This window comes from Sceloporus undulatus, chromosome 4, assembly GCF_019175285.1.
Source record: "Sceloporus undulatus isolate JIND9_A2432 ecotype Alabama chromosome 4, SceUnd_v1.1, whole genome shotgun sequence".
Classification (NCBI taxonomy): domain Eukaryota; kingdom Metazoa; phylum Chordata; class Lepidosauria; order Squamata; family Phrynosomatidae; genus Sceloporus; species Sceloporus undulatus.
Window position 1 is genome coordinate 153,119,719 of NC_056525.1, and position 63,799 is coordinate 153,183,517.

The 63,799-nt window shown below is 41.1% G+C and overlaps 3 protein-coding genes across 9 annotated transcripts; 1 reads left to right on the plus strand and 2 right to left on the minus strand.

Annotated features, from left to right (window-relative positions):
• Window positions 1-6,661: 6,661 nt before the first annotated feature.
• LOC121929617 (pancreatic alpha-amylase-like) lies at window positions 6,662-17,791 on the minus strand. The gene is given in 12 exon segments (XM_042465364.1): window positions 6,662-6,960; window positions 7,605-7,730; window positions 9,850-9,897; window positions 9,899-9,945; window positions 9,947-9,967; window positions 10,905-11,004; window positions 11,131-11,253; window positions 11,356-11,489; window positions 13,043-13,273; window positions 13,803-14,000; window positions 15,672-15,818; window positions 17,564-17,791. Coding segments are annotated over 12 exon segments (1,533 nt in total). The 5' UTR covers window positions 17,732-17,791; the 3' UTR covers window positions 6,662-6,770.
• A 9,950-nt stretch (window positions 17,792-27,741) lies between these two features.
• On the plus strand, window positions 27,742-33,950 carry LOC121928828. The gene is made up of 8 exons (XM_042464059.1): window positions 27,742-28,186; window positions 29,004-29,227; window positions 29,346-29,407; window positions 29,562-29,643; window positions 31,054-31,133; window positions 31,855-31,999; window positions 32,748-32,839; window positions 33,078-33,950. The coding sequence occupies exons 1-8, from the start codon at window positions 28,025-28,027 to the stop codon at window positions 33,083-33,085; spliced, it is 855 nt and encodes a 284-aa protein (XP_042319993.1). The 5' UTR covers window positions 27,742-28,024; the 3' UTR covers window positions 33,086-33,950.
• Window positions 33,921-60,086, minus strand: LOC121928826 (pancreatic alpha-amylase-like). Of its 7 annotated transcripts, XM_042464053.1 has the most exons (14): window positions 59,919-60,084; window positions 54,713-54,819; window positions 54,161-54,417; window positions 53,456-53,581; window positions 52,463-52,684; window positions 49,640-49,786; window positions 48,310-48,507; window positions 45,242-45,472; window positions 43,275-43,408; window positions 42,880-43,002; window positions 39,167-39,266; window positions 36,600-36,721; window positions 36,344-36,466; window positions 33,921-34,156 (listed from the first exon to the last, which is right to left on the minus strand). In XM_042464053.1, exons 4-14 carry the CDS (start codon window positions 53,501-53,503, stop codon window positions 33,967-33,969), a joined length of 1,638 nt encoding a protein of 545 aa, XP_042319987.1. In that variant the 5' UTR covers window positions 53,504-53,581; window positions 54,161-54,417; window positions 54,713-54,819; window positions 59,919-60,084; the 3' UTR covers window positions 33,921-33,966. The 7 variants fall into 7 exon arrangements, with proteins under 7 accessions (XP_042319987.1, XP_042319989.1, XP_042319991.1 ...); XM_042464055.1 differs by lacking the exon at window positions 53,456-53,581 and having other exon boundaries at window positions 59,919-60,083; XM_042464057.1 differs by lacking the exons at window positions 43,275-43,408; window positions 53,456-53,581; window positions 54,161-54,417 and adding an exon at window positions 43,409-43,427 and having other exon boundaries at window positions 42,880-42,946; window positions 59,919-60,086.
• Window positions 60,087-63,799: the final 3,713 nt, after the last annotated feature.

The window sequence follows — 63,799 nt, forward strand, 5'->3', positions numbered from 1 at the left end:
TGACAATTCAGTTTTAAGCCCACACTATGCTGTTTTCCAGAATTACAATCCCATACTACTTCCTGGATAAGGGAGAACTCTCCCTATGAAATTTGCATAGCTGCTATAGTGCAGTGGTTAAAATGGTGGACCATGGCTGGGGAGACTTAGATTCAAAAAGCCACCACAAAACTCATTGAGTGACTTTGAGCCAGTTACTGTATCTAGACTAATATTTTATTTTTATGAAGAGGAATCTCTCTTAGACTAATCTACTGTACAATGTTGGAGGCTAAATGAATAGATATATAGCAACTTGAGCTCTTTGGAAGCAATGAAGGCTATACATAAAGTAATAATTGCTGCTAATGCTAATTGCATTACATTCCCTCAAAACTGCTTTGAAATGCTTCAACTGTAAAGCATTCTGCACATGCTTCATTTCCATTTTAGCTGCAATTAACTAGCAACTCTTTGAATCCAAACAACTAACTTGAAAGTGATGAATCTGGGAAAGACTTTACCATCATATCACCATTTCTTTTATAGGTGTATCTTCACAGGGACTAAAAACCTCTAAAGCATGTCTGGAAAACAAGCTTATAGGCATTGTTTCCAATAGTCGCTGTATCTGTATCCGTAAAAGGATGTCTTGATTTCTATCACCATCTGGGTGATAGAAATCAAGGCATTCTTTTACACCTATATTCTAAATTAATTATTATTTCATTGATCTTCCTTCTGTTCTAGTCAACTTCTCCCAAATACCTCCATATGTTGTGTTGTACAAAACAAGCCAAGTTTAAACAACATCTTGATACCTCCAGATCTTCTGTTCTTTCCCTCCCACAACATCTGTCATCAAACCAGAGCTTTTAGGAAGTAGCCTAGGACCTTATTGCACTGCTTAAATAACCTGGTTTACCTCTTCTGAATTGAAGTCTAATTTGGACTGCAGCTGGGTCCTATCACAAGGATTTTGCCACTGAAGCCACCAGGTGAGTCCAGTCCAGCTGCAGCCTGGGTCGCAGGCATGCTTTAGGAGCCTCATTTCAAAACTGGGAGCTTACAGGCTTCAAAAAATGGCTGCAAAAGCATGCTGGGGACTCAGGCTGCAGCCAGGCTGGACTCACTTGATGGCTTCAGCTGCAAAATCCTTGTGACAGCTGTAGTTAGTAATTGGATGGGAGACTTCCAATGAATACCAGGTGGTGTGAGCTATATTTCACAGGGAGGTACTGGTAAAAACCCCTTTTGGTATTCTTTACCTAAGAAAATCCTATAATATTGTGGAATCACCATAAGTCAACAAGCATCACGAAGGCACATAAACACACAAGCATGCACTCTTTCTATAGTTTTGCTCAAGAAGAAATGTGTAGATAAAAATAAAAACTAGGCAAGAGGAAAGTGGGACCTGAAACACCATTTTGTATGATTGAGTGTTTCTGTTTAGAATTATGCCACACAGCCACTCAGTTATGTCCTCTTCTAAGATACTTCCACACCCCAGTTCAAGCATCATGTGAACAAGACAACAGATACCCTGCCTTTTTCATCATCACTTTTCTTACATGGATGCTCTCCATAAGAGCAAGGATGCTGAAAAATGAAGGTTCTTGCTTGCATGGATAGCTTCAGTGTAAAGAAGAACCGCTTCAGATTTGTCACTTCGTTATAAGAAAAGTACATGGTGTGAGTGGAGTTGCAGTTGTGCTCCTCTCTCCTTCCTTCTTACTATTCCCAAACAACCTGATTTTCTTTTCTTTCATTTTAAAAATTTATTTTCTTTTCGTTTTTTTTTTTTTTACTTAATGGATTGCCATGATCATGCAATGGCACTAAAAATAAATATAAATACAATAAAATACAACTACAGACTGAAAGCCATCCTGGGAAAGGTATAAGGTAGGGAGGCTGAGCTATGGAAGATGGTATGAAGAAGGCAAAGGCTGGCACAAAACAGCACCATGGCAATTTGAAAGAGCTGTGCGATAACAACTGTCCCAAGCCAAGTATATTTGCATTTTCCTAGACAAAGACGTTTGTGGCACCTTATGAGCCTGGTGTGATAACATCTTTTTAAACATCCTAGGCCTCATTCCCACTTACAGATAAATTGGTGTGTGGCGGTCCAAATTGATGAACTGACTTGACAGCAGAGCATGGTTCCCATTATATTTGCCCTAATCGCATTTTCCCCTCTAAAATAATCCACTTGTGGTTCACATTCATGCATGAAATGATTCAAAATGGACCTGCTCCAGCCAAAGGGCAAATTTAAATCGATTCCAGTCCACATCTGGTTTACACTTGCACAGAATCAATTTATTGAAAAAGATGCAGAAAAAATCAGCATCAAAAAGACGTGGATTAAATGGGTCAGGTGCATGGCAACCCCCACACTAAATCACTTCAGCTATTCGATTTAAGTGGGAACCACGGTCATTTGAACCAGTTCAAACTGAATTGCAGTTTAAAAGGTAGTGGGAATGAGGCCCTAATCAATTAAAACAGCCCTCCAAAAGATTTCTCCAAAAGAGCATCTTGAAAAATGCATGCCCCATGACTCCTAACCAATGAAACTGACAATTTTAGTGAATTTCAAATATTTGCAAATATATATTTAAATTGTACCCCAGGAGTCCTGGTGGCACAGTGGTTAAAAGCCTGTACTGCAGCCACATAAGGTTCAATAACAGCAAAAGGTCTCAAGCTCGACTCAGGCTTGCATCCTTCCGAGGAGGTTGCTAAAATGAGTACCCAGCTTGTTGGGAGAAATTAGCTTACACTTTATAAACCACTTAGACACTGTTAGTTCAGTATGAAGCAGTATATAAATAAAGCTGTTTGGTTTTATATGTGTGTGTGTGTGTGTATATATATAGTCTATGTCCAGTTATACTGAAACACTTGAGAAATGGTCCTGAAATCCTGGAGCATGGCAGCTCTGACTTGAGAGTCAACCTACTGTGTGGAATTGACTAGTACGGCCACACAAAAAAATACTAAATGTAAAAAGAATTACAAACATATGTAGAGATGAACCAGCAGTGTGTACTCAGAACAATAAAGGATGATGATGACGATGATGATCTATGATAAATATCTGAAAACAGAACTTTTTTTAAAAGAAAACCAGTATTTTAATTATTAACCTTCAAGCAAGCTGGGTGACTTTTGATTTTGGAAACAAGACAGAAAAAATAATGACACTCACATCACAGAAGCATCATGACTAAAAAGAGAAAGATCAAATGCACCACATTGCTGTGTAACTCCAGTATATGTGCTATGTACTTTGTACCTGTTCATACCTGAGTTACTGTGTCTCTCGCTCCAAAATAGCCTGCGTCTCTTTGTGTTTCTCACACATTTCCTGTTTCCCCCAGAATTCATATTCAAGGACATAAAGAACAAACAGAATGTACGGTGGTTTCCCCATCTGCCCATTTCCTAATCAAGGCTCTTTGAGGGTATTTTTTAATTTTATTTTTTCCCTTTGAAAGAGTCCATATCATCTATGTGAATGAGCAAAATTCCATCAGGATTTTCTTTAAACTCTAGCAAAACAAGGCTTCCTCTTTCACAGCTGTTTGACTGGGGGTAAGGGAAAGATAATGAGGTGGGTTGGGGCTTTGGACTGTATATTTTAACCTTGTAAGCCATCCCAATTGCATTTTGTAGAGAGGCAGGATATAAATAAATTATTATTATTATTAGTAGTAGTAGTAGTAGTAGTAGTAGTAGTATTAGCAAAAAGTGTTTAGGCTTGAATTTTCTTTCTGTGTTCCATCTTTGGTGAATCATGGGAAGGGGAGAATTACCTGAGAAGCATAGGGGTTGTAGCATATCTTCATCAAGTGAAGTAGTAAACAGCTGGAATCCAGATATTTAAAATAACTAGTTAACAAGAACAAATATTTACAGCTCTTTTTCTGGTGCCATGGTATGCTATAATTGTAGCTATTGAGGGATGATGTCACTCTTTCTGTGATGCAATTTTTACTTTTAGTCACTTTGGTCATTATACAACTGTGGTCTCACATTCACCCTCATGAAAGGTATATACCCTCAGAAGAGAGGTTCAAGAATTGTTTTGTGCTCCTATTTTGTGCTCAATTGTAGGTGATGAAGCTATTACAAGGTGGATAGAAGGAAATCATATTTTGTACAACACGGTGTGGAAGGCAGGTGTTTCTAGCATGATGTAGTAGTTTGAATGTTGAACTGTAACTCTTGGGACCAGAGTTTGATTCCCAGCTAAGCCATGGAAACCCGACAGAGTAACCTTGGGCAAGTGACATGCTCTCAGCCTCATGAGAAGGCATTGGCAAACCTTCTCTAAACACATCTGGCTATGAAAAACCCATGATAGGGTCACCTTGAGATTGTCATAGGAAACAACTTGAAAGCACACAACAATAAATTTCAATCTCCAAATCAGTGCAGGAAATCCAGAGCTAACATAGTTCCACAGATGACTGTCCAGATTACTTGAAGACCCATCAGACCATACATAATTCATTCCACTGTTGAATACTTCTAATATTTGGGTAAAATCTCATCCTGTAGGAAGATATGCCATTAGCTCATTGTATTTTGTCTTGCCCCCTCTTCTGCGTAGTGGCCCAAAGTGTTTTCATGCCTCACACACTAGGCACAACATACCCAGTTTCATTAAAACAAACCTTTTTCAAGCGAGTGACTGGTTCCCCGTAACTTTATCTTCCCTGAATGTATTTTTACCTTTTTTGGACAGTCAAAAGGGGGTGGGGGTGAAATGATTGAAACAAAAGCCAGATTTTAAGAGAATGTCTTGAAGTGAACTGCGGTGGCAATGCGCCTTGCTGCCCAGTAAGTGCCATCCTTATTGAAACAATACAGATGTCCTTGTGCTACACTTCTCATTCTCCCCTGCAGTAGCCATGGGGAAGGAATGCCATGACTAAAAAGAACAAAAGTCCAGACAGAAGGGAAATTCAGATGCTGAGCCAAGATAGAAGTAACTAGTTACAAATAACTAGTTAATTGTGGTTCATTGTGAGTATCCCTTTTCATGGACAGGGGAAACCCATCAATGCGCTTGCAATCACAGTAGTCCCCAGGTGTGAAACCTCCCTGTTAAGGTAGCTGCAATATTGGTAGTAATGTGATGTCAGTGTCTCCTCCTCTCCCCTTTCACTATTCCCAAACAAGCTTGATTCCAAACTCAGAAACCAAATGAAAAAGTGAAAATTAAAAATTAAAAAATCTTTTTTTAAAAAAACTCAAACCCAAAAGGCATTCTAGTAGGGCATAGAACAGGGAGGTGTAATTGAAGGGAAGGAGAGCGTGTGATGGCATAAACAGCCCCAGTAGTGCAAGAACACAATGAGCAATAATGGCTGCTGCTCACAAGTATAGTTTCATTTTTTTTAACAAGTGTGACTGCAAGGAGAATGGGGCTTATGCAGTAATGCCCAGGGTGGTGAACAAAGTTTAGTTTATTCTATAGCAGTGTTGTTTACTTCGGGGGGAAACTGAAGACCTCCCATTCTCACTTTTCCCCCAACAACCACCCTCCATATGGAAATTCAGCTCCAGGTCCTACTATATGTTTTGGATCTTCACCCTCCGACTTCTTTCCCACCCCTGTTCTCTTGATTTGCATTGACTCATAGCTGGCATTAATTTGTTTCCTTACAATGTAGTCATATGTATATACTTGGAAATAAGAATCTGCTTGGAAGTAAGAATCAGCCCAATGAGGAACTTCCAAGGCTGCTATTTCTTCCACTTGTCAATGTGGTTATTACAGATATAACAGAGCTTAACCTGTTGAATCCACATCCATCCTGCTGAAAGTGTTTTTGGCATGATCTCACTGAAAAGACCTTTTAACACACCTTTTGTTTCTATCAAGGAACACCTATCTGTATGCACAATATTTCAGTTATTAGACTCACACATATGATTCTCTTCTTCTGTGCCAAGGAGAACAAGGTAGGAAGACAAGGGTCTTCCCACATTTTATCTTCATAAAAGTCTTGGCTATGAGATATTGACTAGCCTGGGGGCACTGAAGCAAAATTCATGGCTGGAATAGGGATTTGAACTGTGTCTCTCAGAGCCTATTCTGGGGTCAAATCCCAGATGTTAAGGGAAATGTGCATTTCTGTGACTAACATAAATGCATAACAAGATTTCCTAAGAGATTTGTGCTTCAACAAACTGACTTTCTGACTGGGTGTGAGGTGGGTGTTTGCAGTAAGCTACAATCATTCTGTTTAAAAAAATGAAAGTGAAAATGTTGTTTTGTTTTGTTTTTCAGTTTGGAACAGTAATTTTTTTTAATTGACATATCCCAGCTGCTAACTTTATCATACAAAATTAGATATTTTCTGTCAGCCTGATGATAGGCTGCTTGGAGTGTTCAGACTTTGACCCTGGAATGTGTAGGATGCAATTGACAGATTCAATGATGGGAATGGCTGTTCCTTCCATCAGAAATTTTCATAGTTTGACACACACACAAAAGTAACACTACAGAAAGGAAATCTATATGAGACTGGCACAATTGACATAGTGGTCTTTCTCTGCATGGTGGCTCCCTCTTGGAACAGTGGCCACATGGAGACTGTTTTAGATAAATGTGGATTAAAAGCAAAATACTGGTGGCAAAGATTGTTTACAGCGAGTATATTGGACATTGCAACCATTTATTCTCATTTTTAAAGGAATCCGTATTCCTACATCAGTCCAGTTATGGAGGAAAGCAAGATCAAGGAAGGACATTTGTTAGGTTCAAATTATAATTTAGCATTAACATGAATTGCAACAAATGGGTCTTCAGCACTGTTGCTAATCTGAAAATAAGCTTTGCCATCACCTTGGACTTCAATTCTAATTCCAGTACAGTTATTCCCCTCCTTCTCGCCAGAAATGATATCACAATATGTGCCTGCAGGAAGGCCGGTTTGCAATGTTTCAGACAAGTTCCTGTTAAAAAAGTAATAGATGTTTAAATAATTCCCTTGCTTCCTAAAGCTTTACATCATAAATTAATACAGTTTGACTAGGACTATCACTCTCTTATCCATTGGTCAACACCAAAGTCCTGTTTCACTCCATAAAACCACTTCTATCCATAGCAACCATCCCACACTTTCAGATATATAACCTATGGTTCTCAGGGTCCCACTGCTGACTTTCTTTGGAAGTTCTGTGATTATTTTGTGCAAGACAGTTTGTCATTTGGTGTGATTCATAGCAGGGATGAGGAACTACAAGTCCTGAGGCCAAATCTCATGAAGGATGAGATATAGCTCTGTGGGATTCTCCAGGTGACCATACCTTCTTCATGAGACTATCATTTGATTGTTTCTATACACGTTCTTTAATTTTTCTCTCCTTCCCTCTCAAGGCATTAAGGAGTTATTTAAGTGTTCTAAGTTCAAATATCCATGCATTTTTGGTCCCACCCTTTTACTTTGGTTTTGCCCACCCATGGAATGTGCATGCGCACACCCCTTTCTCCACAGTGAATTTGCCATTCATTTTGAAAAGGGTAGCCTACCCTTGCTGCCATACTCCCCAGCAAAATAGTCATACTTTCAACCCCTGAAAAATCTCTGCCTACTTACCAATCATCATTATTGAAGACAATGAATCCTTTGTTTCCACGACCAAATGCCACTTGATTGCTGTTATTGTCCCACCAATTGGTAAACGCCTGTCCCTCGACAACATTGCGGAAAATAACCATGTTCCTTTGCAGGGAGTATGGGAATTGCATTACAGTTTTATATTGTAATGTTATTCTATGCCATTTTGTTAACAGTACAAGATGAAGCAAAGCAGCTGACTCATAAACATTAACCAATCAAAAGGCAATAAAAACTATTTAGATAAAATTGTTACAAAACAAAATGCTAAAAACATTCAAATGTAAAAACAACATCTGGAATTCAGCATGAGACTTGCACTTTCGTAAGTGGACTTTTGTGTGTGGGAAACAGAACAGAATAATCTCACAATATCCATGTTCACCTAGAGGCTGCTGTGACATTACAATAATAGGAGGCAGAGTGTCTGGCTCTGACCATGGCTCTGATGGGCCAAGACGTAACAGGAGTGTCTAATGTATACCAGAATTGTCCTGTGAGCATCAGATGTGTCCAATATGCATTGCAAGCACCCAATGACCATGAGAAGACTCCAATGTGCACCAGAAAATGTGGAATATGCATCAGAAGTGTCCAATGTAATTTGGAAGCACCTTAGCACATTGAAACACATTGGGTAGTGACTAGATGTACATCTTTGCAATTCACTAACAGGGTTTCATCGCATTTCTGCAACATAGCTATGGATTCATGAAGTTACAAAATATAGACCATGATGTAGAATCTCATCCATTGTCAGTACTGGCTGGTGGCTTCTGCATAAGTGGGGCCATAAACTTGATTTGTGTCTCAGTCTGAATGAATTATCCAAGGTGTTGAAAATAGGTTCAGTACCTTGGATAGCAAATTTAAAGTTTGAGCTAGACCTCAAGAATGCCCAAGAAGCCACCCACCCACTCATGGCAACATTTCAGTAAATCAATGTACTTTCAATATGTCTGAGTTGCATCCACATTGCAAAATTAATGCAATTTGACACTGCTTTTCCAGCCATGCTTGAATGATATGGAATTTTGGGATTTGAAGTTCTGTGAGATATTTAGCCTTCCCTGTCAGAGAAATCTCAGGATTATAGATGGAGCCATAGCAGTAAAGCAGTGTCAAACTATTAATCTGCATCCAGTGAAGCAAGTACTGAGAAAAATCAAGACCTAACTGGCCAAAACACATGAACCATAACATAAGCTCATTTCTAATGCTGGTCCTCCTACTTTCCTAGAAGCAACATAAGGTTAATCACTTCTGTGAGGGAACAGCTAAATGATTTAAATAACAGATTAAAATCTATTTAATCATCTTCATAATCAAATATAAGGTAAGTAACGCTTAAGCAATTTTTTTCTGAATTGTTTTCAATTAATGTCATTTTAGCAAATATGGATTCCTTGAATTGTATCCAGATTCCTTCTCCTTTTCAGATCTATACTGTCTCCTCAAACTCTGATCACTGACCGGTCTGTTTTTGTACTTAGAGAGGCAAAAACAGAGAGACACAGAGATGAGGAGAGAGAAAAGAGTCTCCATGTAATGACCTCTAAAATAGGACATTATTATTTCTTCATTTCTGATCTGTGGAGCTTATTGTTTAGCATTTTAAATTGGTTCAGCCTCCAAACTGCCAGCTGCCATCAGCCCAGGGCCCCAGCCAAGTCCTAAGCCATGCTCTTCCAGCACTTTTAAGAAATCGGGAAAGCTTTCTGACTTCTAAAAGGGCTGGCGGAGTGTGGCTTGGGCCTGGCGAGGGCGGCTGGTGATTCGGCAACAGTTTAGTCTGTGATAATCCCCACCTCCATCCCTCGCCCCACTACACAGCCCGGAGGGAGGAACCGTTTAAAATGCTGAGCAATAAGCTCCTATGTCTCGCCTTTTTCCTAAAATAGGACCAAAGCATCTTGCCCTCATCTCCCTAAACGCTGTTAATATATTTACAGATATAATTAGAGGTTGCATAATTAATATCATAATGAGATCTTTGACTCTGTATTCTTGGGTATAAGAACATTTTGAACTCTCATTACAGTTATTTATTTATTTTCTAAATCCCACTTTAATTATTTTTTAAAAAATAATTTTTAAAATTTACTGATTTAAAACTGAGATCCAGAGCCGGCTAATACAGTTCAGAGAAGGTGGAAATTCTCAGCAAACTAGATCTTCCCTTATGTCTCCATAGCAGTGTAGGATAAAATTTACATTTTCTAACCTTATCTGACGCCATCGATGTTCACAGACCCAGTCGTTGCCACAGTTTGTCTGGATTAATAGTAACTGATTTAGTTGACCCATCAGAATTGCTGGAGGCCAATCCAGTCATTGACATCCTAGTTAGGGAACATACATTGGTAGGACAAAAATATTTGATGATTGGTGATACAATAGATATGCAGACAAAATACATTTTGTAGCACCTATACACAAGGAATTCTGTTTGAGAACATCTTATTATATTGCTCAGAGATCTCAGAATAAGTACAACAAAATGAGGTAAAATAAGACAGTAAACCTGAGATCATATTATTTCTTTCCTGGGCATCTGCAAGCAAAATCAGCACAGCAGTATGTGGAATCTCTCTCCAATAGGTTCTATGGGTTTTTTATTATTATTTCAGATAGCTTTTTACATGAAGGAACATTTTAAAATGGTAGGCCCCACATGTAGGTTGTCACTGCCTTGTTATTGTACATGATATTTAAACAAGTGTCATGCCATCTGGGGCTTAGGGATTGTTAGTCCCCCAAAAGTAATTTTCTCAAGCTGTGAGACTGTGCTAACCTCTAGAGTGAAAAAGCCTCATACTCTGGAGCCCCCAGAAAAATAGTGATGGCTAGGAGACTAAGTACAGAGTAACACTTGCAGTCTGTTCATTTCAACTGGGCAAAAATAACATTGGAGCTGGGCTTTAAAGTTAAATCAATCTACACCATCCCAGGCTTCCATTGTGCTTTAATCAATATTGGTTATTCATCACATAATACAGTTATGATAAGAACAATAACAAAATGACTCATTTAAGAAATCTATTGCAATAAAGAGCAGGCCTTTCAATGTCAGTCTGACTGTTGTCCCACCACAACAAAAACTCTCTAAGTTTCCCATACAAATAACCCTACTGGAACCTGAAATGACCCCCTGCATAAAATTTATGGGCTTTCTTGAACTTATGGAACAGTGGGGAAGAAATATTTTACACCAAATCATTGATATATACATGTAAGAATTTACAAATTATTTGTGATTATTATAAAATAGGAACTGACCTTTCCATTCTCAAAATGCCTTGACCAGCGGAAACTTGACATGACACGTGTAAAACCATAGGGGTGAGCAAGCATGAAACCAACTGCCATTTTGTAGAGCCTGAAAAGAGAGAGGAAAACAAGAAAGGGGAGAAGAAAGAGAAGAAAAGGAAGAAAACAAGGTTTATATTTATCTTCAGGGGGCAGGGGAGGAAGAACTACTTGAGCCTTTAAATGTGTTCCTCACCTGGGATCCCAAAAAGTCAAAATGGAAGCTCCCCCAGCACCATGTCCTCGCTGGTTGTCATGATTATCGACAAAGACAACAGCTCTATCAGAAGGCATAAAGCCCCAGCCTTCTCCCCAGTTCCTAGAAAAATAAAGAAAGTGTCAAATTAATTAGAAACATATTTTAAGACGTTTAAGACTCTTGAGTTGTAACCTTGGCTGAAATGCATGAAATAAAAATTACTTTAGATAAGCCATCTTTTCTCCATTCCATCTACGGATGACAGTCCCTAGTTTTGCACCATATTTGAATTCTGTTACCCGGCCATTTCCAAAGTATTCACTGGCTGAGATGGCCTCTCCACCCAAATCAATCACCTGAAAAGTGAAAAAACAAACATTTATTTCAAAGTGTGGTATAAGGGTTTTGTCTCATTCTCTCACTCTCCATCTCACATACACAGAAACACACAGGTTTGCTGATCCACAATTTTCATTTATGTCAGGTTATACTTTCTGCTGTGAGCCATGTAGTATTGACTAAGGAGGTTACATGTACACTTATGTGGTTCAGATCTGTGCAACAGGAACATTATAGGAACAAATAACATGGATGTCTTATGTCAGAAGGGTTTTCAGCCAATCACAGTTTCCTAATAAGCATCCTTGTAGGATACAGAACTTTGCAAACATATTTATATAGTTATGTGCAGTAATCCCCCATTCACTAGTCTCTTGACTATACAATCATATCAGGCATTCCAGGACTGACATTGCACATTCAGTGCTTTCCCCTTCACTGGAAAATAATAAGGCTACAGCTTTTCACATGAAAACCTAAGTATTTACTGAGTCCCTGTATGTAGATTAGAATTAAGTTAGGCATCCCTTTAACTTAGAAGAAGAGCAGTGTCCAAATAGAGAAGTGTAGGCATACCTTAGTTAACAAAGATTCTGACAAAAAAGCTCCTTTTTAGAAAACGTTTTATGTTTGCCCAGTTTCTTCTTCCTCTTTATCCTCTGTCTAGCTGGGAGGCTTTTAGCAGCATGGGAGGATGGTGAAGGAAGGCTGGAGAAACAAACTCGTGGTGTTGAGTTGCAGCAGCATGTCTGCAGTAAACAATTCCTCAAAGCTTAAGCTGGGAAAGAATGGGATTCTACTCACTGATCCGTGTGTGTGTGTGTGTGTGTGTGTGTTTCTACAACAGGTGAAGTAGCTCCAGATAAAGAATCCCTTGCTGAGGTTGTGTGAACAACAAAAGACAGAAAAAGGGGAAAAGCAGGTAAGCTTGCCTCACGAGCTACCCTTAGCATGTTAAAAACAACAAAAACATAGATCTGATAACTAAAATGGACATCATGAGAAAAGTGGAAACTGATGAAAGAAAAAAAATCACATTTGGATGTGTTTTGGCAGACGTTTTCAAGTGATCTCTAGAAGGTGCAAAATGTTTGTGTTTATTTAGGCAAGGCTTACCAGACCTGCTTCTTTCATTTCACATGTGCATATTCTTACGTTTTTAATAAAAGGTTTCCTGAAACAGGTTGAACTGCTCTTCTTTTTAACTAGAAGCTATCCCTATTCTTTCCATTCTATTTCTGCTTCTGGTAGCAATTTTTCAAGTAACCAAGTAATGCCCAGGAGCACATCTATTTTGTTAACAGAGGTATGCCTATATCCAATGCTGTTTCTAACCTTCTTGTTCAATGCATGTAGGATTGATGAGGAATCCTTAGATGGTACTGGCTTGAAATTTCAAAAGTTTTCTTTTAAAAGTGCAGGTCCTAGATTCCCTGCCAACATATCCAGAATAGTAAAAAGTAACTTTTTCTAGCCTGGAGCCACAAGAAATGGCCCATCTTTCCATTTTCTCAAGCTAACACCATATGTGCTTAATGTTTATCTTTGACATGACAGATGGACAGATCACCTCTTGAAAGATGAATGGCCTTGTTCCTTGAGCAAACCATCGAGTGTTCAAATTGTTTAGTTTGTCTAAAAATGCTTTCATGTCCCCAGGCCACATATGCTTGGAAGCATCAATCCGAAATCCTGCTACTCCAATGTCAATCAGGCGGTTCATATAGTTAGCAACTGTGGAGCGTACGTAGTCCTTCTCTAGTGCAAGATCGAGAAGACTAACAAGCCGACAGTCACGGACCTGTTGAAAAAGATTATTTTGAGATGTCAATTCTATGTTGTGTGTGTGTGTTCATGCGCATACGCCTTCAAGTTGTCTGTCGACTTATGGAGACCAAATGAATTTCACAGGGCTTTCTTAGGCAAAGAATAACTAGAAGTGGTTTTGCCAGTTCCTTCTTCTGAATTATAGCCTACAGCATATAGTATTTGTTGCTTATCTTCCATCTAAGTATTAACTAGGGTTGACACTGCTTAGTATCCTAAAATCACACAAGGTTATGGTGCCTTTAGGGTATTAGCATCCTGCTAACTCAGTGACAGAATATATAAAGGATTCCAGATCTAGTCCAGATTTTGGGACATTAAAATGTTCTGCCTGCAAAACTGAGAACAAAACAATATGCTAAGTATGGACAACCTCATGGCAATGCATTTTTTTATCTGCTAAATTTCATATTTCAACTAGATGAAAGAACAATAACCAAAAAGAAAAGAAAAGAAAGAGGAGAAGAAAGAGCAACAAAGAAAAAAAAGTCCACAAGTTTTACCTGGTAAATATCATTGTAGCTTTCAATCTCTCCACTATAGGTCTTGCATTTCCCATCGTTGAAGTCCCAGGCTGAGTATGGGACAGCAGGGAAGTCACGCGTACCTGCATTAAAATAGCTTCCACAAGTAGAATGGGTGCCTGCCCCACCTCCAGAGCCACACATGTGATTGACCACAGCATCAACATAAATATGTACCTGGTTGGGGGAAAACATTTCTTATAGCTATATTCAGAATGCATCATGAAGGGGTATCCTGCCTTCCAGCCTTTCCTTAGTTTATTCTTCTCTGCTGTAGTAATGGCATTACAGACCTCACTCTGTTCAACTGAATTATGTTTTCTCTTCCAGGTATAATACAAAGAGTTGGTTATATTTAATAAAGCCTTAAAGGACGTTGGTTCACAATACCTTAGAAACTGCTCCCTCTCTTGGCTTCCACTGTAATCTGTGGAATCCACCAAAGATACACTCTTAACGATGCCACCCATAGCATTAGGTTTAGTCATCATAGTCATGATGAAGAGAGAAGTTTTTGGTGGTTGCCCCTTCCCAGTACTGATTTGCTAAAGTAGCAGCTCCCTTGAGGGTGGAACATCAAACATACTTGTATCTTTGGATGTCAGAATTAAATTGGAAAGGACAGCAAAATGAATTAGTTTAGATAAAACATCTCTCTTTTTTGTTGATGTTTTGATTGTTAAGTGTTCCAGACCTTGAGAACTGGTAAGTCTAGGAATCTGTATAAAATACAATAAAGCACTTTGGGTTAATGAGTGATTTCACAGGTCAATTTAAAAAGAAAATCAAAAGCAGGGGCAATCTTAAAAATCATTTATTGCAATTCTCCTGCTCCCTGTATAATGGACATAAGGCAGTTTATGATTACTGATACAACAAACTATTTAAAATTCAATACGGAATCTGTATTGGTTTGTTATTGCATTCTCACTGCTATTCCCTTCTCTCTAAAGCTAGTTAACATCCACATGAAACCACTGGGAGACGTTATCCAGAGTTTTGGAGTTGGAGGTCACCAGTATGCTGATGATTCCCAACTATCTATTGTTTCTATCCAATTCCAATCAAGCTATCTCCTCTAAACCAATGTCTGCTGCCAGTAATGGACAGGATGAGGGCACACAAGCTGGCACTTAATCAAGACAAGACAGAAGTGCTTTTGGTCAGTCAAAAAACCAGTCTGGGAATAGGGATTCCACCTGTGTTGGATATGCTTACACTTTTAAAATTTTATGCAAATAGCTTGGATGTGCTGATGGACTCAGAGCTGAGCCTGGATGTTTCAGCAGTGGACAAGACTGCATTTGCAGTTAAAACTAGTGTGCCAGTTGTGCTCATTCCCTGAGACATCACATACGGCTATAGTGATGCATGCCTTCATTACATCCTGTCTGAATTACTGCAACATATTCTATGTTAGGCTGCCTTTAGAAATTCTTCAGAAATTCCAGAGAGTCCAAATTGCAGCCAAATTGCTAACTATGGAAAGCTATAGGGGTCCTATAATCTCCTTGTTTCAACAACTCAACATCTCTCTCTCTCTTTATTTTTTTTTTTTTTTTGAATATTCAAAATATTGATTTCATGTATTTATATATTGCTTTTCAGGTGAACCTTAAGATGTTTACATAAAAATATTTAAAATAAGCATCAGCCTTGAGTACTCTTATTTGCCCAAAAGAACAACTCAACATCTCTTGAAGAACATGTCTGAGTGACTGCAAATTGGATTTTACAGGATATCTTTCTGGATGAACTGTTCCTCTAATATCATGAGCATGGAAGCAGAGTTTCTTTGATCTAAAAGCAACTGGTTATCAGTCTAGTCAGGATTTCTGAGTCACTTACTCCAACATTGTTGCATCTGGTCACCATGTCTATCAATTCATTCTCACTTCCAGATCGTGAACATAGCTTGTAGCTGATAGGCTGATATCTTTCCCACCATGGCCTCCATGGATTTGTAATGACAATGTTTTCATTTGGAGGGGAGATCTGTAATAAAAAAAAGATATCGTAAAATGCCCTGGGATAAATAGTTTAACAGGTTAGGGAAAGGACTGTGGTACATCTTTACTAACACTGGGGGCTTCAGCTGACACTGCCAGATTCTGTGTAGACAGTATAAAAATAGCAATGGGCAAACTTTGTCCACCTGAACCCCCTGAAGTATCTGATTTTTTCCAAGCTTTCTCAATGAATTCTCAACAAAAAAAGTTTTCAAAATCTAAGACGCAGAATATATTGCCTGCAACCTTCTCTGCCAGTAGTTTTTAATTCAAAGGAGTGTGAAAATTAGCAGTGGAGTGGGCTCACTGAAGCTAAAAGCAGGCTTCCAGGCCTTTGCTTTACACAGAGATGAGAATCATGAATATTTGTAGATGCTGAACTGAAAGTCCCACTAGCCCCAGCCAACATAGCCAACACTAATTGCACAGATTTGCTCAACAGACATTTCAATCAAGGGAATACAATTATTTGAATGATCCCTTTAAGAAATGTTTCACAAATAATAACAAACTCCTGGAATATCAGAAATAAAAGTAGATTATTACCAATTCTTAGGCGTGTTACAGACGTGCCGAAGGGGCGTATTAGGGTTAGGAAGGGGCGTGTTAGGGCTGAGAAGGGGCATCCCTTCCGGACGCCCCTCAACTCTAATACGGACCGAGTCCGTACAAAATGGCGGCACCCATCCACATGGGGGCTGCCATTTTGATGTCGTGGACCCGTAGTGATGCCACGAGTGTGCGATTAGTGCCTCGCGGCACCACTTCCAGGTCGCAGAAAGAAGCGCCATTTCAGCGCTTCTTTCTTGCTGTGCCTGGGAACCACACGGTTTGGCCGCTGCGGTTCCCAGACATAGCAAACAGCGGCGGTGGCAGAGCGCCCTTCTTGGGCACTCTGTAACGCGCCTTACCATTGTAAAGGATGCTGGGATCTGTAATCTGACAATTTCTTGAAATAATCTTGTTTTATTTCTAATATCCTAGGAATTTGTTATTATTTGTGAAACATTTCTTAAAGGGATAATTGAAATGCTTGTATTCCCATGATGCAAATGTCTGTTGAGCGAATCTGTGCAATGAGTGTATATATTTTGAAGAAGTTTTATTATTACCTGTGGGTAACCCAGCACACATTTATGATGCCAGATTCCACTGAGTTTCAACAGTCATCCAGATGCTTGATAAATGTCATTTGAATGGCAAGTCTGGTATGCTCAACCAGTTACACAGCCTAAGAGTCTACAACACAATAGTCCGCCAGACTTCACATGGAATAACTCAGCATACAATCAGAACTTGTATCCATACTTTGTCTTTCAGTTTAACACTGGATTGTCAAGGTAGAAATTCAGTACATACAGATTTCCCTATACACAAACAAGTCATTTAAAAATTTCTGTTGTCACACTGACTTCAAATTTCAGTAGCCTTATTTTGTCTGGGGCTGTATCTACACTGAAGAATCAACATAGTGACACTGCTTTAACTGCCATGGCTCAATGCTATGGAATTCTGGGATTTGTAGTTTAGTACAATATTTAGTCTTCTCCGTGAGAGAGCTCTGGTGCCACAACAAACTACAAATCCCAGGATTCTAGTGTGATAGCAGCCCAGGACACATTAATGAAGCTGAGACATAATCACTACTCCCCAGGCTTTTACCATAGCGATCCAAGTACAATGCTCTTTCCAAAGTACATTTTCCAAGAGATTCCCTTGAGTTTAGCTTACCTGAACTCCACCATATCCATTAGGTGCTAGATAGCGCTCACACTCCAGAGCAATGTCAGCCCAACGCCATTCAAAGAGGTGGACGATAGATGTTCTTCCAGCCTTTGTATTTGGGTTGTATTGAGCCCAACAAAGCTCAAAAGCCACTAAAAGAAGAAAAATCTTCATGCTGTTCTGCGCAATCTCTTCTATGAACTCTACTTTGTTGATGTTAGTGACTATTTATATATTCCTGCTACAGCTCAAAGTACACGTCAGTCGTGAGACATTCAATCCACAATTGGTTATATTTAGTCATTTTCCTGTAATCAAAGGTCATTCCATTAGATGTTTCAAACAATGTAACAGGTGAAGATAACAAACCAAATTCTCTGGCTAACAACTTCAAATGCATAGACAAGGATAAGATTCAAGGTGATTTCTCACATTTGGGTTCTCATCTGCATAGATTAGATAGTGTCGCTAGGAAGAACAGGCTTTATTTGAGTTTTGCATATTAAAGAGAGAGAAAAACATTGTTCCTCATTAATGGCCTCTTCATAGAAACTTCCAAGGCAAGACATCAAAGCAAGATAGAGAACTTTAGCTAAGTCTTAAAAATATGAGACTGTACCACAGAGTAACTGGAGGCATTGCTTTTCCATAATCCTTATACAGTCATCCCTCCATATTTGCAGCTTTGATATTTGTGGATTTGATTATTCACGGATTTCATTAATATGTTCTCTCTAGGACTGCCTAGGTCCTCCAGTGCAACTCTGTGGTCAACTTTAACTAAATGTTGCACTGAAAGACCATTTGTAGCTACTCCAGTGCCATTCTATGGTCAGTGTATGTTGGACATTGACCACAGAGTTGCACTGGAGGACCTAGAGATTCCTAGAGAGGTGTCCTCTCAGGTAAAAACAGTGTTTTTGTTATTTGCGGTTTTTTCATATTCACGGGGGTCTTGTTCCCATAACCCTAGCGAATATGGAGGGACAACTGTATAGTTTAGAGATCTTTCTTTAGTTCAGAAACCTTTGAATCACTAATACTTAGTGACTGATTCCCATAACCTATATACAGTATAAGGTGGAGATCCTCCATGCATATAGAGATGTAACATTTATTTTCATGTCTATACTGCTTTTCTATAAAACAACCAAACAGTTGTTGTTGTTGTTGTTGTTGTTGTTGTTGTGTGCCTTCAGGTCACCTTCTGACTTAAAAGGTGACATTAAGACATTAGCATCATGCGGTCAGACACTTATCATAGGGTTTTCTTGGCAAGATTTGTTCAGAAGAAGTTTGACTTTGCCTTCCCCTGAGTGAGAGACTGTGACTTGTCCAAAGTCACCCATTGGATTTCTATGGTCAAGTGGGGATTTGGACCCTTGACCCACAGTTTTCTAGTCCAACACTCAAACCACTACACCACACTGCCTCACTGAGGAGGTGTTTGTTGGTTACTAATGCCTTCAAATCAATTCTGACTTATGGAGACCTCGCCTAAGGTTTTCTTGCTAAGATTTATTCAGAGGAGGTTTACTATTGTTTTCCTCTGAGGCTGAGAGAGTGTGACTTGGCAAAGGTCACCCAGTGGGCATGCATGGCTGAGCCGGAATTCAAACCCTGATCTCCTGGAAACCCAGCCCAAGACTCAAACCATTATACCATGCAGGTTCCCTAAGAGCCCAGTGTATGACACGGAAAATAACAACACATTAAAACATAAAATTGTTAAACACTAAAATAAAAAAAAATAATAAAAAACAATAAAATAATTGAAAACATGAGAAAGAACTTTTGAAAAATGAATTGAAAATATGTATTTTATTGCCTTTTCTAAAAGCAGTCAAACTGAAGACAGATTCAAATTACAAATGGAGTCCATCCCACAATTTAGTAGTGACACAGGAGAAAATCCTGCCTCAAGCATACCTCTTCAGATAACCATGGATCTCCTGTAGATTTTACTGACTTGGCCCATTCATAGCAAAACAAGCAATCCTTCAGATAGTGAGCAATTTGAGGGTTCAATTGTTAAAACTCAAATGTGATTTGAGCCTTGAAAACAAGTGGCAATTGTTGCATATCTTACACTGTTGGTGGTATATGATCTTGACACTGGGTACTGTTCTTTGCATATTGCACATCAACCGAGGGGTTACATTTTGCACTAAGTGAAGCTTACAGACCCTCGTCAAGGATAGTCTTACAAAGAGTATACTGCAGTAATCAAGACATGATATGACTACTCTGAGATGAGAATCAGATTGTTTCAGGAAAGGTTATTGTTAGTACATTAAACATAATGGTACAACCACATTCCTTATCTCTAATGTCACCTGGAATAGTGGGGCAGGATAGCTTCAAGGTGTACTCCCAAGCTGTAGAGCTGATGTTTCCAGGAGACAGTACTTCCTTCCAGAACATGTTGAAATCCAGTCTTGAATCCAACTGTTTATTATGAAACAGCACTTTTGTCTAGTTGGCATTTAATTTCCATTTGCTTCCTTTCATCATTTTCATTACTGCAGCAAAGCAACAATCACAGGTTTCATCTGCTTTCGTAGTGTTAGTATGACAAGGTGTAAATCTCATCACCATTTTTAAGGCATATCACTCCAAAGCTCTGAATTATTTCTCCTAGCAGCATTTTATTAATTTATTATAAAATGACACAGGCCACAAAATAAAACCCTACCAGATATTATGAAACAGACACTGTGGTGGAAAACTGGTTCTCCAGAGATGATTGGGATCAGAACCACTACAGTACAATGCCCAAGCTTGAGCGGTTGTCCAGGAGGATATCATGGTCAATTGAAAGCCAGCAAGAGTTATAAGAGAACCAACATTACTATATTCTCCCATTGCATTGCCCCCTCCCAGTTTTCTGTGCAGATCATCCACCTTGGCAAATGAAAGCAATCTCAGTCCCATTCCAGGTCAAAAGCCCTGTTGAAAGAGGACCAGATAATGGGTCCAGAATAGGGATGCTTCCTTATTTGCTTTATCTTTGTTTCTTCCAGAAGCAGCTATTTCATCAAACTACCAAAAAGACAAGACATGTAGAAGATCCATTCCACCAGGTCTGGAGAAAAGTCAGTAAGTATTTTATCACTTTCAAAACTGGTGCCTGAATGTGCTTGTTCTCCCCACTCCCATCCCCTTTCTTTATATATTTTATATTCTAAGTCTGGAAGTAAGGGCTGGCTTATCATGTTATTTAAACTGATCTGTAAGCTACTTTGAAGAACTGAGAGGCAGGTAAAGAATGAAGTTTCAAATAACAGGAGTAGCTCTACACTTGTGAAGTTCAAATTAGTATATATATGGAGGGCATGCTAACTGAAACCTATTAATTACAGTTTATACTTGTGTACAAGTCAACCTCATGTATAAGTCAAGGGAAGGCTTCAGGGTCAAAATCATGGATTTTGATATGACCCATGGATAAGGTGTGGGTAAAATTTAGGGGACTACAACGAATGATGGAAAGGGCAAAACACCATCTCCTTCTCCAGATCTCTCCTAACCACCTAACACCACTTCCCAGGTGCTAGAGGAGAGGTTTTAACTTCAAGTTGAGGAGGAAAGGAAGTGGAGCTAAAAGGGGTGTTTCTTTGATGGGAAGAGAAGGCTTTCAAATCAGACTAGGAACCTCTTTCACACACACACACACACGCGCACACACCTTCCTGCCTCAAGACACAAAAAATGGGGTATCACGTAGGGCTTGTTTCAGGACTTTTCTAAGGAGTATTAGTTTATTGACCTGTATATAAGTCGACCCAGGATTTTAGGGTCAATTTTGAGGCATAAATTTCCTGACCTAGTATATATAGTACAATATGCACAGCATCTCTGCAAGAAAAGCCAGGACGAGCCAAAGACTATCTGGGAGTGAAGGAAAGGGAGCTTGTCAGCTACACCTTATTCCATTAGCCACTTCTTTCTTCCCTCTGGGACTCCTTAACCACCTCAAGAATGAGTTGACTTTTTGCAGGACTGAGGCCCAGCCAGCAGTTTTGAAGATGTTCCCTGGGTGGATTGTGTTAGCTCCCTGGGTTGAGGAATAGAATTGGAAAGAGAGATTTACTGACTGCTTGTCCAATGTTGATGTATACTTGGATGCTTGGAGAGGTGAGAGCCACCACACGTTTATAGACCAGAGGTTCTCAACCTTTGATCCTCCGGCTGTTTTGGACTTCAGCACCCAAAAGCCTTTTCCAGCATGACCAATGATGAGGGAATCTGGGAGATAAAGTCAAAAACATCTGGAGGACCAGAGGTTGAGAACCACTGTGTGCTGGCTTATTAAACAGGCCAAAGAAGGACTTGTTAAGTACAGTGCACCCGCGTTATACGTGGCTTTGAGCATTCGGGGCGCAAGGGGTGGTGCGTCCCATTCACATGAATGGAGGCGCTCTGGTGGCGTGTGCCCTGCACACCGCTGCTTCACTGCCACAGGCATGAGAGCCATTCATTTGAATGGGGCTTGAGTATCTGCATATTTTCTCTTACGTGGGGGGGGGGGGTCCGGAACAGATACCCCGCATAAGAGAAGGGCGGACTGTAGATAAGGGAAGTGATTAATGCCTTTTTACAACAAGGCAGGGTCCCAACATGCCTGAAGGAGGCAGTGGAAAGACCTCTTCTGAAAAAACATTCCCTGGATCCTACTATACTAGATAACTATAGGCCATATAGGTTCATAGGAGTTTATTACATGGAAGAAATTTCTCTTAATTTCGAATGAAAAGAAAGTGGGGCCAGAACGCATTCATGTGAATTCACTAGTTCAGCAAATTTACGTGAATTCGAATTGCTTTCAAACTGACTTCCCATTGCCCGAAAATAGCTTGCCATTGCCCAAAATTGCGTGTGGTAGTCTATCACGCAATAACATGAAACCCCATGATTGTGTTCAGACTGACTTCCCATTGCCCAAAATTGCATGTGGTAGTCTTTCACACAATAACGTTAAACCCCATGATTGCATTCGGATTGCCATTGGATTATACTTCCAATTTCCCTTGTCTGATAAACTCCAAAGTTTGGGGGTATTCCTGGATTCAAGGCTCAGGTTTCAGCATGACCAGGAGTGCTTTTGCATAGTTAAAGTGAGTGTGCCAACTTCACCTGGATCTAGTATGCATGTGGTGGTTCTCACTTCTCCAAAGATTCTATACACCTCCTCAAGTTGCATAAATTAAAATGTACCCACTAACACTGGGCAAACAGGCACCAAGGTTACATCCATCAGATCTATATCAACTACAGCATCCAAGTCAGAGTGGATCCAAGTGATTTTATTCACAAAGTGCTATGTAAACTCTTCACATAGTGGACTACTGAGTGGTTTGTATATTCCTCTTGCGGGACAGAATACAGAAGGCCCCCTGACCACTCAAAACAGCTCCGCTGGATGACACTGTACAGAAGCAATTGTGGTAGTGAAGAAGGATTTCTTTGCAGTCATTAATGCCATGGCATAGATTTTCCAATAAGCTCTAGCCCATGTTTGGTTGGACTCGCTCCGAGTCTTCCACCATTGTCGCTCTAGTCTCCATTCCACTTGTTTCATTGCCATCAGCTCCCTGGTAAACCAGGGTACAATGAGGGCATAATTCAAAATGTCTGAAATTCACTTCAAAACCTTTTAACCTGCTTAATTATTTTTTAAAATTTATATACTTTGTAATGCTTTTCTGTTGCTTTTGATTTGTACTGTTTTAAATTGGTTGGTACTTGTCTTGAGTCCCTATGCTGGGAGAAAAGTAAGATATAAATAAATAAATAAATAAATGTTCTGCAAAGAACTGCGTTCTTTAGGAGATACAAGGAATCCTCATCAGATAAGCTTCCAAGCGGGACATTTACATTTTTTCCTCATCGTACAGAAGGTTCAATAACAATTACAATGCTTCTTCCCCTCTTTGTAGATTAATCCAGCCTCATGAATACTATGGGACAGCACACCCAATTCTAGATTTGAAGTTCAGAGTGGTTAACCTTTCCATCAGATAGGAAGTCAGGCTCTGTTTTATCACTCTCACTACTGGTAAATACTCCCTCAGGTCAGATTCAAGTTAAACTGTATAATGCAAATGGCTGATGTAACCCTTCATTGTTGTTCTTATCCTGAAAATGTGGTTGGAATATCACAGCCTCCTCATGGTGTCACACTTTTGTTACTGGTGAGGCAAGAATTTGCATGCTCAACTAGATCACTGTTACACAAAGAGCATGATAAGATAGCACTATGTACAAAGGGATCTGCTGCCAAAGTGCTTTAGATTTATACTCTCTGCTAGGAAGTTTGTCCAACTTTGCTTGGAATAATTTCTGGGTTGCCTCACCAGGAACTATCTTTCCATCTCCACATCGATTGAACATGGCACATAGCGTGCTAGCTTGTATGTTAAGACAGGCCATTGCAAATGTATCCCACAAATTTGGTGCTAATCTTTTCAGCTCTTGGGAAATTGGAGGGGGGTGGTTGCCTCCTTCCCTCATTTAATTTCATTCAGGTAAATTATGTATTCCCTTTTGTATATTAGATCGTCCCAAACATGGCCTCCAAGTTTAGTGCAAATCCATCCAAATGTTTCTGAAGAAATAATTGGACAGCTACCCCAACCTCTAGTAGATTTTTGGTTGTTACCTAGTCCAGGTTTTAAATCAGATCAGCACAAACATACTTTCTAAATTTTGTGGCCCTTCATCCAAGCCACTTGTGTATGGTGTGGTTAACATAGAGACAAACTTAATTTTATTTATATTGATTTGGTCAAATCTGCCAGTGAAAGATGGATAAAAGATCCATGGATAAAAGATCCAGATGACACAAGCTCTGGCATTTTGTCTTTCTGAGGATAATATGAAGCTACTGCATACTCGCTGCTAGTACAAACGTATTTCTTTCTTGCTGCTAATTTGCATGGTTTTAAATAAATGAAAGTAGCTTTCCTACTTGACTATAGGAGGATCATACAACTATGTCTCCAAAATGTTAGAATACAAATCCTCCCAGCCTTTGCCAGCACTGCCAGTGGTGAGGAATCATGGATGCTGTAGACCAACAACAACATCTAGAACAGGGATTCCCAAACTTTACTCATCCAAGAGTTTTGGACTTCAACTCCCAGAAACCCCACCTGTCAGGAATTCTGGGAGCTGAAGTCCAAAACATTTGGAAGACCAAAGTTTGGAATCACTGATCTAGAAGGACCCCGTTGCCCAAACAAGCCTTTAGATTATGATCATTGCAGGTTCAAAACCATATCTGCATGACATCCCTGAATCAAGCCAAAAAATTAACTAGAAATATTTCAGTCAAAATCCAAGCAGAGCAGCTGGCAAAAATGCCACTGGAATAGTGGTCTAGGGTATGGAATCAACATTTAAAGTTTACAAGAAGCAATGATCTGAAAGAGAACTATTATAAAGTGTTCTGCATATGGTACCTAACACCAGCCAAACCTGCTAGAATATACGGAAATGCTAGAAACAAATGCTGGAAATGTGGAGAAGATAACAGTACCTTCTAAATATATGGTAGCAGTGTACTAAGGCATTTTTTTGTTTGGAGAAACATCCACTCTAAAATAATGGATACACTCAAGATTGATTTTCCACTTACCCTGGAACTTTATTTATTGAACATGCCGAATGGACTGGACAAACAGAAAAGAAACTGAATTCTTGCTTTATGTTCTGTCTCATTATGTTATCAACCCCAACTATATTGTTTCTCAAATCCTCAAAGAGAGGTTCTGACCTTAATAAAATCCATTGTCAGATCTTATAGACCGTTTCATGCAGTTAGATTCCCTAATGTGTTTTTCCGTGGAGGTGTTACACATTTCCGGTTGTCCTCAAAATGCTTCAGAGTCTTATCATTAAGATGAATTGTTAATTTGTCCATTCCTCTTCTGTCATTGGTATTTTGTTGATTTTCCATTTCCTAGCATAGATTATTCCAGGAGCTGTGATCATATATAATAGAATTTTCCCATGTTTCTTTTCTGTTTGTCCAGTCCATTCGGCAAGGTCCAGAATAATGTCCTAGAACCACACACAGCTCACTCAGAAAAGCAAAAGCAGAGTATATTAGTGTTATCTGTAGCACCCCAATCTACTCCAGGCAGGGTTGCCATAATTTTCTACCACCAAACCGGGGCAAAATGCAGAAAAAATGTAGGACATTCAAGAAAAATGGCATTCTTCCTGGACAGCAGGCAGAAATGTAGCTCCTCTTTTCTGGCCAACATACAACTATCAAAGACCCACCCCCCAAAAAATCCAAAACACACACAAGCACACACCACATTTTGGCATTTAACATGGCTTTAATGTATATTTCAGTTTTGTTTGTTTGTTACTTTAAAACCCAAAAACACACACCGGCTTTTGACATTTAAATAGGCTTATTGCATATTTCAGTCGCTTATTCCATAACAGACCCTTTGGGTTTAACATGGTCTAACATTTAACATGGCTATATTGCAAAGGGATATTTCACTATTCTGCACATAGCTCAGACTCTTTGGGTGCCAAAACAAAACTGCATTCCCAGAATTCCATAGCATAGAGCCAGGGCAATTACAGTGGTGCCAAACAAGAATGTGCAACAGTGGTGGCCTTAATCCCCCGCCCCCCATGATAATATCATCATATTCATAACCATCATCATCACTGTTAAAGTGTGAGAGCCAGCATGATGGAGTAGTATTAGCTTCGTTGGACTACAACCCTGGGACCAGGGTTCAATTCCCAGCTTAAGCATTAAACATCCACTTTGGTGAGTCACACTCTCTAAACCTCAGAGGATGGCAGGTCTTACTGGGCTCTGGGTCTCCCACCATCAGGGGGTTTTCTTGGCAAGTTTCTTCAAACGGGAATGCTATCGCCATCCTCTGAGGCTGAGAGAGTGTAACTTGCCCCAGGTCACCCAGTGAGTTTACATGGCTGAGCTGGCACTCAAGCCCTGGTCTCCCCATGACCTGGTTCAAACCACACTGGCCCTTACACAACGCAAAAGTTTGCATGATGAATGACTAAATCCACTTATATGTTGTTGCTGCGCCTTCAAGTCATTTCCAACTTATGGCAACCCTTAAGTGAAACAAACTATCATGGGGTTTTGTTGGCAAGGTTTGTTCAGAGGGGGTTTGCCCTTACCATCCTCTGAGGCTAAGACAGTGTGACTGGCCCAAGGATAAACGGCAGCAGTGGGCAGCCCCATTCTCCGCCCCAGGCCCCCCAGTCAGAGAGGCCTATAAGGCCTAGCCTCCTGTCACCACGCTGAGAGTGCAGCCCACCATGTGGAAAGGGAAGTGGAGGCAGCAAGACTGGGCCCAGGCCCAGCAAGGCCTACCAGGCCATGTAGGAAGACCTGTGCTACTTTCTGCTCTGGAGCTCTCTCTCTAGTCTCAGCTTGGCTGAATGGAAAGGCGCCTGCTCCTCTGCCTGGCCCCAATGGAGATGGAAGAGCTGGAAGCCTGCCCCTGGCCTGCAGCCTCTCCCACACACAAACAGGGATGTTGCTCTGCCTCTGCTGGGAAGGGGAGGGGAGGCAGAGAGCCAAGGACCAGGATTACGGCCATCCAGGGACATTAAGCAAAGGCGGGGCGGGACATTCATGAAGGCTAGAAAACCAGGAATGTCTTGCCAGAACCCGGGAAATGGCAACCCTCTTTAGAGCCTCACAAGGACAGCCCCACCCTCCCCTTTGCCCATCAGCCAATCAGCACCCGCATGCAAATTCCCCCTCCTACCTCACAGTCCAACAGTCAGCGTGAGTAGACCTCCAGAGCCTCACAAAGAAGGCTCCTCCCTCCTTTTTTCCCACCAGCCAATCAGCACCTCCATGTAAATTCCCCCTCCTGCCTCACAATCCACCAGTCAATGTGAGTGGACCTCCAGACTCTCACAAGGAAGGCTCCTCCCTCCCTTTTGCCAGGATCATCTCCATCTCCCCTCTTTCTCCTTTTTCAAAAGCAAGTCATTCCGTGAACCTAGGGCTGGTGTTGATTTTAGGGCATGGCTCTGATTTCTCTGCTCTGGGACAGTAGTCCAAACAGCAGCAGCAGGAGTGTTCACAGAAGAGAGCAGGGTTTTCCTTTAGGTTTGGGCCGTGAGGGCTTGCATCACGGATGCTCTCTGGGGAGTTTCCTGTACAGGGCCCTGGGAAAGGAGGCCTTTTGGGGATCTCTTGGAGTTGTTGTTTGTCAGGGAGAGCTAGGCCTGCTGGTGTTTTCATATCTGCCTTTGGGAAGTGGGGAAGGGCTGAATGGGTCAGGCTTTTGGGTGGCTTCTTTGGGGAATGGTCCTGGGCTCTAAGGTCTTCTCCTGTCTCCATGCTACAGCTTTGTGGAAGCGATCAGAGATCCACTTTAGGATGCCCCTCTTGTGTCCCCCAGTGGGCTTTCCAGAGCACCTCTCTGGCCACATTGGTGGACAGGAGGGATGGCCACTGGTGCTAGTGATGCTCTGAAGGAGTCAAGATTCATGGCCTTTTCTTGTCCCCATTTCAGTCCTTCGGAGCCACAAGGAACCTGCGCCAAGGAGGAAGAGAAGGAGGAAGTTGCCTCTCAGGCGTTTGCTGTGGAGGTCCATCCCTCTTTGTTGGTAAGGAAAGAGTCTTTCAGACCCACAGAGGGGCCTCCTCTTTTGCCCAATAGTGTCCTGAGAAGGGACCATGACCTGTGGTCAAGCAGTGAAGGGCCCCGACCCCTTCCCTCGAGGGTGACCAGGCGTCCTCCTTTTCCAGGACATGTTTCTGTTAGGAAATGACATGGATGTGGCCACTAGGGGCAGCTGCTGTGCAAGTTATTTACAGCTCTAGTGACAGTTATATGTGTCAGCATTTAAACAGTGCATCATTGGAATGTTGATGCAACTGTCAACTGTCAGTTCTCAGCTGTCACTGAGAGAGAGTGAGACAGTTGGTGCCTCATGGTGGGTTGTTACTGGTGTCAGTTATGACAGTTGTTGTTATGTAACTGCCTCTCTGTTTAGTTATTATGCTTGTTTGGTTGGCAAAGTAACTTATTTATTAAAAGCCCTTGTGTCTTTCTACGCCCCCAACAGTTTTAACCTCTTGACCAGGACGAATTCCAAATGTCCTGTATTACGAACATGGCTAAGAAGCATGGATTTACATTGATCTTAGGTGGTGGGGGGAGGGGGTTGGCTTCTGTTTTGTAATGTCCTACATTTTCCATGAATGTACTGCATTTCATGGCGCCTTGTCCAATGTGGCTCAACTGTCCCAACAGCTGCAGTCCAACAATATCTGGGCTGCACATGTTCTAACATTATAATGTCACCCAATTGCTCTGCATTGGCTTGCCTTCAAGTGCAAATTCCCCTGCTCCTGAGAGACAGAGATGGAAAGCCCTTCAGTGGAGGAGTGTCCACATTCATTGTTCTTTTCCTTTTAAAGGATCCCCCACAAATGGAGGAGGCACCCACAGAGGTCAAAACTGAGGAGGAAGAAGGGGATCAGAAGTATTGCCTTTCATTCCATCTCCAATGGGCATGTGGGCGCAGGAGGAGCCATGGAGGGGCTTCTATTTGGACCTTTGTATTGTCTCTCCTCCCAGCTTCCAGAAAGAACCCTTGGAGAAGAACGTCACCCATAATGTCAATGAACCTGCCATCTTATGGGTAAGTCAGTGAGGGGAAAGTGGGGGAATCCCCTTCTCCCCTTTCTTAGGGAAAGTTATTTGGGATCAGGGCCTCATGTCCCCTCTTTCATTCCCCCCTCCCTCGACTTTTTTCACAGGATTTGGAAGGTGATACCTGGAGAATGGAGGATGAGTGTGACCCCTCTTCTGCTTCAAACAGGTAATTTGTTCTCACCTGGGATGGATGGCTGCTATGGCACCTCACTTTGGGGATGTGGCTAAGTGCTTCTGGAAGAAGCACTCCCATCCACAGTCCATGGGCTTCATAGGGATGCCCTTGTGGTCCTCATGGCCTTTTTCTGCCCTTATTCCAGACTTCTGGAGCCACAGGGGGCCTGCGCTGAGGAGGAGGACATCTCTCAGAGGTTTGGCATGGAGAAGATTCGCTCTTTGTCAGTAAGGAAAGAGTCTGGCTGACCCCCAGAGGGGGTCCTATTATTATTTAATTATATACATATTGATATAGATATAGATATAGATACACACATACACACACACATACAATGGAACCTTGTGAAGAGAACACTTCTTCACCTTATTTCTTCTCCTTAAGATAGCAGTCCCATGGGTTTTTCTTATCCCACCGCTGTCACCATATTAATTTATGTGACGCACACATTCTTCTGTCACCAAAATATTCTTATGTGACACTGGGTCCCCATACTAAGGTGGACCCTTATAAAAATCACTGTTTTAAAAGGACTGTGTATTGATAAGGATGGTAACATGGATGGGATTGAAAATGAAGACAAGCTTTATTTAAAAATAAAATATGAAATTTATTAAACAGGGGTTTCAAACAGACATTACTTGAATATCTTCAATATAAACATATGTTCATGGACTTGTATTTCTTAGTTTGGTTGGTAAGGTTACTTTCCTATTGTCAACTTTGCCTGCATCCACACTGGAGAAATAACCCTGTTTGGTATCGCTTTAAGTGTGACTTGGCTCAAGGCTCTGGAATTCTTGGAGTTGGAGTTTGTTGTAGGCCCAGAGTGAAGCAGAGCACCGTTCTGGGTCCCACAACAAACTCCAGCTCCCAGAATTCCAGAGTCTTGATCCAGGGCACTTAAAGCGGTGCCAAACCAGGTTATTTCTCCAGTGTGGATGCAGCCCTGGTTACAAATCAACTCTCCACAGAGTATCACTGTTACTGGTTTGCAAGGACTAAAACTGTCCTCCCCCCCCCCCCTTTTGCTTAGCTTTCTTAAGCCCTAAAATAATTCTGCTACTCAGGCAAAGTATAACCCGCACATTATTTCCACAAGGTAACTCCCTAACCTGGAGTATCTATTAGGACCTAGGTTATAATCTCCTCACACTGGACTATAACCTCAGTTCCACTATGGAACTCACTAAACTAGATCCCTAACTGAAATCCCAACTGCCAAAACAGATTTTTCAACCATTTCTCTGTCAGCATCTCATTGGCTGACACTTTCTGGATCGTGATTGCTTGTTGCTATGCTAGGCTAATCTATCTTTTCGCTATACTTGTAATCCGCTGGGGTTTGGTTCCAGGATCCCCAGTGGATAACAAAATCCATGGGTGCTTAAGTCCCATTGAATATAATGGCAGAGCAAAATGGTGTCCCTTATATAAAATGGAAAATCAAGGCTTGATATTTTGGAATTTATACTTTTTTTGGAATATTTTCAAGCCATGGATGCTTGAATCCATGAATAAAAAAATCCATGAACAAGGAGGAGGGTCAACTGTACACACGCACATCTATATATAAAGAGAGTCTTGATGGTTTTTATTTCTCTTCTCTCTCTTCTCTCCTCACCACTTATTTTCAGAATACAGAAGACTGGGCTGTGGATGATGACATCCATAGAGAGGAGAATGAGGAACTTTGCCCTTAGTCCACTTTGGCCAGGTACTCTGAGGGCAGTTAACAACAACAAATGGGAGGATGGCTGTTGTGGTGCCTCACCTTGGGGACGTGGCTAGATGCTTCTGGAAGGAGCACTCTCATCCACAGTCCATGGGCTTCCATAAAGATGCCCTTGTGGTACCCTCAGTGGGCTGTTTGGAGCATCATTCTGGCCCCATTGGTGGACAGAAAATGGCTTTTTCCTGTCCTCATTTCAGACTTATGGAGCCATAAGAGGCCTGTGCTAAGAAGAGCACCTCTCAGAGGTTTGGCATGGAGGAGATTCGCTTTAAGCCAGTAAGGAAAGAGTCTTGCAGACCACAGAGAGTTCTCATCTTTTGATCTCCTGTACTTACTGCAGGATGCCCAATAGTGTCCTGAGAAGGGACCATGATCTGTAGTCAGGCAGTGAGGGATTCTGGCCTCCTTTTCCAGGATTTTTCAACCTTTTGACCAGGAGGAATCCCAATGTCCTCCATTATGAGCATGACGAAGAGGCCCATTGAGCAGGGTGGCCATGACACCTTCCAGGACACGTCCTACATTTCAACCTCCTGACCAGGAGGAGAGCGTGCGAATGGACCCGCTTCCATCATAATAAATAAAACCATAATAAAGTCAATGCACACCCAAACAAATAAACTTGCTCAGCATGTTTCAAGGCTTGTCACATACAGTAGATGGCAGTTAGCTAATTTCCCGCCTCTCTCCCCCCCCCCCCAAGAAAAGAAGGCTCTGCATCATCTTTACAAGACGTTCTGCCATCTGGACCCTTCAGAGGCCGAGAAAGTTGCAGACACATTGGCCCAAGGGCATATGGAACTCGTCTTGGACCATTATTTAGAATCACCTTGGGAAGATCCAAAAAGGTAGGCTGATTGTCTCTTATTGTCCCATGCATCCCTGGGCCCTGAGCCTATTTTCTCTCTCTGGGGCTGGAAGTCCAGTAAGGATGTGACTTCCCTCTCCTTCCCTGATTCTCTTGACAGCGTCTGTTATACGCTCATATCTCCTCATGCCCTGTTCTTCCTCTTGGACAAGATGAGTAAGTGCTCTTGGTTGGCTCAGCAGAAAGAGGATTACTTTGCAGGGAAAGTAAGGACATCACCCAGAAGGAGGTCCTTCCTGCTGATCCTTACATGGCTGCTCCACACCGAGCAAATTCAAAGGGATCCCATCTGCCCCTTGTCTTTGGGAGTTGGGGAGAAGGGCCGGGTGACCATCCCTCTTTCCTGATTGTCTGCAATCAGTCCTCTTATTGAGGCCAGAATCTCCTTCTCAACTCAGGCAAGGGCAATCAAAGCCATTGGGTAAATAATAACAGACATCTCTGATGAAGAGAAGCGGACGATCTGGGTCCCATTCATTTCTAACACCTTGTTGTATGTCGTGGTCATGTATGAATCCAGTCCCCATGATGAGACCTGCAAGAACTTCAAAGACTTCATGTCACTAGAATAAGTTGTGTTACAAGGACAAGCTGGGAGAGAAATGGTCAGTGGAGTTTCTAATCCACTGGATGCGGTTAAATGGAAGAATGCAAATCTCTCTTCTGAACAAACAAGATTTTCTGTCACCTCTGGCCTTAGGTGATATTTGCTCTCTCTTCTCTGCAAGGGTATTAATTCACATCATTAATGCTCTGTGGACCAGGTTCTTATCCAACATGACTGCCATGATTCAGACCTTCCTTGATGCCACCCATCATGGTGAGTCTTGGTTCCCTCTCTCTGGGGGAGAGGGCCTTGGATTTCCCCTTTCCCCAACCCCTGAGCCGTGGTGATCCCTCAACCCCAAAATAAAGGGAGAATGGGATTATTTGCAGCTTTACTGAGGAAACAATAAAGAAAGTCTATATCAGTTGGAGAATGTCCATTTGTGATATTACAGCCAGTGGGCTTCAAATGGAAAATCAAAAACATCTCTGCTTTCTCTGTTCTCTTTCAGGAAGATGATCCCACCGCTCCTGCAGGACCAAAGGACCATCTGCTCCTGAAAGGGAAGATATGTAAGCCTTAATACCTGGCTGAGGGAAGCCACCAGAAGATTGCTGCAGGTCCCACTCAGGAAGGCTTCTCCTAGGACCATTCATCTGGGCAAAGAGGAGGGCAGCCCAGCAACGCTCCAGTCTCAGGTGGCAATGTCCTTTCCCCTACTACTACCATCAGCAGTAGTATCATCAGGCTGGCCTGCAGAGAGCCTCTGGAAGCAGCTCCCTGGTGCTGTGCCCAAGGCCCTTCTGGTGTTGGAGAGTGATGGAGGAGGAGGAGGCCTGGAAGTGGCAGAGGCAGTAGTGGGATAGAGACCCATCCACCTCTTGCTCCCACATGCTTGCCTGGGTCTTCTCCTCTTCCCTGCCCATTGGACCCCTTGGCACTAGGGTAAACCTCACACTACTACCATCAGGCTGGCCTGCAGAGTGTGTCAGGAACCAGCCAATTTCGTATCGTTTAGGTCCCTAGGGAACCCCCAAAGTTGGCACCTTGAAACTAGAACCCCCAAAAGGTGGCACCTGCAAGAAGACCCAGAAGAAACTGGGGCCAGCAGTGATCCATGTCTAGCACTTCAGATGTTCGTGAACCTCATCATCCCTCTCCATTAGCTAGAAGCAGATAAGAACTATAGCCCAATGATGCATGATTCCCAATCTTGTGCTAACAGAAGCAGTTCTAGCAGCTGAAAACCTGCACTATGTTTGACTCATAATACTGGGCATCTTTTTTTATTTGTAAGGACAAAGAAGAGAGGGTTGAAATGATTAATATGAGAAAGTTCTTGAGTGCATACATATTAATATTAAATAGCTTTTTAATACACAGAGAAAATTCAGTGTTGACTACAATTTGGCTTCAACATGAATTGCAATGAATGGATCTTCAGCTTGACTATTAATCTGAAAATCACCAATGCCATTAGCAGCAACGTGGATTTGAATTCCAGTGCAGAGGTTGCCGTCCTTTTGTCCAGAAATAACATCACAGTAAATGCCAGGAGGAAGACCCGTTGGGAGGCTTATCGACAAGTTCCTGTACAAAGACATAGATTTTCTTTGAATTTGTGCTTTTCGATAAACAGGGTTTACATGGTAATGGTTGCCTTCTTGCCCTCAGGCAAAGATCTAAATAAGGGATAAGGGATCTAGTGTTTTGGACAAGCACTGTCACAATCCCTATCCAACATGGCCATTGATCACAGATTATGGGAACTAAAGCCCCGAATAAATGAACAAAACAGTAAGGAGACAAATTCCACATAATCAAAGATGGTCAATTGTTTATTTCTTTTAAGATAGCCCAATGAATTTCTGCCTATATGAGAAAAGGACTTCTTCAGGGATTAAAAACAAATGCAAATATATTATAGGTATTAAGACAAGACAACACTGAGGCCCAAAACACACATGCAACATGATGCAGCTTTGGGCCAGGTTGGCGGCATGGTATTTAGACAACGCATACCCCAAATGTTGCTGGAAGCCATGTTGATGCTGTGCCAAGCAAGAAGAACTGGGCCAAAAAGGAGCAGATATAATCCGCTTCTTCCAACAGCCCGGTTTAGGATTGTGGCAGCGGCTTGGATCAGGATTGGGTTGCTGTAGTCCCAGTGTGATCAGAGCCGGCATGGTCCTTTTGGTCTGTCTGCTTTGGGCCTAAATTAACTACAGGTATATCCCATAAAACCACATACAATATTTTTTGTATCATTAACATACATACACTGCAGCAGAAATCACTGGAGTTATAAACACTCTCCAAAACACAGGGCCATTAAGTATTAAAAGAACAGGGTCTACTGTTCAGTATTTTGTAATATATACATTTTCCAGATAGTCCTTGAAAAGGAAGAAGCAATTATATGTGTTGGAATCAGTCACAAGGGCATCTGCTGCAATCTATTCAGGTAATTACACTGAGCATGTGGAGCTTGTCTCCTTACTGTTTTCTGCTTTTCACAAGCTTTTCAGCACTCTCATCACTGAAAGGCAGCAGGTAACCTGGCAGATCAAGAGCGTTTGCTTCCCTGGATATATTTAAGTTAAGGCATCTGCCATATGACAAATAGTTTATTATGTGATCAAACTTATTAGATCTGTGCTGATTAGATTTACAACAATTAGCATCACCACCTGGATGGGTGGAAATTATCTTAGGTCGAGTTCCTAGAGGTCCATGCACCCATTCATATACTCTGGGTATATTTAAATTAAGGCACCTGCCATAACATAAATACATAACTGTTCCATGACCAAGGTATAAAATATTTGACAAGCTTTATCTCTAGCTGCCAGCTATCCAAGTAAAACTTGTGATTGCACATGAATCTCAGTACTGGCCACCACACATCTATTAGTGAGCAGTATAAGGCTTACCTGCCTGTAAGCATAGAGATATATGGTGGACATACACTGAGGAGCAAGAATTGACTATGGCATCCACAGTTTGTTTACTGACAAATCTCTCCACTTCAACAGATTGAACTTAGAAAGCAGGAGCCAAGGTTAGTCCCACCCATATTGTTTCCTCTCACTCACATAAATGCTGTCTTTCTTTCCCCTGCCCATCTGTGCTCAGTGTCCCTCCCAAAGAACTAAGTACTCCTTCTCCCTTAGGCAACCAACTTCTTATTCTGTCTCACACAGACCCACCCGCCCATGTGATCATTTTCTCTCCTCATCCTGGAGCTTTTTCTTCTTTGCCAGGAAGTAAAGCCTGCTATCTGGCAACTGAAGATGGTACTGGACATGAAACACTGTGTATTTAAAAATGTTAATCTGTTTTTAAAAAATAACCATGAGGCACACACCCACAGAAAACCTTTAGCATGCATGTCACATTTCAGAGGTCTAGGTTTCCTCATCTTAGACCTATGGCAGAGTCATACACAGATACCCCTTTTCTTAGTACACATCAGGAGAACTATACATGGCCCTCCAGATGTTTGCTCTATTGTACGGCAAATCTCATCAGCTTTGGCCACTGGTTATGCTGGCAGATGGGAGGTGCAGTCCAATGTCACCTGGAAGGCTGCAGCCCTGGCACAGTCAAATATCAAGTAGACATGCAACAGACAACAAACAAAATTAATATACTCACAAAAGAGTGAATCAGCTTTAAATGCACACTAGGGCACCACAGGCTATCTAAGGATGCAGAATAAATTACTTTCATCTGCCATACACATTTCTAAATTCCTCTGTCCCTAAGTGAATGTACCTGTCATCATTATTAAACACAATAAATCCTTTGCCATCACGTCCAAATGCCACCTGGTTGTTGTTGTCCCACCAATTTGTAATAGGCTGGCGATGAACAACGTTTCGGAACATCACCATGTTCCTAGAAATGGAAAGAAATTAGATCACCATGATGAACTGTAGTATTAGTTATTTGAATCGTAATAGTTAGAAAACAGATTTATTCTCAAGTAGTGTCAGAACACATTTAATGCTGATAAGCTACTGATACTCACCTTATTTGATTCCAACGATGTTCACAGACCCAGCCATTGCCACAACTGCCATCTGGGTTAATTGTAACAGGTTTAATTGTTCCATCACTATTGCTTGGTGGTCCAATCCAGTCATTCAAGTCCTTTTAATGAAACATGACATTCAATTGAATAGATAAGAAATGAAATTGTAACACAAATATTACAACATGGAAACTGCTAGGAATGGCTATCCCATGTTTATTATGTACTGGTGGAGAACACATACACGTGTTACTTGTAATCATTATAGGGAATGTTTCTAGGGATTTAAGATTGATTGAAATTTTGTTTTAAGAAACTCTAAATTTTGAAATTCATAATCAAAATACAGAATTCAGTTCCTGCCATTTTTATACCATGCATATATAAATTAGTGAACCAGGTGTCATATGGGTTACCAGAAAGACTAAAATATTTTATTTTAATTTATTTAACATAGGTCCAAAACACAATGCAGAAATAATCCAGTTTGAGACTGATTTAACTGCCCTGGCTCAATGCTAGGGAATCCTGGGAACTGATACAGAAGTCTAAATGTCTCCCAAAACTACAGTTCCCAGAATTCCCTAGCACTGTTGGGGGGAAATTAGCTTACACTTTGTAAACCACTTAGGGAGTACTTAAGTGCACTGATAATCAGTATAGAAATGTACTTGCTATAGCTTGCTATTGAGCCAGGGCAGTTAAAACAGTCTCAAACTGGATTATTTCTGCAGGGTGTTTTGGATCTTAGATGGCTTGCAATAAACCTTATCTGGGTAACTGCTAAGCAAAAACCAACAAAATAAAATGTTGGTAAAATATAACAAGTAATTTTAAATGCAGCATATATTTCTCTTCTAATAGAGACAGGATAAAACAATTCATATTTCAGACTAAAGACTACAGGGAGGGAGTCAAAGGGTCTGGGTGAAAATGAAGGTTTTACATCTACCGAAACACACACAAAGGGAAGGTACAAGGCAAACTTCTATTCCACAGCTAGGATGTCAGCGACTAGAAGGCACTGCTCCTTCCACCTGGCTAGGACACACTGTCTACTCTGTAAAGTTTAAAAATGAATACAGTAGGACCTTGGTATTCACTGGGGATTGGTTCCAGGAAAAAACCCTCTGATGTATACCAAAATTCATATATGCTCAAGTCCCATTATATGCAATAGCATAGAAAAATGGAATCTCTTATATAAAATGGCAAAATCATGGTTTGCTTTTTGGATATATAAATTTGGAACACCCAATTTCCAAGAAGGATTTTGATGGCAAAATGATAGACATCTTCAAGATTAAGATTACATTGAATATTTTCAACATTGTAGCCAAAAACTGGAGAAGAGTCCAGCTTAGCATGTCTTCATACCCAAACATATCAACGATTTGGTACAAAGAGAGCTTTTTGAAAACCTAATTGGCTTTCAAGAAGAGATCATCATTGTCAGGACAACAAAAAAGAAGGGAAGGATCAAGCTACCCCTTTCTGCCTACTGCGCTCCCAAAGTGTATCAACCTCCACATTTAAAACATAAAACTACATGCTTTTATATTCATTGTAATATATAATTTGACTGTTAGAAAATGGAATTTAGTATGGTAATCACACTGAAATTTCCCTCCTACCTAGACTCAATATTTAAGCTCAGGTTAAGAAGAACTAAGCTGGAAATGGAACAAAGGAAGAAAACAGTGGGACCCTATAACATCTTTTTAAGAACAGATCCAACAGTTTTTGCTTTTCCTCAGCATCATCCCACCAGCCTATCTTATAATATTAAAAACCTGTGCCTGAATTTTCTTATTACAATAACATCCAAAATCCACAAAACAGTGTACTTTGCTACATGGCCAACACGGCTACCCCTGAAGTTTCTTGTTTTCTTTTCCCACCCCACTCCTATTTCTTTTTGCCCTTGGCTTTTTTTAAAACTCTAAGCTTGAGGGCAGTGATTTTCTTGCCATTTTGCAACTGATATGCAAGACATTTTGAGAGCCATTCTGGCTTTAGGGCCTATAAATAAATGATTCACTCACTAGTTCAAAGGAATTCTGATACAAGAACTCACCTTCCTCATAGTCATAATGCAGATCTGGCCTCTATAAACACACCCAAACTGGTCATAGGAGAACAACTATTGAAGACTGGATACCTACAAAACTAATTCATATAACTTAATGCCTGTGGGGCAGCATTTTGGTCACACCCGTAGATTTCCCTCACCAAATTTGCCAGTCTGAACTTCTTGCAAAGTTCAAAGTAAGACTTCTTTGTCTAAATAACTGTATTCTGGTTCTGAAAGAATTCTTTGCCATCAGTTGCCTCAATCCAGGGAAAAGTTAGTCATGATTAAGTCACAAGAAAATAATGGAATGTAGTGATGCAAACATTTCAATGCAAATTAAGCACTGCTAACTTTCTTTGGGTTGAATCCAGTTTATTTCGTAATATTTCAGTCTCTTTTCCAAGTGTTGATACAATCTCTTAAGACAGAAGGGCTGATAAACAAAATCAACAAACAGCTCTATCTTTCTTGTGAACCAGAAGAAAGTTACCTTTCCATGCTGGATATCTCTTGGCCACCTGTAGCTTGATATTATTCTTGTGAATCCATAGGGATGAGCAAGCATAAAGCCAAGTGCCATTTTATAGAGTCTGTAAAATAGGTTAGAGAGATAATAGGGTACAGAGTATATGCAGTCACAAAAAATGATACTGTTTCAGGACATGTTCTGGGCTGGTATGATGACAATGAGCACACTGAATTTATACAAATTTCAGATAATTATCTTATGCCCAATTATCTGGGAGTAAACCTACTTGAAATAAATGGACTGATGTCTAAGCAGCTTGTATGAGCTTCCACTGCAAAAGGCATGCCACCTCCCAAAGCAAAGATAGATTACATGTGGCCCTCAAAAAGCTGCTAGACGTCAGTTCCTATTTCTAACCAGCACAGCCAGTTATGAAGGGATGAATCTTGTGAAGTGTATTTTGAAGAGTAATGCAAAAACATTTTAAAAGCAACTCCTCACCACCACCACCTAATAATACATTTTCCGGGACAGGTAGCTTTTAAAGAACCTAAAATGAATTTTTTCTCTCTCTCTCCCCCCCTCTCTCTCTCTCTTTTTTTATATAATATATATATAAATACACACACACACACACACACACACGGAAGAATTCTGCAGTGATAGAATCCATGACAATAATTCAGCACAAATAATTATGCACTAACATATGAGCACAAAGCATTAATGCAATGTCTGGCCCTTTTCCTAATTGTGAACATTTCTGCATGCTGCTTATTTCATTTATTTGAGTGAAAACAGAGAAAAATGTAGGTAAGATCTTATTACAACAGATGGAAGAAATTGACCTTCAGTAGGGGTATCATTACAAAGTAGAAATGAGATACATTGCGGTTTGCAACACAGTGATGGGCAACACATTGATATCTGCAACCAGTGGCCCAGAACAGCAGATGAGATGCAAGAGAACTCAAGGAAAACCATCAAATCTGGGCATTTTGGACAGGGATCATGCTGCTGGCCTGCAGGAGATTGTTATCCTTGTCTAATTTCAGATGCAGTATGTATTAATTGCACTTTTGCATGGTAAAACAACCAACTGTGGTTATTGTTCACAACATGTGAGCATTCCAGGGCCAAACCACCCTTGACGCAGAATGAATTCCCTGACCCAGGCAGTGGATCAGGAAGAAAAGGCAGCAAAACAGGCAACCCTGCTTCTGCTGTCTGCCATCACATCACTGGAGCAAGACACTGAAGCAAATAGTTCAGAAAGCCTTGCCAGCTACGTTCCAAAGCAGCTGCTTACTCGGTGTTTTGCCCTGCTTCAAAGTCAAGTATTTGGATAAGCAAGCTCTGTGGAGAATCACATCTAATGTAGAAAGTAGTAAATACAAATCTCCAGGGTGCTAAGCACTCAACAACAGAAATAACCCATGGGATGGAAGCAATTCTGTCTCCCATGCTATTTAACATTTACATGAAACCGCTGGGAGAGATCATCCGGAGACATGGGGCGCGGGGTTATCAGTACGCTGATGACACCCAAATCATTTTCTCTATGTCTCCGACTGATGCAGTGACTGGGGATGGTGTCTCTCCTCTCGTGGCCTGTCTGGAGTCAGTAATGGGCTGGATGAGGGAAAACCGACTCAAATTGAATCCAGAGAAAACGGAGGTACTAGTGATAGGTTCTCCTGGTCCAGGAATGGCGGTGGTTCCACCTGTCCTGAACAGGGTCACGCTCCCTGTGAAGGACTCCGTGCGCAGTCTTGGGGTGCTTGTTGACTCGTCACTTCACCTGACCGCTCAGGTGAATGCGGCGGTCAAGAGCACTTGTTATCAGCTTCGGCTGATTCGCCAGCTGCGCCCATACCTGGCCCAGAGGGACCTAGAAACTGTTGTACATGCTCTGGTAACTTCGAGACTGGATTTCTGCAACGTACTCTACATGGGGCAACCCTTATACCAAACTCGGAAGCTGCAAATGGTGCAAAATATGGCAGCCCGGCTGGTCACTGGCGCTCCCAGGACCAGCCATATAACACCAGTTTTAAAAGATCTTCATTGGCTGCCCATTCGCTTCCGAGCTCAATATAAGGTGTTGGTAATTACCTATAAAGCCCTAAATGGCTTGGGCCCAGGATACCTGAAGGACCGCCTCTCCCCGTACATTCCGCCTCGCACCCTCAGAACGTCTGGGCAGCAGCTACTGAAGGTGCCTGGGGCTAGGTTGGCCTCCACCACTCGGAGGACGTTCTCCATAGCTGCCCCAGCCCTTTGGAATGCGCTGCCCACAGAGCTCCGCTCGTCCACTACCCTGGCCCAATTTAGGAAGGACCTTAAAACCTTCCTATTCCAACAGGCATTCCCCGAGTAAATATCCTGTGGGCCTCCCTCCTCTCTTTCGTGGCCAAGAGGTTGGGCTTTGGGGCTACTGTTGGTTTTGTTTTTAAAAGTGTTTTTATTGCAATTGTTTGTATTTTAATATGTTGTTAGCCGCCCTGATCGGAGGAAGGGCGGCATATAAATAAAAATTTTATTATTATTATTATTAATTCCATCTCAGGCAGTGGAACACCTTGCACCACTGCTGAAGGACAGAAAGCAGAAGCAACAGAAATGCGACATTGCCCTTACAACTCCATCTAGCCCCTTTTTGTGTATCTGAAAGGTAGAATAACTTGTATTTCATTCCCCCGAACTGTGTTTCTTGACAGTTCATAGGGAAAATGAGAAAATGCCCAATATTTCTCAATGTGTCCCTGTGGTTCCCACCACTGGAATCTAAGGGGTGAAACAGATGGGCAAAATAAAGCAGTTTCCAGACGCTTTGAAGGCAACATGTTTAGATAGCGCATGCTTCAAAAGCATCTGGAAACCGAACCGAAGTCAAATTCCGGGTCTAAAAACCAGAGCAAAAAGAAGCTGGGATAGTCTGATTCAAGGCAGAAAATACACATCTTCACCTCTGCATATAGATGCCCTGACATGAGTGCAGGACTGCGGCAAAGCAAAGAAATGAAATGAAAATGTGACAACTCCAATGGAAGTCATTAAAACACACATGCACCAGACAGTCTAACAGGAGTGTATGGGGTGAAGAGGGGATGTATGGGGAGCCTCCATGATTGTGCCATGCCAGTGTATCACTTGGCACACTGATGCACCGATGCCTTCTACCAGCAAAGCATCACACATGTGACTGTGTGTCAGATCAAAGGAGCAGTCATACAATGAGATGGCATCTAGGCAAGACATGGGAAGTACTTGGAGGTTGCAGGTGATGTGTCTTTGTTCACATGAATGGTGGGAAGGCAACAACAACAAAAATTACCCAGTTGTGCAGCTTCCTACTGGGCCAGCCCATGCTTATTGAGCCTGCCTTGGGAGGGGGCCATGCGGCAAGGGTTTTCAACCCACTTTTGGAAAAAGCAAGATCAGGCCACTTTTTCCTGCCTGTCTATTCTGGCCCTCTAAAGCAAATGTAGTAGCAGCAATGGGCCAATATAGCTCCATCTTTCTGAAATGTTTGTTAATGGCAGGAAAGATGGCATCTACATAAACAGTTGTAAGTCTACATGTTATTTATATCCCCTGGGAATTGCTCTTAATAAGAGACTGGACCTTTTTTTTTTTAACTTGACTTAGGAACACCATTCTAACACATGTGGAAATTCAGACTTATGAAAATGTAACAACTTCATCTGTTCTATTTTTAACAGGTTCTTTACCTGGGGTTCCAGAAAGTGAGAATGGAGGCCCCACCAGCACCATGTCCCCTCTGGTTGTCATGGTTATCTACAAAGACAATGGCTTTGTCAGAAGGCATCAAACTCCAATTTTCTCCCAAGTTCCTAAATTGTGAAGAAATAATTAGAACTTTCTGGACTCTACATATCAACGTACACACTCTCAGAAAGCTGGAAAAGATCTATCTATGCTGATTATGAGCTGAGAAGCAGAGCTGTGGAGTTTTTTTGTCCAAACCCTGTAACTCTGCAAGCCAGGGGTTGGTATAAGGTGAGTTTCTCATGCTGGGGAAGAGGCATCTACAGAACGTGATGCCATGCACAGAGACAGCTGCCTTGTGCGCGTGAACCCTTGGGACTGGAGGGTGTCCAATTACTTCAAATTTGCCATCTTTTCTCCATTCCATTTGCGGAGGACGTTCCCAAGCTGTGCGCCATATTTAAATTCAGTCACCCGGCCATTTCTGAAGTACTCAGAGCTTTGGACTGCTTCACCACCTAAGTCAATTACCTGGAATAAAAGAAAAAGCCTAAGGGAGGAATAGAATTGTGATTTCAATAAGCTTCAAAACTAGCAAGAGCAGCATTATTTTGTAGGTAGTTATCACATTGAATTAAGACAATGAATATTCTACTATACTTAACTTGATCATGTGTAGTATTATTGAGATTCTAGCATCTCACTCATTTTATGTTCTGCATTATTTATTTGAGGTACCTGCATGGTTTGAACATTGGACTATGACTCTGGAGATCAGGGCTCGATTCCTCACTTGAGCATAAAAACCCACTGGGTGACCTTCAGGAAGTCACGTGCTCTCAGCCTCACAAGATGGCAATGGCAAATCCCTTCTAAAGGAACTTGCCAAGTACACCCTGTGATAGGTTCACTTTAGGGTCACCATAAGTCAGAAACCATTTGAAGGCACACAACACCAACAAGATTTATTTATTTATTTACAGTATTTTATATCCTGCCTTTCTCCTGATGCAGGGCCCAAGTCACTTACACCAAGGTTAAAACAAAATGCAGTTAAAACCCTAATACAAAAGTTCAGAAAACAGTGAATTAAACTATTATATTAAAACAACCACCAATTTAAAACAATGTGAAATTGTTTTATAACAAAAAGGACTGATATGAACAGTGGTAATAAATCAAGGTATGAGTCAGCTAACTAGACAGTCTTACAATATCAATGGATTTAGCTTTCCCAATAAAAGTAATGGACCTCAAAAATGTTTTAATCTGAATAGGCTTGGATTTTCTGATCCTACCATATACTCAAATAGTATCTATGTATGTTTGTTGTTATTAGCTGCGCTTGAGTCGATTCCAACTCATGGCAACCTTGTGGATGAGACATCTCCAAGAATCCCTATCCTCCACTGCCTTGCCCAAATCCTGCAAGCCCTTGCCTATAACCTCCCTGATTGAGTCTATCCATCTGGTTTGTGGTTCTCATTATGTGGCCAAAATACTGCAGAGCCCATACAGTCAGGACAAAATAAAGCTGCTTCGAGTCACTTTGGAGGTATGCTGTTTAAATGATACATGCATCCTAAGAGGCCAGAAGTTGAGCCAAAGCCACGCTCCAGTCCTAAGTCCATGAAACACATGGTGATTCTTTTTTGGAATTCTTTGGTGCATTCCATTAGCCATCGCATGTTTGCAATGTGGTCTCTTCCTTTTCTGAATCCTGCTTGCACCTCTGGAATTTCTCTCTCGTTGCATGGTTGGAGTCTATGCTGCAGAATTTTGAGGATCATTTTGCCTGCATGTGAGATTAGTACTATTGTCCTATAGTTGTTGCAGTCTTTTGTATCTCCTTTCTTGTGGATTGGTATGTATATTGTTTCCAGTCTGTTGACCACTGCTCGTCTTCGTACAGCTCCTTATTCTAAATATCATTCATTCCCTCATTTCTTTTGTATAACGCTTCAGTGTATTGCCTCCAGCATCTTTTTATTTCTTATCAATCTGTTATTTCAGTCATTTGGACACCAATTTGAAGTTCATTTGAGAAAAGAAAATAAGATTGGCCTTTCCAGATAAGACCAAGAGGTCTATCCAATCTAGTATTTTAGTTCACTAAGCCTGAAGTTACATATCAATTTAACTGGTAGTAAATCCACTGAATTCAGTTGGGCTTATTTCTTCCTGAGAGTACATGTATAGCATTGTTCTGCCACTCTCCTCTCAGCCTCATTCTTCCAGCATATCAATAATAAAAATGGAATTGCAGCAAGGATTGCACAATAATGCATGTCAGATACTTCAAATATTTTGAACATTGCATACATGTTAAAAATTATACTATTGTTGTTGTTAATAATTATTTACCTCCTGGTAGATGAAAGGTCGGGAACCCTTGATAAACCACCGTGTATTTAGATTATTCACTTTATTTAAGATTGCATTAATGTCCTCGGGCCATATATGCTTAGAAGCATCAATTCGAAAACCTGCAACTCCCAAATCAACCAGGTGGTTCATGTATCCAGCAATTTTTGAACGCACATCCTCTCTGCTTTGTGCAAGATCAACAAGACCACATAGGCGGCAGTTGCGAACCTGTATATACAAGGAGAATTGTTATTGATTCAATTGCCAAAATACAGACGTCCAGTCCTCAAGCATCTGGGATGGCAGCTGCCCAACCTTAAAAAATGACTCACATGGGTTCTGCTGGACCCTAATTTTATTTTATGTTTTCAAAATCAGAAGTGTTGTCTCATGGTACCTGGGTTATTGTCCTAGGGACCATAAACAAGGCCAGGTCTCCTCTTCGAATGAAAGAAGGGGCTCTGGCCTCAAAGGAAGAGAGATATTCTTGGATCTTTCTTGGATCTCTGTAGAAACTGCCATGACCTTTACTTGTCCAATATCACAAGATGGGGAAAAGGAAAAGACTGGAGCCTTGTTTCCTTAAGGTCCAAAGCCTTCTCAGTTCATGACTATGTCCCAATATAGAAACATTGAACAGCCCAAGAATGAATGGAAGACTCTTCTCACATTGCAAGCAGGATATGGGAAAGGATTAAAAAAAACATAAATTCTAAAGGGAAAATGGCAAATACTCTTCTTCACTCCCTTCTGCCCTGCTGATAGGCACCTGCATGATTTTGGTTCAGATTGCTATAATACCATCCATTGGGCTGCACTACAAAAAAAAAAAAATTTTTTTAAAAAAAAATCAGATAAATCAATTGAAGCCTACAAGTGTACTCTTTAATTGCAATGGCTTCATATTAAGGAATCCAAGATTCGTAGTTTGGTGAGGCATTTAGACTTCTTTGCTAGAAATAGTCCACTCCCCTAACTTCAGTCCCCAAAGTACCCTGAGAAGGGGGGAACTGTGGATTTACATCAGTCTATATTTATAGTGCAGACAGACATCCAGAGTATCTTGGTGCTGGTGACAGACAAATTCTCTGTCAGTGACTTCTATACAGCTCATTAAATTCAGGATAACATTTAAAATGGTATTAAACTGATACAAATGTGTAGTACAGATATACTTGTGTAGTGTAGATACAAGCACTCATACTGGGGAGTCAGCAGTCCATGTCCCAGGGTTGGGCAGCCTTGGGCCTTGTTTTGTCCAGTGTACAAGGACAAAACATATCCTGCTGTTTAGACTCAGTAGAGGAAGTGGGCATTTCCAAAACCAGGAGTGACTTCTAGTCACTTCTGGTTTTGGAAAAAGGGCTCTTGTTATCAGGACAGTCTAAAAATTGGCATTTTTGTACCACAAGGTTTCTCGATGGCACAATTTTGGAATGCATAGGGATTGAGGCCCCACACATTTTCATAGCAGGTACATGTAACCTCTTGGAAGGTACCCCATCCCACTGTAGAACAAACTAACATGATGGATGAAGGCATTTACCCACACCACAGCGAGACCTTTATCTTCTCCAACGATTTGATGATGCATCAAACATCCCTAAGATTGGCAAATCACTTGTACAAAAATAGTCTCATTGTGTGGACTTGATGTGCAGAAGATAGAAATTCTCATCATCCCCAAGAATGGCAAGCCAAGTTCAGTACTTATTTGCAAAAGTAGGAAATGTGATTTCTACAATTAACGGCTTCATGGATTTTCTTCATTTTTCAATATGAGAAATTTCAAAGAAATATTTCCCTGATTCCAGCCTTCTTCTCCTTATTCCCTCTCCTCTGGGCCTTTCCTTCCCCTCTTCATAGCATCATGAATAAAACAATTTTGTGAACAAAAATTGTGCATAAATAAATAGTTATATAAAGTGTCACACATCTGTCTTTGTGGAGCTGTTCTAGTGTGGTTTTTCTGCATTTCAGTTTTGTGGAATAATATGATGAATAATTTAGGGTAGCTTTACTGAACCCTTCAGCCTACAATGTATCCCATTATAGCATGAACATTTTTCCATTGAGTAAACTTTTTGGGACTATGTTGATTCTGATTCTTTTCAGATGAACATCACTACTGGTAACTCCATCTGAGTTATCTTTGCAAATCACAAGCCAGGATCTACAAAAGTCCATTCCAAAGCACAGTTACCAGTACAGGTTTGGAGTAAAGACTCTTTCACACTACAAAATTATAGCATTTGGAGATAACTTTAACTGCCATAGATTCATCCTGTAGAATCCTAGGATCTGTGGTTTAGTGTGCATTAGAGCTCTCTGGCTAAGAATTTTACTTTTCCCCTATAATGCAAATTCCAGGATTCCATAGGATGTTGCCATGGCAGTTAAGACTGGTATGAAAGAATTGTAACTGTGGTGTGAAAGAGAACTAAGTGTTGCCAGATGCAAGCAAAGGTGCTTTAACCATGCATCACATTTAGAGATACCAGTTTTTAATAATGAAAAATGTGAACATTCTGTATCAACTAAGATGCTCACAGAAACAATAAGAATCTCCATCAACCTGTTGTATGTTCATTTTAGTTGTTAGTTTTCGCCCAGCTTTCTAGTCTATTTAGGTCCTTTTGAATTTTCATCCTGTTCTCTGGGTTATTAGCTACTCATCCTAATTTGGTGTCATCTGCAAATTTGATAAGCATGCCCTCTATTTTTTCATTCAAGTCATTGATAAAGATGTTGAATAGCACTGGGCCCAGTATAAAACCCTGTGGCACCCCACTAGTCACTTCTCTCCAAGATGAAGAGGAATTATTGCTGAGCACCCTTTGGATTCAGTCAGTCAACTACTGTATATAGAGTATGTAATTACTAATCTATCTAACGGTTGCATTGTCTAGGCCACATTTTACTAGCTTGTTTGCAAGAATATCATGGGAGACCTTGTCAAAGGCCTTACTGAAATCAAGATATGCTAAGTCTACAGCCTTCCCTTGGAGCAACACTACTTATCCAGCCAAAGCCAAAGACCAAAATAGCAAGATGGTTAAGTTTACCTGGATAGGATCACTATAATTTTCAATATCCCCGCTGGGTGTTTTACAAATTCGGTCATTGAAATCAAAGCTAAAGTATGGGACGGCAGGGAAGTACCGCACACCAGCATTGAAGTAGCTGCCGCAAGTCCCAAGGTAGCCAGAGCCAGCCCCAGAGCTACACATATGGTTGATTACAGTGTCCACGTAAATGTTTACCTGTTGAAGATACGCATGATTACAGGAGCTACATGGAAACAAATATCTGAACACAGTTGGATCAGAGTTTAGCTTCCTTGTTTTCTTTAAAATGTCAAACTGTCAGCACTAACAAACTGCTACAGAGGACAAATTAAAGAGCATATTTCTTAATACTGCAAACTCTGATCCAATTCACATATTACCACATTGATACAGAAGCTACTTGCCCCAATAAAGACCAATGCCACTCCAATAGCTTATGGATATGGGAACTATAAGGGCAGGGGGAAATGGCAGACTTCCTTCTTCTTACCTACACTGTTCTCCCTTGATGGCAAAGCAACATTTACATGGGAAGGATGGTTATATTATACCTTAATGGAATCATGCAATTTCCACTGTCCCCATCACTGGATCAGTGTGGGATCTGCTCCCACCAGAATTGGATGGTAATTCCCATAACAGTGAGTCCACTCTGTGCTTTATACCAACCTATTAAAGAAACTGTTCAAAATATTCAACTATTTTGAGCACAGGGTTTAGCACCTTGGATAATTCCTTTAAGGGAATTCCTTTAAAGGACATTTAAAATGTTCATCTAGTGGCTACATACACTACCAGTCCTAAGATTTTACAGGATGGAGCCATGGCAGTTAAAGTGGTTTAAAAATGCTAGAATTCTCTAGTATGAATGTGTCCCAGGTTGTCAGTGAGACTACTCCAACCACAGAAGCAACATCCACAGCAGAGGAGAACAGACTGATCATCAGTGCCCTTAGTTGCTGCCTCATGAACTAGATCAAAATGAGGAAAAGGTCAGACTTACATAGAATATAGCGCTTACAACAGCATTTCACTTAGCCCAGCCATATATGATTGCAAAATTCCTTTTTACAGTTAATATATTCTATTTATTTATCTTACAGAAAGACATTTGAATAGCTAGAGTCTATTCCATTATACAGATTAGATTCTGGCATATAGATAAAGGGGAAGGGGTAATTTCCTGCAGAGAACTGGGTGAACCATGCATCTCATTAGACACAGTTCAATAAAACATACATAGTTCCACTTATACAATAAGGGTTTGCCTTTAACCTGAAATCTCTTGCTCAGCCCATTGCCAGAAAAGTCTCTGAAAGCCACTTACTCCAACATTGTTGCATCTTGTCACCATGTCTCTAAATTCATTTTCATTTCCAGAACGTGAACACAATTTGTAACTGATAGGCTGATATCTCTCCCACCATGGTCTCCAGGGATTCATAATAACCAGGTTTTCATTTGGAGGAGAAACCTATTGATACAAAAAGCAAGCAAGTCAAAGATGAAGCATCATTTAACATTATCTGCACTACATAGTTACAGAATTTTGATCACACTTTAATTATTATGGTTCTGTCCTACAGAATCCTGACATTTGCTGTTGGTGACAGACTTAAAAGTCTCTGCTAGAGAGCACTAGCACATGTCCCCTTTAGCAGAACATTCTAAGTACCTCAGTAATTATAAAAGTCAGCATTCATTAAGAAGGAGCCATGACAATCAAAGTATAAAACTTTGAGTCTGATTGAGTCCAACAGTATTTGATTTTTTTAAATAGATGGCTTTGAAAAGGACTCAGCCAATGTAAAACAACATAGCTATGTACATAGCAATAGGATTATTGCAGGTACAATACATACAGAATTGGATCTGGAGAAAGGCTCTCTGAAGGGAATGGATAGAAAGTGACTTTCTCAGCTTTGTCTCTGCAGTTTCCACCCCCAAGCCTCTCTCAAGGTTTTGGAAATCTTGCTGAATGAGGTGGATTGTGTCAATGAGAGCTAAAGGTGAAAGGTGATTCCTCAGTTCCTTTATCCCCAAAAGTGGGTGATGGGATATTCTATGTGATCTAAAGAGAGTGTGGTATGTTTTGCTCCTCACCCATACATACGTCTTTTAGAGCACATGTCTAGTTTGGCTCTTAGAGTCTCAGGTTTTTTTTATTCATATTTAAAAACATAGTCCTAGCACTTGAGGTTACAAAGATAAAGTATTGACCCTAGCTTGGGATTATATTGATGAAAGATAGTACCAAGCTGCAGTCTGACAATATGTTGTGGGCTTCATCGGCCCCTCAACCAGATTAAAGGAATAGGAGTGATGTAGGCTAAAATCTTAGGCATTGCTGGCAAGTGACTTCAGGTTGAACAACATTCCCATCAAGATTTTTATGAGAGCTGACACACGAAAAAGAGCTGGTCAGATCTGGAACTTGCTTGATAAAGCTGAAGGATGGCTAAGGACACCACAATCTTCTAGGAAAGGCAGGAGGTTAAGGCAGTGGCCTGGAAAAGCCTCTGAAGTCAAGTGATCAAGCAGGTCTACAATATTATGGGAAAAGATTATAGAATATACCTTCATTAGCTGATGGAATTGACAAGGCTCCTCTAAAAGATATTATTATTATTATTATTATTATTATTATTATCCTTTATTTATAAAGCACTGTACATACAATCTTTTTAATTGGACGGTTCCCTGCCCTCAGGCTTACAATCTAAAAAGACACGACACAAAAGGATAAGGGAAAGGTGGTGGGGAAGGGGCCTCTCTAGTAGGATAATACATATAAAATACATAGCAATACAGGAAATGATTCAATAAAACAGACAACAAAAGAACAACAAAAAGCAAGTGACAATTATGCAATGCCTGGGAACGCTTCTCTGATCAGGATAGTCTTCAGCTCCGTTTTGAAGCTGGTTAAAGAAGAGATGGTTCTTCTTTATGAAGATATTGATTAGGTCATAGGGCATGTGCATCTTCAAGCACAAGGCCTTTACCTTCAGGACAGGCTGCAACTTGCAACAATGCCCTATTGAGGGAAATCACTCTGGCCAAGCAGACTGGGCCCAACGTACCCAGTTATTCCTTCTGGTAGAATTGTTATTCTAGAACTGTGAGTACATTTTTCCTACATGCTTTTGTTCTGTTGTACTTTCTCAAATTTGCTGAAAGGCACTTGTCTTCATTTGCCAAAAGACCCTTTTCTCCCATTCTCTTATTTGTATTACGCATTGCCCAAACCCTAGTTCTAGTGTGGACCATCCTGACAATGCCCAGCATGTCGCACACCAGAACTGGGGCATAAGAAGGTTACAACAGAGTAAAATAAAAACCTCACCATTGCTGAGGTCAGTGACCACATATGGCCGTTGCTGGACACCTCATCCTGATCTCAGAAGTGAGTTACCCATAGCAGTGATGGATATGCTGGGCAACCCAGTGGGACACCCAAGCAGACAGCCATGGCAACGCAAGGATGGAGGCCAAAGCAATGGGGGTTAAACCAGGACATCTGTAGGCCAGGGTACTCTAGGTGACCTCTGGAGTATCCTGGCTAGTGCAAACAAGATCTATGAAGACCTCTCCACATCCATTCAGCAAGGGACAAGAAAACTAAGGCAGGTCTTCCTACTCAACCTATCTATGAAGACCCTGGCTTGAGAAGCAATGTTCCACTTCCTTCCTGAGTGACATTCTTTTATCTGTCCCTATCTCTTTAAAAGCCCAACTGTAGTTACTGTCCTAAAAAAAAAAAAAATCTGCCTCACCTTGCCCACAAATTATGTGCTTGATATCTTCAGCTGCATTATAAATATAGGTCACAGAATCCATCATTTATTGCAAGGATCGAGAATCTGTGGGCTTACAGATAGTGGACTACAATTCTCATTATATCTGACCCATGGCAATGCTGGCTGGGGAGGTGAGGAGCTAAAGTTCAACAATATATATAGATTTTCTCCAATCTTGTTCTATTGGCACAGTACAGCACTAGTAGAATGCAACTTCCATAATCTTTCACCACTGACTGTTGTAGCCAGGGCTAATGGAAACTGCAGTTCAGCAACTTCTAGATAGTCAATGGATCTGGACTGCTTGGGGGATGTTTTTGCTCCAATATCAAAGAGGAAAAGGTACCAACCTGAACAGCTGCAAATCCATTTGGTGCTAAATAACGTTCACATTCAAGGGCTACATCAGCCCAGCGCCATTCAAAGAGGTGGACTATAGATGTCCTTCCAGGTTTGGGATCTGATTTGTACTGGGTCCAGCAAAGTCCGAAGGCTGCTATGAGAAGCAGCAACAGGCTCTTCATGTTGTCTCTTCCAATTGGAGATATTCTTCTCAACAGTCTTTTGCATTCCTGATGGAGAAAAAAGCAGGAGTGATCAACTGCACACCTGAACTTCCAACTCCGTGGTGGTAGCATGTTGTTTTAAAGGAGCACATTGTAAGGAAGAGGCAATGCAAGCTGCATAGAATAACAGAAATGTTGATAGGCTAGAGGACACTACTTCTGTTTGTCTGTTGAGGTCAATATACTGGATAGGTTCAGAAGTCCACAGCTAGACTCAGTTTGTATTCAGTTCCCATTACCAGTAGCAAGAAAATCAGCCTGGGGTGGAAACCTAGAAGGCATACTGTATACTCACTGCTCATTGGAAAGAAGGCCTGTGGATCACACAAAGGCAGATTGTCAGGCAGATCTATGCTTAGAAATGCTACATTTTTGAACTACTATTTTCAGAATGCACAGCCAGGATGGTCAGTGATAACAAGACTAAGAAATCACAACTGAAGACAGCTCATTAGACTTGGGCTGCATCAACCATGCAGAATTAATGCAGTTTGACACGGCTTTAACGGCCATGGCTCGGTGTATAGTTTTATGAGATACTTTGTCTTCTTTGTCAGAGAGCTCTGGAGCCACTACAACTAACAAATCCCAGAATTCCACAGGTCCCCTCTTAATATCTCCCCCCCCCCCCCCCACTCCCAGAGTCTTATTTATTTAATGACAAACAATAGATAATTACTTTTTTTCTTTACTCATATTAATTGTGACAAACAATAACAGCATGTTAATCCTCCAGGGATTGGGGTGATCTTGGTGTGTGTGTTTTTGGTTACACACCCTATGCTGCCTGCCATGGGTTGCTTGACCACAACTCTTATCTTCCATTCATTATTAGATTTTCTAGAAGGGGCTGAGGATGTTGCAGTCCAATAACATCTGAAAGGTAACATGTTGCTCCCCTTGCTGTAAAAGGTAAGAAGAAACCAAGGTAGGAATTCAACATGCATGAATAATCCAGAGGAATAGGTCTTGACAGTGGCATATACATACATAATTTGTTGTTGTTGTTGCACAGATCTCTAGCTGGATGGTCCTAGCCTTTCACTATGGGGGTGTTTTGGCAATTCCACAAGAACACACATACACACACACACTGCCTTGAGGAATCAGACCAAAGTCCAGCTGGCCAGTATGCCGTTAATCACAGCAGCCCCATTCCATATTTTAGACAGTGCTCCATCTGGAAAGGAATAACTATACTATTTCCCTGAGCAAGGCCCATTGAGGATTTGAACCTGCGGCATCTCTCCCACAAAGCAGGAATTCTGTGTAATTAAAATGCTGGCATACCACCAACTGATATTCCTCTGAGGGTGGTTTACAAATACAAAAAATACAAAAACAAGGGCAGTCAATAAAATTCTGAATAGTAAGAGAAGCAAGACAGCTAAAATGAAATCAAGACATTGGAATATGAAGACTCCTATAATACTGCAATTGTGTTAAGGCATCATCCTTGTAGACCAATCTTCCCCAACTTACCACCCTTCAGATGTTTTGGGCTACACATCGTAACATCCCTGGTCATTGGCTATGCTGGTGAGAGTGATATCTAGTCCAAACAACTGGTTAGAGCAGGTTGTTCTTGTTAATCAGCTCATAATTCTGCTCTTCCTTGTGTGTTTTCGAGCAATATATGCTTATACTGTATCTTTTATGAAAACAGTCAGAACATTTTGATGGCAGGAAGAAGTCATAATCCATTTCAGGTTAACACTCCTCATTGCCCAATCAGAACTCTAAAGAAAGAATGGTGAACATATGGTCATTCAGACTGTTGATAAGTTGCAGTTCCCACCAACACTACTCACTGATGGGAATTGCAGCCCAACATCTGGACAGTCACAGATTCTTCTGTTTTATTCCAGTCTGCTCTAAACCACTTCTTTTTCAGATGTGTTAGATTACAACACCCAGAATCCCATCCACCAGCTAAAAATTGCAGGGGGGGGAGGCTGCTTCAAAATGTATTTTTTAAAATGTATATCACTCCAGAAGACTGAGAAAAATATATACAAAAATTATATGAAATACCTTAGAGAAAAGGGCTTGTGTTCTTTTCATCAAATGCAGCTGAGTCACTCTTTGCAAGGTCCCTGAGATTGCTTGGAGTCCGGCATTCATTGTAGGCTTCTATTAACCTGATTTTGCAATAGTGCAATAGTGATGTTAGAGTGGAATCTCACAGGTAATGCATAAAGACTCCCTGCAAGCATGACAGGCCACGAAATGACCATGACTGCTTCAAGGAATAGCAAGGGGACCCAGGATGTCCTGCCTAAACTACATTCAATTCTTAGAGGGAGAAAGTTTCATTCTTCAAATGATAACCTGGGATTAGATGGTAGACCTCGACTGAGTCTGAGCCCATGTCTTTGGCAATCAGATATGGGGGCCTGTACATAAAGGATCTAATTCAAACAAATGCCCAAGGAACCCTTTTAAAAGCCAGCCCCTGGTGTAGTGGTTTGAGCTTGTACTAGGACTCTGGAGACCAGGGTTCGATTTCCAGTTTGGCCATGAAACCCACTGGCTGATCTTGGGCAAGTCACAGTCTCTCAGTCTCAGAGGAATGCAATGGCAAGCCTCCTCAGAATAAATTTTGCCAGGAAAACCACATGAAAGGTTTATCTTAGGGTCACCATAAGCTGGAAATGACTTGAAGGCACACAACAATGACAAAAGCTCCATCAGTCTGCTGTTGCAGGAAAGATGGAAAAAGTCTTCATTCTGGTCCCTGCACCTGAAAAAAGGATATGGAAGAGTGAGAAAAGTTATAGAAATGTGGTAAAAATTATACGGGGGCTGTAGACACTCCCCTCTATGAAAAGGGATTACAATGTGTGGGCAGATCAAGGTGACTATGGACAAAATAGATTAGAGGTATAAAGAATGTACACATCATCTGGATAAAGTGGATTTAATTTTTCCCTCTTCGGTAATACTGGGAGTCATCATGGTGCAGTGGTTTGAGTGCTGAACAAGGACTCCAGGTAACTAGGGATTGCATCCCTGCTCAGTCATGGAAGCTTCACTGGGTGTTTATGTGATATTCATTGTTTTAAATTCATGTTCTAACTGGAGTGACAGTTTAATGCTGTTTTAATTCTATGTTGTTGTTAAGCTATATTGTTTTAACTTATATTGCATGCCCCTTTGAGTCCCATATTGGAAGAAGAGCAGGACAGAATTCAACGGTAGAGAGAAAGAAAGAAAGTGTTGTGGTAGTCACCTCTTGTTTATTTGTTTATTTATTGGGTTTATAGCCCACCTTTCTCCCAAAATGGAATTAAAGCTGCTCTTGCTTGATGACTTCTCACAGGCAACTGGTTGCCCATGAATGGTGGACTAAAAAGGCCTTTGGTGTGACCCAACATGGGTGTTCGTATTCCACCTCAACATTAGCCTGGAGAAGAGAAGGTTAAGAGGTGATATGATAGCCCTGTTTAAATATTTGAAAGGATGTCATATTGAGGAGGGAGCAAGCTTGTTTTCTGCTGCTCCAGAGAACAGGACCCGGAACAATGGATGCAAGCTACAGGAAAAGAGATTCCACCTCAACATCAGGAAGAACTTCATGACAGTAAGGGCTGTTCGACAGTGGAACACACTCCCTCGGAGTGTAGTGGAGTCTCCTTCCTTGGAGATCTTTAAGCAGAGGCTAGATGGCCATCTGCTGGGGATGCTTTGATTTGGATTTCCTGCATGGCAGGGGTTTGGACTGGATGGCCCGTGTGGTCTCTTCCAACTCTATGATTCTATGATTAGAAAGAACTTCGTGACAGTAAGAGCTGTTCTACAGTGGAACACACTCCCTCAGAGTGTAATGGAGTTGTCTTCTTTGAGATCTTTAAACAGAGGCTAGATGGCCATCTGTCGGGAGTGCAGAATGTGATTTCCTGCATGGCAAGGGGTTGGACTGGATGGCCCTTGGGATCTCTTCCAACTCTATAATTCTGTGATTCTATGTTCCTATTCCACCCATCTGATCAGAGGAACAACAGCAGCAACACAAGGATTTCATGCACATAAGTCTTCTTAGTTGTTGGACCAAGACTGGGAAGCTCATATTCAGGATTTATTTTTGCGTGTGGTTTCTCACTGAACCAGAGCTACTTGCAGAGAAGCCTCCTTCTGCATATGTATCCCCTATCTGGATGGGAGTCACAATCCATTTCATATTTTGCCTTTTCTTTCTTTTACTTCAAAGCAATATCCTCCTGCTGCCTCAAATCCAAAAACCAAAGGAAGAGAAGAATTTTGGTTGTGAGTTGATGTGCTCTTTTGCAGCCTGTTTCAGTGCGCCAATTTTTAGAATGCAGGTTGCCAGATACAGTCTCTACCAGCTGTCGCACTATTTCACAGTCATAACTGGAAGCAGAACAACTTTGGAATGAACACATCTGACAAAGCCCCATTTCAGGGAAGAAATCAAGTTCTGAACTGGCAGCAGATCTGGTCGTATGGCAATAGTACAGCAGCCTAGGATATGTTTAATGAGCTCTGCCCTCTAGAAAGTTGAGCCAACCTAGTTAAAGAATTATTATTGTTATTCTCCTGTAAGATATGGCTGCCTTTTTAATGCTTTCCCATGGGAAAGTGGAAGCTGTGTTGTTTCCTGAATTAGCCAGTAAGACTTTAGAAAAAACAACAAACCAAAAACCAAAATGGAACACAGTGAAAGCTATCTATATCATATGTGACCTTAGAGCAGCCTTGAAAACTCACCCATGAATATTATTGGTCAAAAATAAATAAATTATTAACTGTTTCAAAGAGGCATGGCTAGATCAACCATTTGTGGCACTTTGAAAAGGCCTAAATAAATATACAAGAACTATGTCACATCACTTTTGTATTCCTGGTTTTTCACCTGGAGACGGTTTTGACTCACCAGCTGTAACTAGGAAAATGGAGACTCACAAGCCTACCATTGAATATACCTGCACCAGCTATTTCCCAGGTAACTTGTACCAGAGATTAGTAGTAACAATAATGAGGTCCATTCCTGCCTTGCTTCTGCTTCTGTGCTTTCTTGAGAGAAAATTAGTATTTCATAAAACCGGAAGTAATTTTAAAATCCAGTCATTTATAATATTAAATTGCATACCATGTTCACAATTTCCATGTACAGAAACAAACATGGCAGCATACCAAAGAAGAGAGGAAACAGTTACAATTAACATGGGTTTTATAGTCCCTATCCCAGCAACGTTTTGTAGGAAGCAGCTTCTACCTTCCAGTTCTCTATTTTTATGTCCTAATAAAAGTTTTGCCAATGATTGTTTCAAGCTATAGATAAAAGACCATAATCAATAGGCAGTGAAGTGTGTCTCTGAAATGGAGAGAGCTGAGCACAAACACAGCTGTTATTACGGCTGTCAGCCGCGATTAAAACTTTGTTAGGTGAGATGTATCTCCAAAGCCGCTGCCAGCATTCCCAAAGCCCTTACAAACATCGCTGGAAAAGACAGATTGGTCACCAAACCTGCTGCACTGCAATGCAAATTTGAAACTGTCTTTGGCTCCTAACATATAGGAATTTCATGGACATATCATTTAGTTTCCAGACAATGCAATACTTGCTGAGAATTCACAAGGTATGTCAGCATTACCATTACTTTCAATGCTGAAGAAAATAAGACATCACAGGTGCACAATGCATCTCTCTATAACAAGTATAGGGACCCTTCAGCTTGCCAAGTGTTTATGAACTACTTGCTATTCACATCATGCCTCACAAATGCCCAGGCTGACAAGGGCTCATGGAAACAGGAGTTCCAAAACACTGGGAGGGCCATCGGTTTCTCACCCTTGATTTGTATTAATACTACTCAAAGTGGTAGTCTAAGGACTAGTGCTGGCTGTTGGTCCCTAGTGACATTTTCAGTAAAGAAAGAAAGAAAAAATGTAGTCAATGAGCACAAATGTGGCAGCAATCCACAGCACTATGGAGGAAAAAAATTACTAGGTCCCGATATCAGATCGCTTGGGAAGCACTATATGTTTTTAAAAAGCCATGTCAGGATGGGGCAGAGAGAACATAAAATCCCCACCAAGGTAAGCAAAATATGCAGGGCTAGAGAACTTGTGTCCTTCCAATTATTATAGGGCTCCAGTGCCCATCAGCCACTGCCAAACAAAGGAGAGACACAATGGGGATTGTACTTCACCAAAATCTGATTGGCCATAAATTCACTACCCTGCCTTATGGACTGCCTTTTCCAAAACAAGGACTGCATGCACAGCTCTCAGATGTTGGATCTGGCTTGAATATTACTTTTACCTTCCCTGACAAGTAAAGAGGAGTGTTAGGCTGGGCTACTTCTTTTATCTTCCCAGAGAGGGTGGAGAAGGGTGGGAAGAATTGCTTGAGCCATCACCACCAAGCACTGTTGATTCTAGAGCAGGATTCGAGAACTGGGGTCTCACAAGTGATTGCAATCCTAAAAAGCTGGAAGAGAATTCAGGGATGTAGCCATGTTAATCTGGCATATTAAATGCAAAGGGACCTTGTAGCACATTTGAGACTAACCGTTCAAAAGACATTGCAACATAAAATTTTATAGACAAGGTATTTTTGCATCTGAGGAAGTAGAATCATAGAGTTGGAAGGGATCCCAAAGGCAATCTGATCCAAATCCCTCCCATGCAGGAATACATAATCTAAGCACCCCCGGCAGATGGCCGTGAGACCTTTAGCCTTCTCTGTCAGAGAGCTCTGGTGCCACAATAAACTCCAATTGCCAGGGTTCCCTAGCACTGAGCCAGGGAAATTAAAGTGGTCTCAAACTGGATTGTTTCTGCAGTGTGTTTTGGACCCATGCTCACTGAAACAGGGACTAAGCTAGGTTTGCAGTGGGATTGGAGGCTGCTTCCACCATGAACTAATGTTGTTGTTGTGTGCCTTCAAGTTCTTTCCTACTTATGGCATCCCTAAGGCAAACCTATGATGGGTTTTTTTTGGCAAAATTTATTTGTAGGAGGTTTGTCATTCCCTTCCCGAGGCTGAGAGAGTGTGACTTGCTAAGGGTGGGTTTCCATGACCAAACTGAACCCTGGTCACTGTATGATTAACCTGGATTTAAAGAAGCACAATTATATTATTATTATTATTATTATTGTCATCATCATAATCATAATAATTATATTTATTTATATACCACTTTCCCCCCAAAATTGGGACTCAAAGTGGCTTGCAATTTAAAAGCAGAATACAATGAAAATTAAAAACACAAACCTTAAAGGAGGCCCATTCCCAGGAAAAGGGAAGCCATTACATTGTACATGGCATTTGATGAAAGGCAGCCTATGCAAATAAATTAGGAATCGCATGCATCCTTGCCTGGCTGCTCCATGGGCTGAATGCAGCACGACCTTCTCTGGGAAGACAGGGGCTCCCGCTCTGCAATCCAGCTCTATGGCTAAAAGGTCACTTTCAAGCCTTCCAGCCAGTACAAGTACTGTATTCGGAGGCTGCCCTCTTGTGGCCATCCGGTCGAATCTCATCACACTTTGCTTTGCTAGATCTGCTTTGAAGCACAATAGCCATCCCAGGCTGCATCCTCACTGCAGAAATAATCTGGTTTGACACCAGGTTAACTGCCCTGGCTCAATGCAATGGAAATCTGGGGATTATAGCTTTCTGAGGCACTTAACCTTCTCTGACAGAGTTCTGGTGCCACAACCAACTATAATTCCCTGAATTCCATAGCCTTGAGCCAAGACCGTGAAAGTCGTGTCAAACTGGATTATTTCTGCAATGTGGATGCAGCCCACCAAACCTTTTCAGGGCAGCCTTGCTGGCCATTAATACTGTTCCCTGTGTGACCCTGAGTCTTAAGGCCAAGGGAAGGATCTCAGGGTCATGGGTTGAAATGTTTATATTTACAATAAAATATACTTTCAAGCCATCATATTTCCCCTCACCATGTACGGATGTGAGAGCTGGACTGAGATGAAAGCCGACAGAAACAAAATCAGCTCATTTGAGATGTGGTGCTGGAGAAAAGTGCTGAGAATCCTGAGGACGACCAAGAAGACAAACACACGGATCTCTGAACAAATCAAAGCTGAACTTTACCTGGAAGCCATGATGATCCAATTCAGGCTGTCGTACTTTGGCCACATCATGAGAAAAATGAATAATTAGAAAAGGCAATAATGCTAAGCAACATAGAGGATAGTAGAAAGAAAGCCAGCATGGCATAATGGTTTCAGTGTTGGACTACAGCTCCAGACCAGGGTTCGATTCCCAGCTTGGCCATGAAACCCACTGGGTGATCCTGGGAAAGTCACATGCTCTCAGCCTCAGAGGAAAAAAATGGCAAACCTCCTCTGAACATATCCTGCCAAGAAAATCCCATAATAGGTTTGTCTTAGGTTCACCCTAAGTCAGAAATGAAGGCACACAGCAAGTAGAAAGAGAGCGACCATATACCAGATGGCTGGACTCAAAAGAGGCCATGGATGGGCCTGAACCTGCAAGACTTAAGCAGATCAGTGGAGTCTGTGCAACCATGACTGATACTTAATGACATCACTAGAGGTCTCTATATTGGACATTATGGGAAGCATATGCCGATGAAAGGTGATGGCCCTCATAGCTGTAAATTGAGAGGAAAAAAAGGAAACAAATCATTCTGGATTGGTGCAAATACAATTCTTAGGATGGAGGGTTCTTTGTAATCTCAGAGGAAGAAGCCAAATTCCATTTTTCTTATACAGGAATACCCCCATGAATGGAGCTGATGTGTTTCTGGGCATTTCTTTAACAGAAAATTTAGTACCAGTGGCAGAAATAACATGGAAAGAATAAGTTCTTGAAGTCCAGTAAAAGAGCAGTGCAACATGGTACATCAAACTTTATTCAAAACAGTACATACATTTGAAATGCCTAGTTCAGGTAACCTATGCATAAGTAAAGAAAAAACATTTCTCAAACTTTCTGGATACCAATTGAAAGTGACTTTTCTTGCTTGTCCCATTTTGGTGCCCACTTATCAGAGTTGTTTGTATTAAAACATTCTAGGAGTAACTGGTGAGCCAAGATTCATCTGCTTTCTTCTTTTCTTTCTGTTTCGCTGTTCACACATGCTGAGGTGTCTAGAGGCAGCTACTGTTTCCCTTGCCAGTTGCAAGCACAGTTACTTTAGGACAGGCTAAAGCAGAATCCCATTCTTTCTCAGCTCAAGCTTTCTTGCACTGTTTACTCCAGAGACACTATTGCAACTCAGAACTAAAGGTCTGCATTTCCCTAGTGCTCCTTCATCATCTCTTGCAATCCTGATATGACTTTTAAAAATCCAGCTATATAAAAGAAAAAAGGGCATTAAAAAAAAACTTTGTAAAAAGGAGCTTGTCAGAGGCTTTGCTGATGTCTTTACATCCCTATGTAGATGCTGTGACCACAACACTGCCACTTTCTTTCCCCCTATCTGCTATTGCACTGTTTTGCTTGATGAAATTTCAAAAGCTAGCACCTTTTAGTTGGCTCTGCAAAGGTGTCACCACGGGATGGATTCTAGATTTTGTCATCCCCCCCCCCCATGACAATGGGGGACAATGACAACAGTTGGGGGATTCCCCACTACTCCTTGTACAAAACAAGAGCAGAAACATTTGGCTCTCTAGATTTTTTGGGCTGCAACTCCCATAGTCCTTGGCTAGAACTTCAGGGAACAGAAGTCCCAAAAGGCAGTGGAATAGGCATCCCCACTCCTAACTTAAAGGCATTTGTTTTGACTCTCCAAGAAAAACAGAAGCTATCAGTATCTCAGTACTTTTCAAGAAGAGTAGATTTTGCTAGATCTAGGCCAAAGAGCCTGAGGTTTTTTAAAATATCAATGCAGTGCAAGAAAAAAGTTCACCCCTTCCCTCTCCCCGCCCTTCTGAATAAACCCTCTTCATGGTAGGTCAATCCACACATAAATAACAAATGGAATTACTATACCCTTTATCTCCAGAAGGAGGTTGCACAAATAAGGTGTATGCATAATCTCATTACATCACATGGAACAGCCTCTCTAGAAGCCTAGTGTATGTACAAAGCAGGTTGCTACTACATCTAGTAAAGAGCAATGCTCGAAGTAGTATCAAAATAAAGAAGTGTGATAACCTGGGCTCACAGGCAAGCTAATGTTTGATAAATATTGGATACGTGAACTAGCCCTCTGACTTGGATAGTTAAAGTAAAATCAAACACTTATCTAGACGAGGTTGGTCAATACATCTGGTTTCAGAACCTGTTTTCGCAGGTTCCAACATGGAACAGATGGTAGCTATTTTTCTAACTAAAGAAGGCATTCAGGGTCTCTTTCCCTTGACACCAAGACTTCTGCTCTCACCTCCTGCTAAGGCTTATGTAGAATGTGCGTCATTTTAAAGCTATAGCAGTGTTCCTGTGGCTCACTCGTCTGTAAAAAAATAGTATTTAAAAAATGCTGATAGAGCTTGATGCATGCAAGAAATGGTTTAGCTTTAGCCTATCCAGTCTATACATTGTTTGTTCACGTACTGCACTTTTCTAAGAGCACCAGAATGCTAAATGCTACACCATTCCTGGCAGTTTTCATCTCTGCCTAAATCTTTCCCTAATCTCAATTTGTTTGTTCTAGTGTAACTAAATTCTGATTACATTTATTTGATATTTGCGGCTTCTACTATGCTTTTGCTGCTGCTTTTTATTATTAAATATTTTGAAAGCTTCTTGGCTTCATGATTGTTTTATCTTGCTCATTTATGTATGCTGCCCAGAGAACTTCAACTATAAGGCTACTCATAGATGCATTAATCTGAATAAATGAAGCCCTTTAAGCATAATGGAGTCTCACTTACTTAAAAAGTCTATCGTATCCTGCTATCGCACCTGCTCCATTACTGACTAGGGATGCACAGTCAGCCTGCTTACACCCATTACTAAACAACATTCTCGGCCTCACACTTAAAAGGAAAATAATGTTTCCACAGATTTACTAAGTTCAGCTTCGGCCTCTTACATCATAACAACATACATCAGTGCACTTTAGGAACCACTGTACTAAAAGCTTATTTAGTGAGCTATAGTACACTCTTAACATGTTTACATTTGGTGATGGTGAGGTATGAAACAATGAGGGATTT

Excerpts from the sequence above, each read along its gene's own strand:
- LOC121928828 (XM_042464059.1), top strand. The coding sequence starts at position 28,025 with ATGGCCACTGGTGCTAGTGATGCTCTGAAGGAGTCAAGATTCATGGCC. Across the intron at positions 29,408-29,561 it reads CCCTCTTCTGCTTCAAACAG|ACTTCTGGAGCCACAGGGGG; the intron begins GTAATTTGTTCT and ends CCCTTATTCCAG. Across the intron at positions 31,134-31,854 it reads CCTTAGTCCACTTTGGCCAG|AAAAGAAGGCTCTGCATCAT; the intron begins GTACTCTGAGGG and ends CCCCCCCCCAAG.
- LOC121928826 (XM_042464052.1), bottom strand. The coding sequence starts at position 54,802 with ATGAATGCCGGACTCCAAGCAATCTCAGGGACCTTGCAAAGAGTGACT. Across the intron at positions 49,787-52,462 it reads ATGGATTTGCAGCTGTTCAG|GTTTCTCCTCCAAATGAAAA; the intron begins GTTGGTACCTTT and ends TTGTATCAATAG. Across the intron at positions 34,157-36,343 it reads GTGTTTAATAATGATGACAG|GAACTTGTCGATAAGCCTCC; the intron begins GTACATTCACTT and ends GTCTTTGTACAG.